The following is a 72089-nucleotide window of genomic DNA, read 5'->3' as shown; positions in this document are numbered from 1 at the left end:
GTGTAGATATTTTGATAGGGATTGCTTTGAATCTGTAGTTTGCTTTTAATAAGATGACCATTTTTATTATGTTGATTTTCCTAATCCATGTAAATGGGGGATTTTTCCATCTTCTGATATCTTCTTAAATTTCCTTCTTCCGAGACTTGAGTGTTTTGTCATACAAGTCTTTGACTTGCTTGGTTAGAGTTGCGTTCCGATACTTTGTATTATCTGTGGCTATTTTGAAAGGTGTAGTTTCCCTAATTTCTTTCTCAGCTTGTTTGTCTTTTGTCATTTTCATTTGTATACAGGAGGGCTACTGACATTTTGAGTTGATTTTGTGTCCATCCACTTCGCTGAAGGTATTTATCAGCTGTAAGAGTTCTCTGAGGGAATTTTGGGGGTCATTTATGTACACTATCATATCTTTTTCAAATAGGGATAATTGGCTTCCTCCTTTCCAATGTGGATCCTCTTGAACTCCTTTTGTTGTCTTATTGCTCTAGCTAGAACTAGAAACACAATATTAAAGAGATATGAAGAGAGTAGCAGCCTTGTCTAGTGCTTAATTTTAATGGAATTTCTTTGAGTTTCTCTCAATTAATTTGATTTTGGCTATTGGCTTGCTGTATATAGCCTTTATTATGTTTAGGTATGTACCTTTTATCCCTGGTCTCTCCAATACTTTAAAAGTGAATGGGTGTTAGATTTTGTCAAGTGCTTTTTCAGCAGTAAAGAGATAACCAAGTATTTTTCTTGTTTCAGTCTGTTTATATGAGGATTACATTGATGGGTTTCCATATATTGAACCATCACTGAATGCTTGGAATGAATGCTACTTGGTTATGGTGGATGATATCTTTCATGTGTTCTTGGATTCAGATTGTGAGTATTTTATTGAGTAGTTTTGCATCAATGCTCATAAGAGAAATTGGTCTGAAGTTGGTTTAGGTATCAGGGTATGAGCATGTGGTCTCATAAATGAATAGTGTAATGTTCCTTCCATTTCTCTTTTGTGTAGTAGTTTGAAGAGTATCAGGATTAGCTCTTCTTTGAAGGTCTGGTATAATTCTGCACTGAATCCATTTGTTCCAGGCCCTGGGCTCTTCATGGTTGGGAGATTTTGATGATTACTTCTATTTCTGTAAGATAAATAGGAGTATTTAAATTGTTTACTTGATGTTAATACAACGTAGGCAAGTGGATGCTATCAAGGAAATGGTCTATTTTCTTTAGACTTTCAAATTTTGTGTCATGCAGCCTTTTGAAATAAGACCTAAAATTCTTTGGATTTCTTCAGTATCGGTTGTTATGTCTTCATTTCCATTTCTGATTTTGTTGATTTGGATAATGTCCTTCTGCCTTTTAGTTAGTTTGGCTACGTGTTTGTTGATCTTGTGGATTTTCTCAAAGAAATCATGGTTTTGTTGATTCCTTGAATTATTCTCTTTGTTTCTAATTTATTGATTTGAGCCCTGAGTTTCATTATTTCCAGCTGTCAACTCCTATTGGGTGTTTCTGCTCCCCCCACCCAGGGTTTCCAGATGTGTCCTTAAGTTGCTTACATGAGATTTGTCCAGTCTCTTTACGAAGGCACTTAGTGCAATGAACTTTCTGCTTAGCACCACTTTCAATATGTCACCTAAATTTGAGTTTGTTGTACCTTCATTTTCAGTGGATGTTAGGAAGTTCCTAATTTCTTACGTTATTTCTTCTTTGTTGAACTCTATAGTGAATTGTTCAGTTTCCATGTATGTCTAGGCTTTTTAATTTTTTTCTTTTATTTCTGAAGTACAGCTTTAGTCCATGGTAGTCTGAAAGGAAACAAGTTATTATTTTAATCTTCTTGTATCCATTGATGCTTGCTTTGTGACCAACTATATGGTCAGTTTTAGAGAAGGTTCCATGAGGTGCTGAGAAGAAGGTATAATCTTTTGAATTTGAGTGAAAAGTTCTGTAGATATCTGTTAGGTCTATTTTGTTCATTACATCATCAGCAGTGCCATTATTTCTCAGTTCAGTTTCTGTTTCATTGACTTATCCTTTGGTGAAAATGGGGTGTTAAAGTCTCTGAGTACTAATGTGTGTCGATCCTTGTGTAGTTTAAGCTTTATTAATGAGTATTTATTTTAATAGACCATTTAGGGTTATTGTTTTATGTTTATTAGAAACAAATATAAAATATATAAATTAATACCAATTACCTTATATTCATAGTATTCTCACTTTCAAAATAAGCATGTTGGGAAAGTTAAGAAGCATAACTGAAAAAGACCACACAGACATTGTAGTTCCTTTTTTACTTTTCTGTTGACTTTTAGAATATTTTCAGAGAGCATGTCAAATATACAGAAACAAGATAAGGCCTATGTTCATAAAAGTCTTGCAATGAAAAATAATTTAGGTAAAGACAAACACATTTTGAAAGGCATGAAGGAAAGGTTACAACCAATTAAGATATTTAGGCAACATGCTGGAAGATAGAAAGCCAATCATTAAATCATAGCTGACATTCTAGCTTAAATGTATCTATCTGTTTAATGGGGCATGCCATAGAGAATGTGCCAGATGTCAAGACAAAAAATTTGAGAGACACTCAGCAATATTGGTGCTAGTTACCCTGAAGCTAAGTCCATGGGACATAGAGAAAATATGTGGATTAGATTAAGGCATGCATGAGGAGAAATATTTCTCACTTTCTGACATACAATGAGATTTTTTTCTAATTCATATAGAGTAAATGAATTGTTACTTTTTAAAAATTAGAAGAAATATAAGAACACACAATAAAGATGAGGATTTATTTGGCTATTATAATTAAAAGAAAAAGTGTTTGAAAACTGAGTTTGGGGGCTGGAGAGATGGCTCAGAGTTTAAGAGCACTTCCTGCTCTTCAAATGGTCCTGAGTTCAATTCCCAGCAACCACATGGTGGCTCACAACCACATATAATGAGATCTAGTATCCTCTTCTGGTGTGCAGGCTTGCATGTAGGCATAATACTATATAAATCATAAATAAATAAATCTTTAAAAAAGATTAATGAGTGTGGAATCACATTAATCACTCATACTTTTCTCTGTCCAAACTGTAATGTATTAAGTAATATTATTATGACTTTGTCAGAAAATAATAATAAAACATTACGTAGAATCAGATAATAAATGGAGGACACATGGTGTATTGATTACATGACCTGAGACTGAAGCCAAAGCCCTTTAATTGCCTGAAGTGGACTTTATTTTGGGTGACAAGTGCACTTGTCATGGTAGAAAGTGTAACTTGGTTCATGTTCTACTTCTTTCTCAAAACAATACACCCTCTCTGCACTTTGTGAATATTGTCCTATGGAGAAGTGGCACTTACTTCCAAAGATGGAAGATGTGTGCAACGTGTGTATCTGATATTCTATACATTTGCATTCACATACAATTTTCTCAAAGTTACATGCATAGACTTCTGGATGACGTTTCCAATATGGAATCAGCAAGGCTACAAGCTTGCAAAGAGTGAATATGCTACTTTGTAAGCTAAGTGTTGCAAGGTAGACTGGCATGCTATTGAACCTTTCATTTAATCTTCCTTGATATTTCCTGAGTAATGGATGTGGTATAATCAATGTTGATACGGATTAACCATTTTTGGCCTCACTTTCAATGTTACTGGTTCTCAGCACTTTTATCAGTTCTGAGTTTCTGTATTAACCACTAATCACAACTCAGTGACTCTTTGCAAAGAAACAAAGAAAATGTTTAACAACACTATATGAGCTAACTGTCCATTGGCTAGATCTGAATTGGGGTTCTGGGTTTAATGCATGCATTATCCTTGGTTGGTAGAGCAGTTTGTGCATGCCTCCTTGGGTCCAGATCCACCAGGCTTGATGTTTTTTTGTGGTGCTCCTGCACCCTCTGAGTCCTTCCATCTCCTCATTCTTCCATACACCTCTCACATGGAGCCCAATAGCGAGTCCCAGCATGTGTCCAGAAAAGTCTTCACTAAATCCCATTTTAAAGGTCTATTATTATTTTGGCTTACTAAGTAGTAAGTTTCTGTATGGTTTGTGCCTGCATCTTTACTTTTGGTTAAACATTCCTCCCCCATCTTCCAAAAGTCCTAAATCTACCCTGTTAAAATTTACATTACCCATCCACACCAATTCTTTCTGTTTATATATCTATTACCCATGTTCTGCTGTCCTGGCTCTTTTAAGGCTTCCTATATCATCATGGCCCTTCTTACTTCCATTACTTTGTAGGTATGTTGCCATAATGTTCTTGTGGACTGTGTACAATTTACCTTTGTTTATTTAAATGCTTATTCCTCTACCCCACTATCTGTTTCAATCATGACAATGTATTTTGATGTTTATGCTAAGTATCTCCTGGTTCAAGTTTGTATAAACATGTCACCATTTGTTCTTCCTGTTGTCAATAAGAAAGAAAGTAGCCAATGATGAGCAATAACAGAGAATAGGTGGGACATCCTGATCCAGTAAGGGGAGGAGAAAGAGAAGGAAAGAGAGGATGGAGCCAACAGGAGAAGATAGGGAATGTCAGAAGAAATCAATTGTAACTAAGGGATGATTTTAAATCAAGTATAATGTAGATAATCAGAACAGGAGGAAACTATACTAGCATGGAGGTTTAGGTTGCAGTAATTATTGCATAGCATTGAGTTATAGGCTAATTAAATAGACTCTGGTCTCCCTGTGTGTTATTAGGTTTTAAAGCTGGTTAAGGAATAACCACTGATTTTACTGAAATAATGATTCAATATTAAACATTAATAATCCTTCAACATAGGTAATACAAATTGAACAAATACATCTAAAGACTTGATATGATCGACATACGAGAGAGAACATGCAGTTCTTCTATTTGTGTGCCTGGATTTCTAGCTTGACTAATTTGTCTGTGAATTTCATTATTTCCTTTTCTCTACAGAGGAAAATATTCTGATAAAAATATGCCATATATTCATTATGCATTTATCTATTGATTGACATCTAGGTTGTATCCATTTTCTAGATTTTAAGAGTAGAATAATAAGCATTTTGAAGAAGTATATATGAAGTAGTATAGACAATAATTTAAGGATACGTAACATATTGAAACAATTAGGTAAAATTGTAGCTTACACTGATTCCCATAGATTCTGTATTTGCCAATGCCTTAACAATAGGTAATAATGACCTAGAAATTAGCTGAATCTCACAAATACCAACTGTTACAGATTTGAGCAGAATGACAATTGCAGAGATATAGGGGACCTTTCACAAAAAGAAAAAAGCAAAAAATAAAGACACTATTTATATGACACTATATAGTGTGTGAGTTGAATCCTCTTAGAAGAGAATAGTGATTATTCCTTGGCCTTCATTTGCCTCCTAGTCAAGCCCACTTGCAAGCCCACTTAGGACAAATAAGATGTGCAAGTTCTAGGCTAATGACAAACTTGTTTCAAAAAAATAAAACAAGTCCTTCAGAGGATTGAGGGGCGGACTGGGAGAAAAGCAGAAATTGATGTGGGAGGATTAATCTCTGGGACAAGGGAGCTCCAGGGAATCTATGGGGGTGGAGCAACTCTAGTTGAGACTCCAAGAAGCAGGGGTTAAGGAGTTTGAAGTTGCCACCTAGTGTAGCCAGGTGAGACTTCAGGTGGGAAGGTACCAATCCGCGCATAAACCTTCAACCCCAAATTTGCCTTGCCTACAAGAAGTAGAGAGAAAAAGATGGAGCATAGATTGGGGGAATAGCAATCCAATGGCTAAGCCAACATGAGAACTACCCCATGGGAGAGAGCCAACACCTGTCCTTATTAATGATAGTCTGCTATGCTTGTAGAGAGGAGCCTAGCTAACTGTCTTCTGAGAGGCTTCATCCAGCATCTGATGGAAACAGATGCAGAGACCCACAGCCAGAAAATAGGTTGAGTTGTAGGAGTTTTGTGAAAGAATGAGAGGAAGGATTGAAGGAGCCAGAGAAGTCATGGACACAAGAATAAACTAACCTTGGCCCATGGAGGTTCACAGAAACTGAATCAACAACCAGTGAGCATGTAGTTGACCCTCTACATATATGTAACAGATGTTAAGCCTTGAACAACATTTGGGTCCCATAACAATGGGAGTAAAGGCTGTAATTTCCCCCTATCTGGGCTGCCTTGTCAGGCCTCAATGGGAGAGGATGCACTTAGTCCTGCTGAACTTGAGATGACAGGATGGGTTGGTACTCTTTGGGGTGTGTCCTCTTCTCTGAGAAGAATGTGAATGGGGGAATGAGGAGTGGACATATGGGTGGGAATGACAGTAGAGGAAGGAGAGGGCTGGGGTCAGGCTATTGAGTGATTAAATGATTAATAATGGGGGAAAGCAAAAAAAAATAATAAAACAAGAATAGTGTCAGAAGGATGTCACTTGATGATGCATTCTAAAATACACAAAGAAGAAAACTAGAAGGTGGGGAGAAAAATGGAAGAACCATTTTTTTTTCAGCAGTTGGACTGGAAGGCCAGCATTCCTACATCATATAAAATATTTTATAAATTTGTGAGTTATCTCAACTCCTACTAAATATCTAGTGAATCAATCATAAGCTTTAAATATATGAAAAATCACCCTTGAAAACTCTGACTCAATTGTTACGGGTATATTTCAGAGCTCCTAATTCAATGAGGAAGTTTCTAGGTGAGGTTGGAGCTTCTTTGGCATCACCATCATGTCCCAGCTGTTAATCAGATGTTCAAAGATAGACACAGACTGTGAACAGTAAACAGTGCCTTAGCAAAGCTCCTAGAAAAATGGTAGAGGTGACGTAGGTAAAGAAATTTCATGCTTCTGGGAGATAAAGAGTTAATGTTGCAGTTTGACAAGGAAATTACAAAATAATTCTAAAAGAAATGATCAATATTAAATCTTATTATTGGATATAATGTTAATATGTTGAAGATTTTGAATGGTTTTTTTTTTACAGGAATTAAATATTGGTGTTCCGTTGTTTTCATTAGTAATTAGCTTTAAAAAGGAGTTTGTTAGCTTACTGAATTAAGGATCAATTTGAAGACAAATTAAGGTCTGGAGGTCTGGCTGAGTCAGTAAAATAAATATAACTACCATGAGAAAAAAACTGTATTTGATAGCATAAATCTCTTACCTCAGTTTTAGGTCAAAAGAAGGGTAGTCCCTGGGGCACTCTGTCAGCAGGTCTAGTGAATCAGTGAGATCCAGGTTCAGGGAGGGAGCTTGTATCAAGATGAAAAGCATTTCAGATAGATGCTTGTTTTCAACCTCTTCATTCCACATGCACAGATACACCCAGGCATATATACTCATGCATTAATGCACATGCACAAACATGTGAAGCTGCTCCCCACACTCTTTCTCTCTTCTCTCCTTATTCTGTCTCTTCCTCACTCTGACACACACACACACACACACACACACACACACACACACACACACACACACACTGGAGGGAGGGAGGGAGGGAGAGAGAGATTGCAGGTTTATAAGACATACATAAATTAAATTTTCATCTTATTTTTGGGGTAATGGAAAGAACATGAAGAATAGTAGAATTACATGAATTGTGAATTTATTTGGAAAACGAGAGTAGAGTATATAAAACATGTACTACTATAATAAAAGAACATTTTAAAGAAACAACATACAATTGTTTGAATACTATCATGGTATGAAATGGGAATGTGATTCAATACTCACATACAATAAATGAAAAAATGCTATTGCAGGCTATTTAGGACAACTAAGATGTACAAGTTAATTGTTAGTTGATTAAATCATGGTCATATAAACTACTAGTCTATTTTTATTACAAAAATATACATTTTAGGTGCTACAGATAGATATAATTCTATAGAAAGATGAGGTAACATAGTTAAGGTCTTCAAAAACCTCAGAGACATACAGAATTTGGCATTTAAAAATGAACTGGTTAACTCCTGGAAATGCCCACAATACTTCAAAAAAGATGGTTAGCATCAAAGAACCTCCTTATGGAGGTGGCTTCAAATGTGGTAAACAAGCCACTGGGAAAAATGTCTTCATTTCTGCCACAAACAAATTCAGCCTAAAAAAGGGCAAACTTGGATGCAGGTTGTCAATAGCCACACTCTGCCAAGCCAGGTAAGCCAGTCCTCAATAGTTCCTGTCTTACAAATATATCTGTCAGATATATTGGGCCAGAAGGCTGAAAATGATGCTCCAACATAATAGAGAGTTTTGGGTGACTATTCAGGTAGCAAACTGTCTCTGTCATCTTCACATTTGGAAAGTACTCCTTGTATACTCAGGTAATCAATTTTATTCCTGCTTAAGTCTCTGATGGGGTTGATGACCCGATAATTTCGTTCTATAATTAAACTTAGTTGTTTAGGGGTTAAGATGTTTTTAGGTCTAGATAGATGTTTTAAGTTGAGAGTGACAAGATGTGATAGAGATTGATTTACATTCAGAATTTTAGATGCACCATGATAGGAAAAGTATTTTCTTTAAGGCTATCAAATACAAATAGCCAAAAACACTAAGAATGTATCATTTATATAATTCCTGATTGTGTCATGGTTCTTCTTGCTATAGGTAGTTTATTGTATATATGTGTAATAATATAAATGTAAATGTAAAACATAAAAAAGAAAAGAGAAAAGGTACAATAACAAAAACATGTATCATTTGCTTTGAAAAAGAAAGTAATATCACCATGTGGTTCTGCATTTTTTTTCAAAATATTTTATATATTCTTTTTACCTTAAATTGTTTTAACTAATAACCAGTTTAGTTAAACTGCTTTGATTATTTGTTCTTTATTTTTAATTTATAGTTCTGTCTAATCCAACACTGCCCAAACATGTGTGACTTCTTTTGTTTGGCAGGACAAAAAGCAAAATATAGGATGTTTTAAAACAAAGTTTTGTGTTGATATGAATCCAAGTTTTAGTTAAATTCCAGACATTTCAAATTAAGAGTCATTTAAACAGCAACACAAACAACAGTTACAAGAGAACAAAATTCCATATGGTCAAAATGGAGCAATAAAACATTTTCCTTCAGCTTGTTTGCTTTATAAATCCATTAGCTAAGATCTTGCCACACAAGAAGCACAATGTCTTTTATATCCCTTTGCAGTAAGCAATGAAAGTAAAATTGAAAGATACACAAGTTTTACCATGCATTCTTTCTTTGACATTTTCTGCATTAATCTCAGATGAATGTAAACAAAGACAGATGTCCCCAGTCATAATGTCAAGATGTGTTTCCATTAATTCTTCTCAGAGAGAAATGAGACTGCACATCTCAGTGTGGGGATGGTGAAAACTGCACATTCTTGAATGTGGCTGGTAAAACTCACAGGACCACACCACTATTTCAGATGGAGAAAGGCCTTAATAAAAAAAAGAAAGAAAGAAAGAAACTGAAAGTAACAGTTTGGCCGAGAAAAGTAATTAAATGAGTAGACTATAAAATGAAATTTTTGACTAGGTACCAAATCTACTAATAATCTGCTCACTGTTTATAATCTCAAGGTATTGGGAGAAGAGTAGTACTTCAGAATAAAAGTCCTTGAGTAAGTTAATTGCAAAATACAATAATTTCATATACCAAATTATACTATAAATACTTTTTGATGTGTGGGTGAGCCTTATGTCACTGAATACTGTACATATATTTGTGAGTAGGCTTTAATGTGGAATTGATTACTTTGAAATATTTATCATTTCTTATTTTAACTATTTCTGTTCAAAAATTGTATAAAATTAATATTTTATAAAATGCTTTATTTCCTATTTCTAAAACTTACAGAATTCTGAATTTATATTTGAGATGTATTTGTATGTTTTGAACTTTAAAAATAATTAATATCTTAAATAATGATTAAATAATTCATATATTAAAGATGTTAGAAAGAATGATCAATTAATTTAATTATAAAGCCTTTAGTTTTTACATAGAATGGTGTAACATCAGCAAGGTTTGCTATATTTGAAACTCATAAATACCTCACAAAACTTATTTAATTTTAGTTCTATTCATAGATATAATACACTTCAATAGTGAGACAGAAATTCAGCATTTACAGATTTATAAAGAAAACTTTTCTGTAGTTCTGCATTATACAGTCCCACTCTTGCCTTGAGCTTCCATAACTGTCTCAAGGACAGGAATGCAATTCATTATGACCAAAAAATTTCAAAACACTACAAAGAGAATAAAAAAAAAAACCAGAAACAAAGTTGTGATATATACATCAGTCACTGAAACATAGTGTTTATGAATTAAAGTATTTTACCATTTATACATGAAAATAGCAAAAGTCAAAAGTGTATAGCTATGAATTGATGGAATAATCTTTGTTCCAAACATTAATATAAACTCTAAGGTGATAAATTATTGTTACTAATAAACAATTATCTGTGTGTATTGAATCATCTTAATGAGATTGTCTTTTGAAATTGATGGCTTCCAATTATGTTGCACTACATCAATAAAACATTCTCACTCTATTTGAATATTAATTCTGTGAGTTCACTGTTCATATATCTTAAATCTCAAAAAGATATAGGACAATAAAATGTATTAAACATGTATTTCTAATATCTCCTCACAAACAAAAGGTAACATACAAAATAATTCGACATTTTTTTTTTAGAAATTTAAGAACAAAATCCTTAAATTTTATCTGAGATCTAGACAATGGACAGAACACTATCCACAGTAGAGTGGAGAGTGGGATATTACTTTCTCACATACTCTGGTGCCTCACCTTTGACCATGTCCCCTGGAGGGGGAGACCTGGTGGCACTCAGAGGAAGGACAGCAGGTTACCAAGAAGAGACTTGATACCCTATGAACATATACAGGGGGAGGTAATCCCCCTCAGGAACAATCATAGGGGAGGGGAATAAGGGGAAAATGGGAGGGAGGGAAGAATGGGAGGATACAAGGGATGGGATAACCATTGAGATGTAACAAGAATAAATTAATAAAGGAGAAAAAATCCAAAAAAAAAATCTTTCAATTGCTTTCTAATAAAATACCTTTGTATCTTTCTGGACAGACTCGCATGCTAGCAAAGTGATGTTCTAGATTGTACAGTGTGAGATCCACTAGCTTGCCTTTTCATCTTCACCAGTGAGCTACTGATAACTATGTGCTTGGTGGGAAACTTTAGGGAAAGTGCTCATTCTTACAAAAAAGAAGCACTTTTTACTATACTTGACTAAAACTGTTGTGTAGTAGCTATTGAAGATATTGTGATTTTACCAAAAAAAAATCTACAAAAAAGTAGAAAAGCTTCCTTTTCTACTTTATTAATAGATACACAGATAAATGTTTTTAGAAAGCAACGAGTAACATGTTCACAATATTACATTTTCAGGAGTAAAATTAGAAATTCAGAATTTAAAATATTGTATCATTTTCCTGCTTCACACTCTTAAGTGAGATACTTATGAACTTAAACTTCAGTTTCCTAAGACGTAAAAATAACAACCAGCATATGACAATTTCTTTGTGATGTCTTTAACGTCACACAATCCAGACCATTTAGGAAGACTTAATCTCATTCTGAATGACATTGATCATCCCATAGACATTCAAGTGTTAATGCTCTGTAGTGTATTAATTCCTTATTTTTTTTAAAAAAAAATATGATTTAGTTAAGTGGAAAATTCATAAGGACATTCAATTTCATCCCAACTCAAAAAAAAATACTGAAAAATATTAGAAGCTAAAAAAAAGATAGGGATACATTTTAAAACTAGATATGAGCGCAGCTTAGTAGCTTTCCAAATGAGAAGATGACAGAGACTCTTTGCTACCTGAATAGTCACCCAAAACTCTCTCTTACGTTGGAGCATCATCTTTAGCCTTCTGGCCCAATATATCTGACAGACATATTTATGAGTTAGGAACTATTGAGGAATTGCTTACCCTGTCTTGGCAGAGTTTGGCTGTTGACTCTGCCTGCATCCAAGCTTGCCCTTTTTAAGGTCGAATTCTCTCTGTGGCAGAAAGAAGGACATTTTCCCCAGTGGCTTGTTTACCACATTGGAAGCCAACTCCACAAGGAGGTCCTTTGATGCTCATCATTCTCTTTGAGGTAGGTAGGGTGTTGCCAGTTTTACAATGAAGCTTAGCTGTTTAGGGGTTAAGATGTTTTTAGTTCTAGATAGATGTTTTAAGTTGGTAATGACAAGATGTTACGGAGATGGATTTACATTCAGAATTTTGGATGCACCAAGATAGGAAAGATATTTTCTTCAAGGCTGTAAAATACAAATAGCCAAAACACTATGAAGGTAACATTTATATAACTCCTGATTGTGTCATGGTTCTTCTTGGTATAGGTAGTTTATTGTATATATGTATAATATTATAAATGTTTGTGTAAAAAGTAAAAATCTTTTTAAAACATATAAAATATAAATAAAAATAGACTCAGACAGAAGAAAATAAATACCGAGACAATGAGTATCACAAATGGTCACATGTGATATGCACATGTCATATGCACATGTGATATGCAAGTGGAAAAAAACTACTATAGGACATAAGCCAGAGAGGTAAGATGAGGAAAAAATGAAGTAATTAAACAAATTATATTTAAATAATAACATAATAAAAAATAATTCTTATAAACTAAAAGAAAATAAACAACTAGATATTTAGAAAGTTCATCATCTATACACTATGAATGTGATAAGAATATGAATACATGTATAGCTACCATTTGTTTCTAACAGGCTATGCCTTAAAAGTATATATGATGAAACAGAAACAGGAAAAATATATAAACTGAACAGTAAACAGATTTTAACAAGTATATGAGTTTAACTTGTGTGTGCGCATGTGTGTATATGTCAAATTAATAAATTAAATGTTCCATGTCACATACATTTTGTCTATATCAGCTATGTGAATTTTTACAGAATTGTGTAACTTATAATAAAGTAATGATTAAAATTCATTTCATGCAGTTGTTATGATGGTCCTAAGTGTTTTTGCTTTAAATGAATAGGTATAGTTATTTATTTCCTTTATACATATTTCATGGGAACTGAAGTAATAACTATCATAAGTGGGCAAGAAACAGACTTGTCAAATTTCCATATAATAACCAAATTAGCACGGAAAACACATCTCGTCATTGCCTCCTCAGTTTGCTATGGTACTTAGGATCTGAATGCATTAGTGAAGTTGACAAAACAGTTGGTCTCATTCTAAAACTATAGCATTTTGTCAGTATATACTAATGGAATAACTCAAAATATTTGTCATATTTTGATATACATAGCTATGTATATTTAATAATTACTGACTATATTTGTCCTATTCATCACCCTAAATAGGAGTGAAGAATTTTGAGTACAAATGCAATTTACATTTTCATAAAAATAAATTTCTTCAGTAAAGACCAAAATTTGTACAAAATCTATTTAAAGAAAGCAAATAAATTTTAACTAGAAAAAACAAAAGAGAATCCAAGTATTTGTACAGATATTCAAAATATATCAAATAAGATGTCTTTATTAACAAAATTAACTTAATAATGGTATATATTGTTATAAAAGTCTCAATGTTAAGGATTTAAAAACAATAACAAAATATGGCAAAGTGATTGAGGCAATTTGTATCAGCTAAAGGATAAACAGATCCATGGAATATGATAGTTATTTGAGCAGTAGACCAAGCAATCAAATTCCCCTGAGCTTTGATGATAGCATAGGAGTGAGACAGTGAAAAAAGTGTTATATTTTCCAGAAGTAGTGTGCAATACAGAATACTCAAAAATCACATGTCAGCCATCCATATGATCTTTAGATTTACATTAATTTTCACACTCAACAGAAATCCCTGAACAGCTTTAAGTATAGACGATATGGTAGTAAGCTGCTACATTCTCAGCACTCAGTATGTAGAGAGAGAAGAACCCACAGTTCAACACTAGTCTAAAGATGGTTAATTCAAGGCTAGCAGCATGGTTACTAACACCCAGTTTTTGGGGAAAAAAAAGCTTCCTTTAATTTTGCTCACATTACTGTCTGCGTGTATATTTGAATACTACATATCTAGTATAATCTAAGGAGGTTGTCAAACTTCCTGAAGCTAGAGTTCCAATTAGTGTGGACCACCTGATATGGGGGATCAAAAGGCACATTCTCTGCAAGAGCAGCAAGTGCTCTTAAACTCAGTCATATATTTTATTTATATCTGAAGTCAATTGCAATTCCAGTTAGGCAAGTTAATGACACAGCGGTAATATAGCTTGTGTCTGTTGGACTAGTGGTTGGTGCCTATAATTCCAGGAAGTACGGATCAGAATTTCAGGCCAGCCTTTATTTAACAGAATTTGAGAACAGCTTGGATTCTATGAGATAGTGTGAAAAAAAAAAAAACTAAAAAGGAGAAAAAGTCAGAGAACACCAGTATAGAGAAGAGAAAAGAAGAGGTAAAAGAGAAAAATGAGAAGAGGCCTCTAGGAAAGTACCAGGAAGCTTTTAATTTTAATTTTAATCAAATATATATATTTGATCTATATATGATCTATATATTTTCTAGATCAAGCACATACATGTGTATATATGGGCATGAACCATAAAATCTGCTCCCCTTCTAATTCATATTCACTCATCACTACTCTACCTTGCAAGTGATATGTTTAAAATGCTTTCTACATACAATATGAAAATTATGACATTTTTTCTCCTGAATGTCTTATTTTACTCAGATCTATACCCTTAATATCCATCTAGTTTGTGACAATCAAATTTCATTTTATTTTAGGGTGGAATAGTGTTGTGCTATATTCTATGGTGTGTGTGTGTGTGTGTGTGTGTGTGTGTGTGTGTGTGTGTGTGTGTGTCTGTCTGTCTGTCTGTCTGTCTGTTTTTCTGTCTGTCTGTGATGTTTATTTTATTCATTTTTTTGGAGTATATATGTTAGTATAATTGTTTGGGTGGCTTTTCTTCTTTTAATTCTCCCCTTCCTCTGTAGAACTTCTGATCTCCAGCTAATTCTTGACTATGGTTCTCTGCATCTGCTTCCATCAGTTGCTGGATTAAGTCTCTCAGGTCTCTTTGATGATGATTCTGCTATGTTCATAGCAGTTTTATTCATAATAGCCAGATACCCAGACACTGGGCACCACCTGGATGTCCTTCAACTGAATAATAAATAAAGGAAATGTGATACATTTACACAGTGGAGTTCTTTTCACCTATTAAAAACAATGACACTATGAATAGACTATGAAATCTATAGCCATATGCATGGAAGAACAAAAATATGATCCTGAATAAGGTAACTCAGGCCCTGAGAAACAAACATGATATGTACTTACTTATAAGTGGATATTAGCAGTGACATAAAAGGCAATCATTATAGAGAATTTTAATCTAGCAACATGATCACATCCAAAGACTTTCTAGGTCTGTGAGATCTGGCTGGAATGACACACCTTCATCCCACTGGCACATTCTTAGGACTTATCTATCTTTAATCACAAACAATGAAGGTAGTTAATTTGCAGAAGGAAGCACTGATGTTTGAAAGTGATGTGTACTTGATGCAAAGACAAAGTAACAAACAAGAGAAAGATTTGACAGAGTGAGATATCCTCACCTCTCATGAAAACAGAAAGAAAAGAGAAGATTTAAGGGGGCCTAGGGAGAGGCAGTTGAGTTGAGTTGAGGCCTGTCAGTTGGCAATCAATTGGAGTCAGTACAGTAAAACTGAGTTTGTGGCAACTCGGTTGGTGGCAGTTCAGTTTGTGGAGATGAGAGGTAGTTTTTATCTGGACAGTTTTACAGAGACAAGCTGTGAAAAGGGCAAGCTAAATACAAATGAAGACAGAACAAGCAACGGAGGAGAAGGATCTAGAAGATGAGAATAGACTGCTAGAATAAATATGAGGGCAAGCAGAGCAATTCGGTCAGAAGCATAGAGAAGCCAGTTGGAATCATTCACCTTGGAGAGAAGTTTGAGCTGGAACACCTGAGTGGAAACAGCTAATAAGAGTTCAGAAAGATCCAGAACTGGTGAGCTCATTCAGCAGTAAGCCTCCGAAGCGACAATCGCATCAGGTGAATAAAAGTTATATTTATAGATCATGCTACTACCATATACCAAAGGGAGCTGAGTAACATGGAGAGCTTAAGGGGGAAATGGAAAATAGAGTAGATTTTGTTTGTGGACTGGGGACCAATGGGGATTGAAGTAGAAAGAGTCGGGTCTGGGGAGTGGGAAGGAAAGAAGTAAGAGAACTGACTGGAATTTGGGACACTTCTCGTGTGATACAGAAACACAGTGCACTGGAATATCCATTAGAAATAGCTATGCTATGTGAGTAGTGTAAAATTAAGTATTGGCAAGTAGAACTTATCTTTTTTTATTAATTTATTCCTGTTACATTTCAATGGTTATCCCATCCCTTGTATCCTCCCATTCTTCCCTTCCTCCCATTTTCCCCTTATTCCCCTCCCCTATGACTGTGACTGAGGGGGATTTCCTCCCACTGTATATGCTCATAGGGTATCAAGTCTCTTCTTCGTAACCTGCTGTCCTTCCTCTGAGTGCCACCAGGTCTCCCCCTCCAGGGGACATGGTCAAAGGTGAGGCACCAGAGTATGTGAGAAAGTCACATCCCACTCTCCACTCAACTGTGGGATAGAACTTATCTTTTAATTTGATGATCTCATTTCCTTACAATATGTACCCACAAGTGGGCTATCCAAAGCATGTGGTATGTCAACTTTTTACATTTTTGATGAGTTTCCACATGGATTTCCATAATAGTTACATTTATTACATACCTGCCAGTCCTATAAATAAGATAGATTTTCACTTTCTCCACATTTCTGCCTATGTTTGCTGCTATTATATTGTAAATTATTATGGGACAATTCTAATCATAGAGAGTTCATTGTAATTTCCACTTTCTTTTCTGTATAGTTCATTATTTCATTATTTTTAGTATCTAATTCCTATGTGCATATGTATTTCTTGCTGTTTTATGAGAGGTTAATATCGTTTTCCCTACTTAGAGCTGCATCTATATTTCGATGAGTTTTTTATTTTGCTTGATATTAGTTGTGTTTAGCTTTTTTATATTCCATATATTTATCCTTTGAGAAGCGTAATTGGCAAATATTTTGTCTTTTTTTTTAAATGACTAATTCCCTCTTAGTACAGAAATGTTTAGAGTAATGTTTTCCCATTTGCTGTGTGTGGGGGGGAGAGCATGCCTTTTTTTTCAAGTGATTATGGAATCATATCTAAAAATAGACATCTATGTCTTTGCTTTTCATCATTCTTTCTCTGTTTCTCTATAAATTTTGAATATCTTGGATTATGTTGAAATCTTTCATCTAATTTGAGGAGAAATGTTCATTAAGAGAGTGAAGACAATTCATGATGTACTGTTGTGCATAGAAATATTTTGGTTTTGCTTTTTGTTTCATTGGTTTGTTTGGTTTTTTGAGACAGCATTTCTGAATGTAGCCTTGGCTATCATGGACTCTCCTTGTAAAACAGGCTAGTCTTGAACTCAGAGAGATTTGCCTACTTTTGTCTCCTGAGTGCTGGGGTTTCAAGGCGTGTGCCCATGGGCGTTGCTTTAGATAGGTATTTTTTTTTATACCAACCATTTTCTGATACAGTTTTAGTCTTGTTATAGTATATATCCTTGGGGACTTTTCATCTAGGAACTTTAACAAAGAGTTTGAAAAGTGACAATATTGTGCATTTGCACTTTGTAAATTTCATTCTTAATATAAATATAATTATATATTGCTATTTAGCTATTAAATACCTCTTACAACTTCTTTATGTATTAAAAGGAAATATATTACATAGTTTTATTGTTTGAAATAAAATTATAAGTAATCTGAGTAATTCAGTTCTATAATTTGAAAAAAGAAGCCAAGCATGCATTTGATTTCTACAGCTAAAATAGTAAAATAATATATTTGAAGGAATAACTAGAAAAATGTGCTGAACTATCAGTGCCACGGATGGGCACACACCTATCTCTTCCTGCAAGACACAAAGCCAGGTGTGTATACTGCAGAATCATCCCTCTATTTACTACTTTCTGCATAGTACAATACAGCTATTTTTGGATACAGTTGAGTAGGCATGTGTTTGTTTTCAAGCATGTTAATCATTTAACTTGACTTTAGGACACATTTGTTTTACTGTTGAATATCATACACGAGATATTTTGGTTATGCCTTTAAGTTATAAAGCCTTACCATATATATGGTTTGAAAAATCAACTCACACTTATAAATTATAGTGCATTCATTGATTTTCATCTTCTACACAATACCTTGGGAACATTATTCAAATGAGGATTCATTCATCCATAAAATGTGATGAGAAAAACATCATGATTTTGCCTATGAAATCCAGCTGCTTTCTTTACAATACTGAATATATTAGAAATAATAATTATTTTAGTAAATGCCTCTTACCATAAAGTAATGATGCAGAACTTGCAAGACATTTCACAATTAGAATTACTAATTTTTCTAAGATATTAGTTCTGAACAGCACATTCTCTGTTCTACCTCTAACTTGGAATGAAAATCACCCTGTCTTTTGGCTGATATTGGTTCTTACCTATCTGCCATCTATATCATAAAATTTATATATATATATATATATATATATATATATATATATATATACATTTTAGGCTATAGAAGAATAACAAATCCTTAAATACGTCTTTCTTAAACATAAGAAGAAATGCTATTTTGTAAATACAGTTTCCTAAAATTGCCAAAATGTTATCTAAAGAAGAATGAATCCATATTTTCATTGACAATTATATACCAAATCTAAACATATCATTGCTAGGTTTGCTTTAGATTAAGGTAAATGACATAGCTGATTAAACAATCTTCATAAACTCCTGTGCTTTTTCCCTACATTGCTTCATTTAACAGTGTGGTTTTTGCTTTGGTTTACCAGTTTTCAATATGCATATTTTTATAGCTTGAATTTTTAAAAATTAGTGTCCTCTGTGAGTATATCATTCAGTAAAACCTTTATTTTTCTGATTCGCCTGTGTGGACTTCTTTTCCAAAATTTCCTTCTCATACCTATAACTGGGGGGTCTAAACTTGAATTTCTTTTTAATACTAGTACCATAAAATGTGGAATTGACTTTCAGTTTAAACACAATCCCATTTCTGAGTACTCCAACTATATCCTTTAAAATTGTTTTACAGCTGGGAATTAAAACTATGTTTGTCATTAAATATCACTAGATATAAAAAAGCAGAATCTTGATATTTCCAGTTCTACATAAAATGAATTCTTTCATGCATGAATATTTGTCATAGCTCTTATAATGTTTGAGTTGAAAGCATGACTGTTTTCAATAACTGTAGAAAAATCTAGTTTATGTAGAATGGGTCAAAAATATGGGAAGATGGAAATGCTGTTTTTTACTTACTGCATAATAACAGAAAAACAATGATATCCTGTTCCATAAAAATTTCTAAAAATAATATTAAATAAATATAGTAAGGAAATTACCGAAAGGAGACACAAACACTTCTGAATAACTCTCTTTTAATATGCTTATGATTAATAGGACTTTTCTGTACATATAATTACCTAAATTAGTTATCTAATAACCTTTAAAGTTGGCAGAATATCAGTTTAGTAGTATCAGGTTACAGAAGTAAAATTTCAGAGGCAGAATCACTGATAGGTGAGAGGTTATGAAAATAAGTACAAACTTGGAGATGTATATTTATCATTGCTTCCCTAAAACAGATACATATCGAACATGTTGCATGCTAGTGTACATAAACCAAGGCTCAAGAAATCAATGGAAGTATCTCAAGTAAAGGTAAAATGATTGCAATTAATATGTACACATGAACACATACAAAGAATACAATTCTCTAAGGTAATAAACACGTTTGTTACCATCACACTCTTATATGCATAAATCAAACTCAGCAACTTTTATATGTTAATTATTGCAGAGGCTATAAGCCAGTTTTTTCTCTACCAATATTAAGATTTTTGTATGTTTTAATTACAAGATAAGGACTTTTCCTTGGTGCAGCTTTCTCAGCAAAAATAATTGCGCCAAGAGATGCTGTTTAATGATTTTATTTAGCCAAGAATAGCAAAGAGATATATTGAAATATGCTGACACAGAGTATGGTAGGATATGTATCACATTTTGTGTATGCTGTGTTTCATGTTGTTGAAAGTTGAGTGATTATTTAGGAAACACTGCATAGTCATTGGAATTTGGAGATTCCTTTTTCCTCCTAAAGCCTGTTGTATCAGGTTGTCCTTTTCTGATTTCTTTGCTACAACCCCCCTGAAAGCTGAACATGTGGGAATGGGGTAAAACCACAATATATATAATGATATGATAAATTTGAGATACTTTAGAGGAAACATTGCTGGCCCCTTAGTTTCTGATTCATTAGAGAGAAGGTGAGTGAATCGTCATGTATGTTTTTCCATTAAAGGTAGTTGTGACTATCAAAAGGTATTGCTAAAGTTTCCTCTGTATCCTAACACCGAACGTCAGGCTTTATCAGGGAAAAAATAGTTTCCACAAAATAGCTGTGGTTTCCTGTGTACCCTCATGCCTCAGTCAAGAGAAACAGATCCAAAGATAGGGCTGCATTTTCCTTAATTCTTTTGCATATAACACCTTCCCTAAGCTAGAGACACAGATGCTATAGTAGATCTGCAGTGTTTCCTGTTTTCTTCCTGTCTGAATTGTTGCCTACATGAAATAATTCCTTTCAGAGTTCTGTACACAATTCTATTGTCTATCATTTGAAGTGCTGTATAGAAAAGGGTCTATGGTAACTAATACTTTCACACTAAACTTCCTAGACAGGTATATAATCACCATGGCATTCAAACAAACGTGTAATTGAACCCCTATTCTGATACTGATACCAAGAAAGAGAAGGACCATCATAGGTCCTAGAAAAAAAGTCAAATCTAACTTCATCCTGTGATTTAAAAAAAAAAACTAACTAAACTATTTTAAGTTTCAAATCCCATCAGAATTTAGTAGGTTATCCCTATATGTTACTATTAAGCCAGAGAAAACATCTTCACATGCAGGCCATTATTGTAGCATTAAAGTTGAGAAACTGGGTGATAATATCAAAAAGTTTCTCCCTCAGCAGCCTGCATAGCACCTTGTAGCATTCTGAAAGCTAAATAGTCAGGAGGATCTTAAAACTTCATTTCCCTAAGTTTTTTGACAAAGTATTCAATACTCAACCATACAGACTTATCCTCAAGTTTAATAGAAGTATTAACTGGTTAGATTTCTGTAAAAATTATTGTGTATGTTCCACAAAAGAATAAAAATAGAACCATTGTACAGTGTCACGGCATACCCTAGAGGATTCAGTATTCTAGTAGAGACATAATTGTACATATGTGTTCATTGGTGATGTAACAGTGAGGAAAGGAAATACACACAGATGTCAACCATTGAAAGAGTGGAAAACGGAAATGTGAAAATTATGCAACAATGGAATTTTATTCAGACAAAAAGAAAAACAAAATGGTGAAATGTATACAAAAGTAAATAAAACTGTATAATAGTATGCTGAGTAAGGTAACTCAGTTCCAGAAACACAAATATATCTTATGTGTACTATAGCTATTAAGTTTTAGAATTGTGCATGTAAATTTGAGTGCTTTCCAAAACTAGAAAGTTAGTGCTAGCTCATTTAAAAAGTGGATAGAGGATACTAAGGGAAGGCATTGAGTAAACAGGACATGAAAGTCAAGGAAATAATATTAGCTTATAAAGATCTGGGAAAGGATGAACTGTGAGGAAATCCCAAATCAGTATAGGCTACTGCCATTACTCTTTGTTGCCCACTGAGACATTTTTCCATCTGTTTATCTTATTAAATGTTAAGTAAGTAAAGAAACATATTGAAAAAGGAATGTTTTAGCTAATGATTTCAGCTTTATTGTTCTCTATGAATAATGTCCTAAGAGTATTACCTCATCTTTCATAAAACTAGCAAAGATTCATTTGATAAAATAGGTGTAGAATTTATAAAGATCAGCAATTAATGGTTTATCCTACTTCTCTGTTCTCTGTATTAATATAAAAATTCCTTTTATATGCATAATATATATGGAGCTAATCAAAATGCATGTACAATTACTTTTATTGATGAGTTCTGAACAAGCCTATTGTAAACTATAATGCTATCCCATACAACTATTTCCCTGTACACTCTCATATATGTACTATAGGTGCGCTTAAGCTTTGACTAGATTTTGGTGTGAAGAAAATTTTATTAAAGAACCATTGTGTTCCCTGAAAAATATTGACAGTTGTTGAGTAGTTATAATTAAAGATTTTAAATTCACTTTACTATAAGTAATTCTTAAAAAAGAGATTTACACATTTAAATAATTATAATTTGCATTTTAGTTTCAAAAGGTTATTAAGGCAGTAGTTAGGTGTGCTATTTTCTTTTATAATTTACTCAATTACTGTTAGGCTTTATTATTATCAAAATTTAGAATTCAGAATTAATTGCTATAATTTAATACTCTTAGAACAAAACATTTGCTCACCCTCTAAATTGTCTGCTGTGCAATCATGAGGAGCCTAGCTTAGATCCAAGCATCCATGATAAATACTGACAATGCAAGTATTCATGGCCCCAACACTAAAAATGCTCTCTACAAATAGATACCTGAAGTATTCTAGTAATGTTAACCAAAACAGTCAACTCCAGAACCAATGAAACTGTCTGTCTTGACTAATGAAATGAAGAGGGGTTGAGAAAAGCACTTGATATCTATATCTGGCCTCCACACAAACACAAGTGTAAGCACAGAAACATGTACATGCACACACAAACACACACAGAAAAAGAATTTCTATTACTACATCATATATTGCAGTGTATTAGAAAAAAATTCATTAGTTTTTATGTATTTTTGTAAGTTTCTAATTTTAACATGTTTGCCATAATAAATCCTATAAAATAAACATTGTAGAGATCTTATCTATTAAATGCTAACTTTCATAGAACAAATGGAATGCAAATATGCTTTAAGACACAGCATGATGACTTTGTCTAGAAGATTATGAAGATATGTTTTCCAGACCATGCATCTGTATCTGTCAGAACTCATCTTTATTTCAATAATGACCTTTATATGATTGATCAAAGACAGATTATATGTAAAAATGCTCTATTTTGATTTGATACCTATTTTTCTTTCACTCATTGAACATAAACAGGTAGAGGTGTTTTAGTCTAATACGGTACAGAGAAATAATTTAAAAATTTGTCACAGTGGTGATATAATCAAATTAAAACAATTGTCATATATAACCACATCAACTACTTTGTAGTAAGAATATTGGAAACTGATTAAAAGAGCAGAACATAAAATTTACAAAATAATGAATCAATAAAGTTCACTTACGTTGAGGTTATTATTTGAAATTTTAAATGGCCATGTAAGTTCTTATATCAAGCAATTAGCTTCATGATTCATTGAAGAATAGATTCAATAATTACCACTGGAAAACAAAGATGAAGGACTAATACCATCACTGTAAGAAGGAAGAATGAATGAGAAGGTTCAGAAAAATAATACAATGAAATATCTATCAAATGGAACATGCTGTCAAGGACAACCATAATATCTGATGGTAATAAAAGCCAGAGTAGTTCAATTAAAATAAACATCTAAATATGGAAAACAGAATCATAAAAATGCAATTAAGCAAACTTAAAGGTGGCAAATGCTTTTAATGAGAGCACTGAGTAGAGAAAGGCAGGTGGCTCTTTGTTAGTTCAAGACCAGCTTTCTACACAGCAAGCTCCAGGCCAGCCACGGATATACATGAGACACTTTCTTCAAATACATTGTGGTAGTTTCTTCATTTATGCCTGTGTTTTGTAGATTGTTTTGTTGTTGACCATTATCACATTTTTACACAGTGTAAATGCCTTACTATTTAAGTTACATTTCTTTACTCACCAGCCTCTCTCTCTCTTCATGGAGACGGCTGAATTTTTCATATAGGTTTTAATGATAATATGGTTTTACTTGTGTCATCCCATAGTATACATATTAGCCACTTAGCCTTCTCCATTTTCCCAATGGAACATGACAATAATATTTTGGATAGGATATTTTGCATCCTAACACCATATATACCTTTTCTTTCTACTTGGGTTAGCTTTCACTTAGGGAGCTAATGAGAGGCCAAAGAAATATTAGAAGTGGTTTCTGATTATGTCTGCTGTCCTCACAGCACTCCTCACAACTTTCATCCAGGTGTCTAACTCTTACCAGCTTTTAGAAATATGCCTTCCTTCTATTGTTGCTTGTGGTACTAGATCAGGAGAGTAAGCCCGTGTGACCTCCTCTTGTATTCGTTAACTCTCCCCCGTTCTGTCCTCTTGTGGTTGTTAATATTTATTTTGGTTGAAAAATCTATGAAGAGTTTCCTGGTGTAACCTTAAGAGATTGCTACTATTTTATGGAAGGCATTTTGCAAAGATATATAAGGACAAGCTGTGACAAGCCTACACAGATTGTGTTTCATCCTTTGTAACCTTAACCCTGACCAGGCAAGGTTTTCAGTCTTTGAGCTCTTCAAAGGAATCTATATAAATCCAAGACTTCTACTTCTAATCCTTGCTTTCTTTGAACTTGTAAAAGTTTAAATCCCTACAGTGGTGGCATGCAGAGGGGCTCCAAACAGAACTCTGCAGTTTTAATAAAAAAGGAACAGAAAAGAGACTATAAAATAATGAAGCAAAAGTCCAGGAGATGTGACTCAATTGTGAAACTGAGATGTGTGCAGAGGAAAAAAGATCAGTAATAAAAAAAGTATCCTGAAGGCTGAAATTTTATCATGATAATATATTTCAATTTTCTCTTAGTGATTATTTTCTTGTGTTATTTATATACATCTTAGGTCTGTAGGTATATGATTAGTTTCAAGAAATTAATTACCAAATATTGTAATATGGGCAATGCTATGCTTTAAGTGGGTACAATGCCAAATATAAGATATGAGTGTTTTAATCTCTGTGGGTACTGGGATCACAAAAACTGTAGGGGAATGGTGTCATTATATAAAGTACTAGAGATTCTGGCCTTATTATTTTCACCACTTTGCTCTGCCCAGCCAAATAGGTTAACAAAATAAGAGAAATAGGGTAGATTTCTCTTCCACCAAAAAGTCTAAAAACAGAATTCTGTTAGATAATTCTGAGCCATTATAAGATTAAAGAGCTATCTCCACTGAAAGACAGGTTTTTAACCACATGAATATCCAACTGGGTAGAGATGAAAGGCCTGGATTGCCATGCAACAGATTGCTCTTGAAAGAAATGATTATGACTACAATATCTTGGTTGGATACTGTTGAGAAGCTGAACTTTTTCATACTTTTTCCCAGAAAACTAAAGCTAATGATATAGACCTTCTAACAGGAAAAGGGATGGGAACACTCAGAAGCCTTTAACTCTAGACAAAACTCCAGGTGCCCAGGTAATGCTGAGAGTGGAAGAAAATCTTCCCTTTGGAAGAACACACAAGTTGGTTTTGAATTTTCAAATATTCACTCTGAAAATACATATGTACAAATAATATTATACAGACTCAGTGGCTTGTACTTAGGCATACATACATACATTTATGTGTGAATGAATGTGTGTATTTGCATGTGTGTGATTAAAAAGAGACAAAAAAGAAAGAAAAAGAGAAGAAAAAAGAAAAAGAAAAACCCATAAGACTGAAAATGAGATAGCTTTTTTTGCCTAAGTGTCCCTCCCTCAGTAGAGGAATGAATAAAGAAACTATGGTACATTTACACTATAAAATACTACTCAGCTATTAAAAACAAGGAATTGCTGAAATTTGTGGACAAATGGATTGAACTAGAAATTATCATAATGAGTGAGTTCACCCAGAAGCAGAAAGAATCAAATGGTATATACTCACTTATAACTGGACACTAGCCTAAGGGGCATGTCCCATGAAAGTCTTAACATACCAGGAAAGTGGGACAGAGGTAAGGACATCCTATTGGGACTCTAGGTGAGAGAAATAGAGGAGAAAGGGAAATAGAAGGATCCAGACGGTCCTAGAAACCTACAAGAAGAACAGTATCATGGGCGGATCTGGGCCCAGGGGTTCTGCCCAAACTATGGCACTAACCAAGGACAATACATGCAGTGAGCATCACACCCCTACCCAGATCTAGCCAAGGGACAGGACATTCTCCACAGTTAAGTGGAGAGTGGGGACTGACTTTCACACAAACTCTGGTGCCCCATATTTGACCATTTCCCCTTGATGGGGAAGCCTGATGGCACTCAGAGGAAGGATAGCAGACTACAAAGAAAAGACTTGATACCCTAGGATCATCTTCAGGGGCAGAAGGTCCCCCTCAGCCACAGTTATAGGGGAGGGGAATAGGTGAAAGTGGGAAAGAGGGGGGAATGGGAGGATACACAGGATGGGATAACAATTGAGATGTAATATGAATGAATTAATAAAAAATTATAATGCAACAAAAAGATTGAAAATGAGAAACATTTTTCATTGTAGATTGTTGGGAATAAAGAAAAAAGTGGAATTATCTAATTATATTCTCAAAACATAAATTTTTTAAAATTAACCTACATAAAAACAAAAGTCATTCATTGCATTTTTTTAAATAAAAACTCAATTTCTGAAAAGCACATGGGGAAAGGAGAGAACCAACTTTGGCAAGCTGTTTTCTGACATCCGTGCATATTCCATGCCACACAACCTTGAGAAGAGAGATGCAGACTGGGGAAGAGGGATGGAAGGAGGACAGAGAGAGACTACATAATAGATTACATAATAGATGGTTTTTTAAACCCTGGATTTACACTTTTGTTTATTATCTTTGTATGTGGTGTTTATGAACCAATTTTCCTTACTTGTGTTGGCTTCAATGTCAAGAAGTCCAACAGCTTATCGTATATTTATCCTTCTCTATGAGAACATTTATAAAATGTTGTGTGTTCTCTAAGAGTATTGGAAGTAAATTGGCTGGTGGGTAGATCATTTACATATCTTTATCTATCTTTGTATTTTGTTATTATGTTATAGAATATAAACTTCAAATTGTCTCTCTATTTTCTGAAAATTGATCAATTTATTATATGTTTTATAATATACTGAATAATTAAGTGAAAACCATTTATACATCTCATTCAAGTGTTAAAACCTTAGGTTTTTTTTTATTTAGGAAAAAGAAACCAATTTCCAAAAATTATTTTTTAAAAATATTTTACCATAGACCTAACATTTGAGGATAAGGAAGTGGAATTCTTCATGCACCCGATGTTTAGTTTTAATTCTAGGGTTTTTAGTCTAATTTTAGTGTCTGACATAATGGCTCGGGAAACAATTACCTGAAAATTGTTAAGACTCAAAGAAAACAGCATGAAGTACCTGTAAGTAAGCTTAAGTCTAATGTCTCAATCAGATTCAATGACAGGATCATGATTATTTTGGAATTAGTAACAATATTTTATTTACCTGACTAAACTGACTCTGCCTAAGTAATTCTTCACATCTGATTTTGCCTCTGCTTCCCAGACTCCACATGTTAGTTAGTCCTAAACTTGATCTCACTGAAGAAACTATGATGCGCATTTGGCTTCCCAATGTTTTAAGAAAATCCAGTACAGGGAGGAAAACAATACTTAGCATAGTATCAGTAGGGCTGGCTTAATTATGCAGGATTGAACTTAGACAAGTTTTGAAACTTCGCTACAATTCATTTGCCTACATGATAAAAAGGTAGATTAATTCAAATCAATGGCTTTTTTTTAGAAAAATATGCTGCAATATTTAAAACTTCTGGCAGAACTCATAATTTTAAAAAATCCTATAGAATGTTTCCAAATGGAATTAGGGGATTGATAAATACATAATAGATACATGACACATAGATGATAGATAGATAGATAGTTAGATAGATAGATAGATAGATAGATAGATAGATAGCGAGAGAGAGAAAGAAGATAGAGAGAGGATAAGTGTATAGATAAACTTTACATAAAATATTGTAATCCAGTATTTTATACAACCATTTCCATCCCCCATAATATTCTGGAATAATTGAGTATCTGACAACAGTATAACAGAGTCAAGTCAACTGGCTTTACTTATAGGATAAGTAAGAAATAAGAAATATGTCTTTGGGGCTGGAGAGATGGCTCAGTGGTTAAGAGCACCACTTGCTCTTCCAAAGGTCCTGAGTTCAATTACCAGACACCATATGGTGGTTCACAACCATGTGTCGTGTGATGTGATTCCCTCTTCCGGCCCACGGGTGTGCATGCAGGCAGAACACTGTGTACATAATAATAAATAAATCTTAAGGAAAAATACTTTAAAAATATGTCTTTAAGAACAGATATTAAATTTTCATACAAACCATGACCATGAGCAGAATTTCACTAACCTTTATACACGATATGAACTTTTTAGTTGATTTTTAATGCTTTGATTTTGTAATGTTACTGCTAACTTCTTTGCATAACCAGGTACACAACGTAATAAAAATATAAGACCATTGGTTTTTTCATGTGCTGATAGTTGAGAAAAAACTTTTAGTTGTCATTACTTTTGCTGTGTCTCTTATGTATCTTAGTAACTGATATTTTCTAAACTGAAACTTAGTAGAAAACCATATGTATTCCAGCCATAGTCTACACATTTTTTTCATGACAGACATTTATTTTAATACATTTTAAAAACAACATTCAACATTTCAAGTGCAGAAAACTTAGAAAATGCTTCTTAAGTAATAATATTGAACTTCAAAGTTTTTAATTGAGAATAGCTATATATGACAAAATTTGTCTTTTAAAATATGTGGTACCTGTAAAATATTAGAAACTCATAGTAAAAAAAATAAATAAAAATTAACAAAAAAGAAAAGAAACTCATAGTGACTACCTACTACAAGGAACTAGAAAAAATCATACATTTTAAGTGTAAGAAGCATTATACAATCCTCATGTAAGAAAGGTTATCCCCATCAGGAGGCATGTGCTATCTTGTCCAGTATAATGTACACTGTAAAATGCTCAAAAAACCAAGAAGAGACTTGATACCCTATGAGCATATACAGGGGGAGTAAGTCTCCCTCAGTAACAGTCATAGGGGAGGGTAGTAGGGGAAAAATGGGAGGGAGGGAAGAAGGGGAGGATACAAGGGATGCGATAACCATTGAGCAGTGTACAGGCAGTGTAAGCCATGTCCTTTTCCTTATGTAATAGGCCTCAATTTGGACCAGCCTTTGGTTGGCCCTCCAATAAGTTCTGTGTCACCATCACTCCAAATCATTTTCAAACAATCATTTTCATACAATTGTATGACAAAGGTTTTGTTCAACTGCTGGGGCTTTTCCTGGTTATAGAGGATAGCTGGTGCTGGCTTCATATCCCCAAATGGCCCCCACGTCTAGTCAGCTCTCAATACTCCCTCCATCCCTAGCTTGATCACTTCTGCCACCGTCTCCACCTGACACAAGCAAGTCTATTCAGCTTTCCCTTCCTGGGTGATCCATGTGTCCCCTGTCACTTGGATCTTCTTTTCAATATAGCTTTTCTGCATCTGTGCATTGTAGCATGATTCATATGTTAGGACATTTTTTGAGACAGGGTCTCACCCCAAAAGGCTAGATAGTCTGCAATTCATTAAATAGGCCAGGCTTGGCTGTGACATACAAGAAATCGTCTCACTTAACTTTATTTTTGTTGGGTTTACAAGGATCATTCATTAATTTTAGGTCATCTATGGTTTTAGTATTGCTTTTTAAAATATTTTTATATTTGAAACAAAAAGTATACTATTGGAAGCCGGGCGGTGGTGGCACACGCCTTTATTCCCAGCGTTTGGGAGGCAGAGGCAGGTGGATCACTGTGAGTTCGAGGTCAGCATGGTGTACAAAGCAAGTCTAGGAGTCAAGACTACACAGAGAGACTCTGTCATGAAAAACCAAAAAAAAGAAAAAGAAAAAAATATATATTTATTATTGGCATCATGTCTTGATTAATCTTAATTATATATTTATCCAAGAAACAATAAAAATCAGTTTATGAATTATAGATATATCAAATACATGTGAATTATAAGTTTTTAATTGTTGTTCGTAAACTCTGTAATAACGTGCCATGAGATTGGGTAACAGTGGTACTAAGTATTTTTGCTGTCTCAATAGACTATATGACCACTGTGCCACTGCTACCATGTTCACTTCTGAAGACAATTTCGTTATAAAATTTCTTTTTAATTTTCTTGTATTGCTAATGTATTTGCACATTGCCTCTATTATCTTATTAATGATTATATAAAAATAATATATTTGTAATTTGACTACCAAGGCAGAGAAACTGTTACAGATTTTATTGTATTTAAAAATAGTTTTATATATTTTTTTAAATATTGAATGTGATAACATTCAACGTTTTCAGAAATAATTCTAACATAGATAATAATTTGTTCTCTGCATATAATATTCTGCTTTCAATTTGTTTATCTAACCTTATTTGTAGATTCATTTTTATCTCATAAATCTGAAATGTTTAGATAGTTCCATCTTGTGGAAAGATTTGTTTGGCAACAGAAAGAACAAAAGAGCTTTTTTGATCTTCCTGCTTCAACTCTACTCTGAGTAAAACATGTAGCCATTATCCCCTTTCCATTTTTATATCAAATTCTCTGAATCTAATAAATAGTTTGGTCTTTAAAATCCACATACTCATGCTGTCAACTTTATTTCCTAATGCTTTTAATCATCATGTTTATCAATCAATCCATTGCATTAGTATGAAAAACTAACTTAACTGAGGAAATGGCTTAGTGGCTAAGAGCTGACAGTAAAGCTTGACAATGGAGTTATGTCCCCAGCATCCACATGAGTCACCTGTTTCAATTACAGCACTGATCAAAGAGTGACAAGACTATTTCTAGGCTTTATGGCCAGCTAAAAAGAGATGCCAAAATATCCACATGTGCACATTCACGCATATATCACATACCTTTCCTATTACACATGTGCAAATGCACATATATAGCATACATGGATGATTAAATAACCATATATGATAAAATACATGAATGATATCCCTTTTACTTGGAAACCATTGTAGGTCACTATACTATAGCCATCTCCAATTCTTCCACTTTCCCTTTTTCTCCCTGTCCAAAGCACACTTTCGGGTGATCATGTTTTTCTTCCTTCATGATCATTCCAATACATTTTAAATATGATAGAATTTCATTTTAGAAAAAAAAATCTCCTTTTCACCTTACATTAAGTGGATTTGTAAAGAAGCATATAAGAAATGCTGTGCCTGTGTAGTCAAAATCTTTCCATGTGTGGAAACCACAGCTTGAGTTTCAGGTAGAAGTATCTGTACTGCCTTCCCACATTGAAATCTGGATTAGTACCATGGTCTAAAACATAAAAGTTTATAGGATTTTCTTGTGTTTAACTAACAACATGCATACTGTTACTTTTCCATAGAATATATGTTGAAACAAGAACCATTTAATGGTAAGAAATCCAGAATTTATCAAGTATTTTATTGCTTAGAAATCCTATAAAAATCCATGGATTTACCTTCTGGAGTATTTATGATTAAAATGATGTATTGAATCTACACTAGTGAGAATATGAAATTTTTGCTGTATTAACATTACATTACATTTATGCCACATGAAAAGTTCACCCAAATATTTCATAAAATTATTTATTTTTCTGAGCAGGTTATTACAAAAGAGATAATTTTATTTAATATTTATCTTCATATGGATTACAAAAGTACTTAATGTATATCATAGATTCAAGATGTATCTTTTGATCTTTTGAAAGAAAAATAATTTACATTATTTGCTTCCCATAAAGCAGAACTCTTAAGACACTTTTAATAGCGGTTTTCATTTTTGTTGCTGACAGATCTCAGGTTTATGGGTCTTTATTAAATTTAGAAGGGAAGATTAGGTGTTCTGTTCTTTTCAGGTATAAATCAAAGTAATATGTCCCATTCCTGTTTTTACAACTACATTGAAACTTTCTTTAAATAATATTTAGTTATAAAATAAAGTCAGGCTTCTTAATTCAAAAGCCAACAGACTCCTAAAATGTTGCCTTAAAATAAGCCTATGTAAAACACAGATGACCATCTAGGTCTCCATGGAGTAGATTTGGTCTTGATCTTTTTCCAAGTTTACTATGCTTAGCAATTTGAACCTTAGATTTTAAAAAATATTTGTAGTACTCCTTATCCTTCTTTTTTTACCATATATCCATTAGAGACAGAGCCTCATTCATTCCAGATTGAAATATAATTCACTTTCTGTCTTATTCTACTCTTGAATTTCTGATCCTGCTCGCTCCAAGTCTCTAGTACTAGTAATATAAGTTTGGGCCACTAAGTTTTACGCACTTCTGGGAACTGAATTTTGCATGATATACAGGACATACTTTAATAATTGTGGAATGTCATAATTGACTTTTCAAACATTCTCTCCGTACTTAGAGTTTTGTTTTGTTCTTCTCTGAAATGGTCTCTTATCTCATAATCCATTTAAAAAGTGCTATTTCAGTTTTTCTGTGTATTGTGTATGTTTTCCTGCTGGTTTCATAAGATTCGTTGCATGGATTCATAACTATGTTTTTTGCATTACTAATAGCATATTTATATATAAATAATATATAAAGCTGACCACCTTTTTCTGTGGATTTTATGTTGAATTGAATAAGTGCTAAATCTCTAACTAATACATTTTCTCCTCCAAAATTTATATGCTCATTTTTGGTGGGGGGGGGAGGTAAATATTTTATTTTTGTTTTTACTTTGTTCACTTTACATCCTGATTGTAGGCCCATCCCTGATCACCTCACGGTCCTACCCTCCTCATTCCCCTCTCCTGCCCTAGTCCTCAGAAAGGGAAATCCCTCTTTCCCTATCATCTGACCTCAGCCTATCAAGTCTCATCTGGACTGCCTTCATCCTCTTCCTCTGTGGACTAGCAAGGCCTCCCTGCCAGGGTGAAGTGATCAATGAGTAGGTACCAGAGTCCAGGTCAGAGGTAGACCCTATACCCAATATTAGGGGACCCATAAGGAGACTGTACTGCCTATCTACTACATCTGAGCAGAAAGTCAAGGTCTTCACTATGCATGCATGCTCCTTGGTTTGTGCATCAGTCTCTGCAGCACCGCCATACCCACCCACAATTGTAGGCACCATTGGCCTCCTTGTGGATCTCCTGTCCCTGCCTCAGGTCCGTCCTTCCCCCATCCTCTGACTCTTCCATAAGACTCACTGAGTTCCACCCCAAAGTTTGGCTGTGAGTCTCAGCATCTGCTTTGATTCCCTACTGAGTGGAATCCTTATGAGGACCTCTATGGTAGGCTCTCTTCCTGATCCTTCTCTTCAACTGCCTCAGGTGTCTATTCTATGTGCTTTTCTGAGTAAGAATTAAGCAGTTTTCCTAGGGTGGTCCTAGTTACTTAGGTGCTTTAGGTCTGGGTACTGTAGTGTGGTTATCCTGTATTGTGTGGTTACTTAGCTTATACGAGAGTATACGCCATTCATATCTTTGTGGGTCTGGGTTACCTCACTCGGGTTAATAATTTCTAGTTCTATCCATTTGCCTGCAAATATGAAGATTTCCTTGTTTTTAATAGCTGAGTAATAAGAATGACATTTTTTTAAAATCCATTCTACTGTTGAGGGACATCTAGGTTGTTTTTACAAGACTCTCTTAGATAACATGGGTAGTTTTCTAGCCACTGCATCCCTGAAGAAAAGCAACTCTCTATTCTATGATGCCATCAATTGTAGACAAAAATTTTCAGTTTGTTTGTACTGTATATGTGTATGCTGTATATTTATATGAGTCTCTGTCTCTCTCTCTGTATCTGTCTGTCTGTCTGTCTGTCTGTTTCTCCCTCCCTCTCTCTCTCTCTCTCTCTCTCTCTCTCTCTCTCTCTCTCTTTCTCTCTCTCTCTCTCTTCTCTCTCTCTCTTCGTGTGTGTGTGTGTGTGTGTGTGTGTGTGTGTGTGTGTGTTTGCTGTTCATACACATTCAATTGCCATGTGCATATGACAGCTAGAGGACAATTTGGAGTTTGCTTCTCCAATTTTCATGAAACAAAATTCAAATTGCTGGGCTTACTAATCAGTTACCTTTATCCTCTAAGCAATTTCAACAGTCCCATATTATCAACTTTTCTTTTTTCCAAGGTAAAGATTGGAATCACATACGTTCTCACATGTGGTTAAAATGTCCACATCTGGTGGTCTAGTGTATTCAAGTCGGCATGTTTGGTAGGTTATTTCTAAAAGGTACAATTCTACTTGTGCTTTTTTTCTTTCCTACTAAGGTAGAAATACAGTGAAGTCAAGAAGCATTTACCCATCCATAGACATGCATTTTTATTTTTCTTAACCTCTACAAAGTACAAAAATATGTCTACACACACACACACACACACACACACACACACACACACAAACACACAAACACACATATACACAAATCTACTACATTTTGAAAGAAGCCTAATTTCCAAAAAGCCAATCTTGCAAAAACTCAAATATATATGTTAAAATGTTGAACATCAGGGATCCTGGCATAAAACAAGAAATATATTGAAGTTACTATTGCTACAGGGCATTTCTCGATTTTAATCAATCTTAACAAATAAATCTAAATGCTTCCCAGTACTATAAAACTAAATGACCTATTTCTCAAGCACTTTTGTTTGTTGTAAGTGGGTGCTTCCTTTTTAAAATAATCTACATACTTTGCCTACAACTTTAGTGATCAGGTTTCTTCTACATGCTTCATAGGAGTTTCTATGCTGTGATTTTTTCTTTTTTTTTTTTATTTCTGAAGTTTGAACAAATGTAGTATCTCTCATATCCTAGGAGCACACTTTATCTCCAATTTCACCTAGCCTCTTAGTTTCTTGAATCATTCTCTTACAAGTGTCCCCTCAATAAGAATTCCATGTTTCTCTTTAACTTGAACTGTACCTAAATTACATAAGGAAAAGTCAAATATTCAAAAACATTCAATAGCTGTATTGTAGGAAAACTAATATGAATGATAATTTGAAGACCTCTTTCTGTTTCTACACATATGTAGGTGAAGGTTTTTCTGTATTTACAATAATATCACAGTCATGGACATTACAAGACTAGAATTTATTTCCAAATCTCATACCGAGTGAATCTAGGACTAATTGTAAAAAGTCACAAAGTTAATTATCAATACTATGGACACAATGAAGATATAAAAATGGATTTTTTATTTGTTCCTTGGGTTTTTGTTACAATTCTTCAGCTGGGAATTATCCCACCAGGATTTGCATTTCAATGTTAAAAAACATAGTTCATAGGATGCATTGCAGTAGTGATATTACTGTCTTCACTATTCATCATCTTCCCTCAATATTTCAGAGTTAACAGAATAATGAAATGTCTTTTTCTCTCTACTCAAATTGATTGAATACGGCTGAATTAAATCAGTCATTTATCACAAGCCTTGGATGAATCTAGCGAAGAGGAAAATCATTTCTAAAGTATTTATTGATGCAATAGTTACTGCACTGTTATGAAATATCATGCTATTAGTTCTTACAGTCTATTTATCATAAAGGGTCATCATCCTAGTGTCATGCTACTTCTATTACCCTATAGGATGAATACTATTTATACACATAATATGTCACTTGGAATATTAAGCTACTCATCATGCTGTTCCTGTAATATATTCATGCCAGCTCTATTACTCTAACACATTTTGCCGTGTTGAATATGATAGAAAATAAATTTACGTGGGTAGGTAGTAGGTGTCTATATAAATTTGATTAATCATATACATTTTATAGGTTATATGTCGGTTATGTTCATTCCAAATTTAATTCTAAATATTATGTTTATGATTTTAGAGGCTATATTGTATAATGTTCATAATCAAAGGAAAACTTATCTGTCACCTAAGATAAGATATAAGTGTATAAATATTAACCAAGAGTAAAAGTATATTTTATATAATTCCATGTAAATTAGAAAATTATTTAACTTCAGTTGTATAATTTAATTTTTCCTAACCTCATTTTCATTTCCCCACATTTTTACCTCCACTCTGATCTAACAGAGAATAGAATAACTCACTATCTGAGCCTCTCTTCTGAATATGTGACACAGTATTATACTTCATACTTAAGGTCACTGTCCTCCACTTTATGGAAATAACCATGGGTATCCTTAAGGAGAAACCAGAGAGATTATTTTGAAAAGAAAATATAGCCTTACCAATGATGCCTCTTCTTGATAATTCACCACGATTGATTCCCCTGTTCAGCACTGATTTATAAAACTCACTGACCTTTCACTATGTGCAGACTTAAATCCAAAACATTAAAAGAATATTTACCTATAATGTATAAGATGTGTCAGAATATCTGTCATCATCATTCACTCAGCCAATGATTATCTCACATGCTTTAGGTCAGAAGATAATAGTCCTATAATTGTATATAAGTTCCCTTAAAATGAAAAGACTTTTAAGGTCATTTCCACCTTTACTTTTTAACTCCCAACACTGTTGATAAGTTTCATTTTAATTGACATTATTTATGAACTCACAGTATTGAAGAAGCTAAATGTCAATGTTTATTAGAAGATTATTGACAAAAGTTAACTTATAGAACCAATCTTCCATAGAAAAGCAAAAAACAAGATAAGCTTGAGATCCATTCCATGAGAATGACCAATCCTGACACTACTGATGATACTCTGCAAGGATGGCAGACAGGAGCCTAGCATAACTATGTTCATCCAGAAGCTGATGGAAGCAGATGCAGAGAAGCACAGCCAAGCAAGGGACTGAGGTTGGAGAGTGGGAGGAAGGATTGAAAAAGCTGGAGGGATTGAGGATACCAGAGGATGAGGATACCATGGGGCCTCACAGTGATTGAACCACCAACAAACCAGCATACGTGGTCTGGACCTTGGCTCCGACATAAGTATGTAGCAGGTGTGCAGCTTTGTCATCATGTGGGTCCCCTGCATTTTGAGTAGGCACTATCTCTGATTCTGTTCCCTGCCTTTGGATCACTTTCTCCTGTCTGGGCTGCCTTGTCTGGCCTCAGTGGGAGAGCATGCACTTAGTTCTGTTGTTACTTGATGTGTCAGGGAGGGTTGTTATCCATGGGGGGACTCCCCATCTCTTAGCTGAAGGGGAGGAAAAGGTGGAGAAAGGAGGTGTGAGGATGGGACTGAAGGCAAGGAGGGAGTGGGCTGTGATTAGGCCATCAAGTGATTAAATTAATTAATGGAAAAATTATGGAAATGTGTTTGTCAGCCATATAGAAAAATGAATTTTTCTTGTAGGAAACTGGAAGCTTGGAAAATAATTGTATTAATACAATTAAAACTGTATGAGAAAGACAAATTTTCCCATCTACTGATCCAATGTTTTCTTAGATAGATATGGTTTTGTAAGTCTGTTTCGTGTTTCCTGATAACATTTCATGATAATCGTAAGGTAGTCTAGCTCTGATGTTGCACAAAATCAATGACAGGCCTTGGCAAAATGCATTTCCCCATACACATTCATTTCACTAGAATCTGATATTTTTATTACATAACATATTTAAAATATTGCATATATTTTGATAGGTATAACATTATCCCATAGAGCCATAATGTGCTAAGGTAGATGTCTTCTGAATGCTCAGAAGAAGGTCCTATGGTCAAGAATTAGGACTCTTTTCCATCAGAGAGTCACATGAATTCCGTATGCACATTGCTTTTAATCTCCACCAAGTCTCAGACAGGCTCCAAGCTTAATATTCTCATAACAATAAAAAGAGTGTAGGTGTTGAAGAGACAGTTTTGGCATTTCTGGACACTGGCTGCTCTCCCACAGGACTTGTGGTTATATCCCAGACTCCAGATCAAGCAGTTGCCAATGACCAGAAGTAGCAGTTTCAAACAGTCTGCTGCCTTTTTATGTCATCTACAGGCATTTTGCCCAAGCACAGTTTATATACAGACAAGAAGACACACACAGAGAGAAACACACACACACACACACACACACACACACACACGGATTAAATTTAAAGAAAGACTTAACATTAAAAATACTTGAAAATGAATGCAGAGACATTGGTCATTAGAGATGACACTTTAGTAGGTAATGAGATAGGAGCTGAAAAGAAACAAAGGGGAATATAGAAATACAGAGGGAGGACAGAACGAAAGGCAGATGATTGCACCTACTGCTTAACTAAAGGCCTTAACTATTACTCATAATGAAAGTTATTTCTAAGTCATTGGTATAGAATTTTGTATACTGATGAAAAGCATGGGTATGTCAAATACTAGTCAGATTTTAGCACAAGAATATATATACTAGGTATAATAGATAGAAATTATTCTATAGATACATGAGGTAAAATAGTAAATAAGGTCTTCAAAAGCCTCAGATGACACTTTGGAACCAATGTGTTTTCTGAAGATTTTGAACAAGTATTTCATATTTTGTCCTCATCTCAGGCTCATATAAAATTTTGAATTATGGTAAGAAAAATGTCTACCAAAATTTAGGAAAAGAATAACAACAAACTGAGTCTTCAAAATATTCCTTAGAGTGCTGGAAACAAGAGTGAAATCAAATCAGAAAATAAGCCTAGTAACCACATTTCAATATGGAGGCCTTGATAATTTTAGTTAAACTTAAAAGTAGGATTAAGTTTGGCATGATAGCACATGCCTTCAATCCTAGATATTTCGGAGGCAGAGACAGGCAGCTCCCTGGGAGTTCAAGGTCAGCTAGGCCTACAAAGTGAATCAAGGATAGCCAAGGCCAAACAGAGCAACTCAGTCTGGAAAAAAATTTTTAAAAAGCAGAAGTAAGATGTAATTAAGCTACATAAAATTATCTTAAATATATGATTCAATATACAAAGTTATATTAATAATAGATACTATGTATATGATATTTTACTATATTCAATATGATTATAAACCTCAGCAGAGGGCCTTCTTTAATGTAGAAACAACAATAAGTATTTTTAATTGTATTGTGTTCTTATAGGCAGGTGAATTCTTCTTAAATATAATGAATATATTACCAAATGCATTTGAATATAATATCATTTTGAAATGCTGAAATCAGGATAGAATTTTATTTTAGTCACATGTAAAAGTCAAAGGCATGGTTTTAGTATATTCATTTATATTTTGTATATTTTTAAAAGTGTCATCATAGACTTGTTTAATTTCTTTCATTTTAAAAACACACTACCATAAAAATGTTGAATAGCAAAATATTTTTACTTGTTTTCCAAAATTGTAAACAAACAAACAAAAGACCAAACCAACAACAAAACCTCCCATAAAAGTCCAGTTAGAATATAAATATTCAGGCTTGTAATAATAATTTGATAATGTAACTTGATGAATTTTATATTATTTTTTACTATTCGCATAACAGGGAAATACAGCAATCTGATAATTTTAACAATATTAAGAACATAAATAAATAAAAACAATTAATACAATCCCATTTCTTGGTGACAGTGATGTTTGAATACTGCATATACAGTTTGATTGGAAAGAGAAGAGCAGGAACATTCATATAAAATAAAGTCCAGTGAAAAAAATTGAAAGTATGTGAAAAAAAGAATAACATGAAAGACAGTAACCTAAAAGTCATTACTTTGTGAATATGATATAATCCATACCACTGTCCTCTTATCATGACTATTTCTAGGTGAAATAATCTGAAATTATTGAAAAGGACTGCTTATTTCCTTTGAGAGATCAAAGCTCATACACTTTATATGCTATTATATTGATGTATCACCTCCATTGTACAAAATAAATTAAAATACAACATCCACAGCAGGAGAATAATTTGATGCATGTTTCTTTAAGAGCAAGTGGAAATGACTTCAATGTTAGCCATATGTTGGAAATAATGATAAGAGCATCAGTGGCTCCATGTGTGCACACACGCACATATTTAATCTTAACATAAAAGTTTGAGTTCCAGTGAACATCTGTATGATTGTATCACTAAAATAGAAACCATGTGTGAATTACAGAACTGAACATGCCATATCAAAAGGAAAAGTTTCACTTAGAATCCAGTCATAAAAAAGGACAGTGATAAATTACTCTTTTACGTTAAAAAATAGAGAAAAATCATCAAAAAAGGAAAATGATTAACAAAGGGAAGAAAAAAATTTTAAATAAACATAAAAATTGTCCATGAGTTATAAGTAAAATTACACACACATTTATATACATGTATGCATAATCAAGTTATATATATATATATATATATATATATCAATTATCAAAGAAAATATATGTATCAATTATACATATGTAAACAGATGTGTGTTTAAATGGTGAAACTGTAGAAATATAATAAAATGTATGTACTACTCTCATATTAATCAATATGATCAAACAAGAAGAATGTATATATTCAATATCGTCTTTGACCATTAAGCAGGAAATATTGAAAAATCAAATTCATAAAAAATAAAATTATTCTCAGCCAAAGGGAAACAAAGAACTGAGAGATACATTAATAGAGATGATGAATTCCCCTTTTCGGAGAAGGATGCCAGAAGACAATGAAACACTATAAAACATGAGAACACTGCATTTATTACTTTGACTATGTGATTCCTATGTAATGAAAACACTTTTTCAATTAGGCAAAAATGAATTCTGATGATAAGCACATTTGATCAAGATGTTTAAGCACTATAACTGTAAAATTAAAAAATAAACTAAAATGCAAAATAAATAGGTCCTGAAAAAAAAAGAAAATAAATCACAAGAAACGGAATTCTGTTCAATGGAAAAGAAAGATCCTTTCTATGTGATATAGCAAGACAAAGAAGATCAAAATTGTCAAGCGTTTTGACTCAATAGATGACAATGGGTACAAATTCTGTTGAGCCACAAGGTCTGCAATTAAACATGTTTCTTACATTGGGTAAGAAGTAATTTCTACATAACCAAACTGTATGAGAATTGCAGTATGAGTATATAAAATACTACTGAATAAAGATAATATAAATCATTGAGTTATGATGAGCACACATGAAAATAACTAAACATGGTTAATTATATAGTGTACAGAAATAAGGCTTTTAAGAAAGAGATGTAGCTTTTGTATTAAGTGATACTGAATCATATTACCTTTTTGTGTAATGTATTACAGCTCATGTCGTGGTGCTCTTTAATGCTGTATTGGCCTCCTTGTTAAGATCTCTGGAAAAGCCTTCACAGATGACCTGCAGCTTTGTTCCTAGTTGACATTGGTAATGTCACATTACCAGTCAAAGGCTAACTATCGCAAGTCTAGTCATTGTCTTCTAGTCAGCCAAACACAACACATTAAATACAAATCTTTCCACAAAGTTCGTGTACATTCATAACTGTCCTACAATGCAATACATCCAGTCTACCTTCAAATGTCCCAATGGACTAAAATTAATGATATACATGTATAAAAGTAATAAAAGGAAAAAAGCATATTAAAGACTGAGAGGTAAAACAATTAAAAGCAGTTGCATACGTCCAAAAAATATATATACTTGTTATAAAAAGGAAGTAAGAGATATAAGAAATGGTTATAACAAAGCAAGACCAAATCCTAGCAGAGGAAAATATTATACTATATGACCAATTGTATTTCAGACCCCTAATAGCCTCATCTGAGCTCTGACTCCTATATATGCACACATATGCATTTGCACACAACACACGTACACACAAAGCCTTGACTGGTCCTGTAGTTTCATATCTGCCACATAACACAACCAAGTCCATGTGGAGAAAGCTGCGATGGTTTTCTGTCAGGGGAAATATAGCCAGCCTTCCTTGAACTACGACTGCATGTAATTTGAACACTGGTGTATTTTTTTTTTAACTCTTTTTCAAGGACAAGCTATTATTAAGGAAAATACTTTTTCAGCAGTCTCAATTAAACTGATCTAATTTCAAATGTATTTATATTGATAGAAGGAGAAAAGATTTGATCATTAAACTGATTGGTAAGTACTTTAGCCTGATGCCCACATAAAAACTCTGGCACCTACATATTCACACATTCATACATGCACCCTACATGCATATGCACATATCCAAAGAAGCCTGAACACACACACACACACACACACACACACACACACACACACACACACACAAGAATTGCATTTGCAATTTTACAAATAGATTCTTTTGATCAGTGGAGTATTGTATTCCAGTATACCACAGATACCTTTTTTTTTCTTCCTAGGATAAAGATTTAGCGATTTTGATTCTTTTGTGTTTATGTAATAAAATAAAAAAGACAAAACAAAAACTAATTCATTATAATTGAAGAAAACAACAAACAGAAGTAAAAAAAAAAAAAAAGAAGAAGAAAATGCCTAAGAACTGAGACCTATTCTCAGTAATTGCATAAAAACCCTAGAGGCAATAATATATTTGTAAAGGACCTATAAGGCAGAAAAAGAAGAAACATATACAAGTAAAATAAAAAAATAAAAATAATATTTTAAAACAATATTTTTTAAAAGGAAATGTCCTGACTTGACAAAGATCCTCCAAACATGCCATTGAGTTTGTTTTCTCTTGGTCATCTACTGTTAGGCAAGCAATCTACCTTTAAGAGTTGTTTCCTCGAAAGGATAACTATGTTATAAATTAAATTTCATTTGCAAGTGAAAACCAACGGTATATAGTTTGTGGGTTATGGATGGAAGCATGTGTCCACTTCTCCTTTCAGGTCCAGAACCCCATCTAGTGCAGACACCTGCAGACTCTGTGCATGCTTCCCCTGTCTCTGGGAGTTCCTCTGAGCTTTGATAATGCTGACGTAGACGACCTTGTTTTTTTGGTGCTCTCTGAGTCTTCTTTGGTTTTCATAGTTTTTCTACTTCAATTTTTTGTACTTGTTATTCCACAGGGTTCCCTAATAGCTGATGGGAGGTATTTGATAGAGACACCTGTTTAGGGCAGAATGCTCCAAGGTCACTCAGGCTCGGCATAACATCTGGAAGTGGGTCTGTATTTGTTCCCATACACTGCAGACAGAGCTTGTCTGATGATGGCTGAGCAAGGCACCAGCCAGATTTCTGTTGTTTGCTGTTGTTGTTTTGTTTTGTTCTTGTTTGTGTTGATTTTCCTGTTATAGTTGTTGCTGTTTTTAATAATGGTAATATATTTCACCATTAAGCTGCACTTTCACTTGTCTGCAACTGTTAAGTGGGTTATGCTCCTCTCAGTGTCAAACTGCACATTTTTCCTATCTTAGTGTTCTGTTTGTTTCTCTCTTTCATTATAGACATGGCATTAAGAACAGGATACAAGGGATGAGATAACCATTAAGATGTAATATGAATAAATTAATTTTTAAAAAGAGAAAAAAAAAAGAACAGTGACCAGTAACCATGACGCAGCCTAAATGCTATGCTATCATAATTTTTATGCCAAACAAATTATTACAATTCATTCTAATATTGTCTCACCAATATTCTCAGACAGGTGTTCTACTAGAATTAACACATATTAATACTCAGCATCTGCAGAATTCTTGACCTCCATTAATCCTAATGATCTAGGCTTGTACTATCCTTTTTTAAAGCATCCAGGTCTTCCAAACTCCTGCCATTATGGCCCTCTATAGTATTGTACATTTGCTATATCCTGCATCTGTGACTTCTATTCTTTTCTATACCAACTTTCCCAAAAGGTCTTACAAGGACATGTGCATGTTTTTCATATCAATGCCACAGTTCTTGGAACCAGCTTACTGAATCTATAAATTACTTATTTCTTAGTTTTGTGGCAGCTACCTGGTAAAAGCAACTTGAGAAATGAAACATTTCTTTAGGCTTCAAGCCCATCATGGTAAGGAAGGTACAGATGCAGTCATGAGGTCATGGTCAGTTTGTAACCAAGGGGAAACAGAGGCGAGTGCTGCTGCACTTTAGCCTTTTTACTGTTTACTCAATCCTGGACTCTGTCTGTCAAAGTGAGACTGCCCACACCCAAGCTGGGTCTTTTCACATCAGTCCAACCTCTTGGAAAATGATATCACAGACTCTGCCAGAACATTGTTTTGGGGGTCATTATAAATCCTGTTAAATTGCCAATCAAGTCTATCCATTACAGTAACTATTTAAAGAGATAATGTGACACTCAGTAGAGAGTCAGACATCAATAAGCTGCCAAGATAGTTATAAGAGACACATGATAAAAGCTCTAATTGTATGATATTTGCTAAACCCACCACGCAGCTAGGTTGTTGTTTGCTAAAGGCCTATAAAACAATGATTGTAATGAGTTTACTTTACATCTAGATTATCACAAAATACTCAAATTATGTTTAATTTATAAAATAGACATCATTTAAAACAAAATAATAATTAAAATAATTTTCACCTAACTGGGCTGCAGCTTTCTTACTTATTTAATCACTATCATCCATCTTCACCCATGCAATTATTTGTCTATTTTGTTTCCACTTAGTTATCTGGAAGAAATTTTAATTTTCAGTTGTATAGACTAATTTAAAAGAAAAGCTTATGAGTGAAGTTACATCTTCATAATTGTTTATAATTTCCTAATGATTTTCTTTAGTCTTCTTGAATTTACTTGTCACAAAACTGTTGGCATAATTTAAAATATACTTTTCAGTTTTTAAAATACAAGTTAAACTATGAAGATGTAAGAATCTAGATGAGAGAAGCATGGGAGAATGGCAACGTAGAAGGATCCAGAGGGTCCTAGAAGCCTACAAGTAGAACATTATGATAGGCAGATTTGGGCACAGGGGTCCCGCTCAAACTAAGGCACCAGCCATGGACAATACAGGCAGTAAACCTTAAACCCCTACCCAGATCTAGCCAATGGACAGAACACTCTCCACAGTAGAGTGGAGAGTGGGATATGACTTTCTCACATACTCTGGTGCCTCACCTTTGACTATGTCCCCCGGAGGGGGAGACCTGGTGGCACTCAGAAGAAGGACAGCAGGTTACCAAGAAGAGACTTGATACCCATGAACATATACAGGGGGAGGTAATCCCCCTCAGGAACAGTCATAGGGGAGGGGTACAAGGGGAAAATGGGAGGGAGGGAAGAATGGGAAAATACAAGGGATGGGATAACCATTGAGATGTAACAAGAATAAATTAATAAAGGAGAAAAAAGAAGATGTAAGAATAAATACTCAACATTCAGTAGAATTTAGAACAAAAACTTGTTTTCCAAAAATACATATAGAATCATTAGCAATGAATTATAATTTTAATTTGAACTTCCCAAAGTTACCTTAAGTCTTTACTTCATTGAGAATATATGAACACAATTTGATCATTAAGATACAAAAATAGAAAAAATGCATCTGTTCATATATTTGAGTTTTACATTTTGCAAATGTTAACTATTTTGTATTTAAATTTATAGCACTATCTGACTTCCCTGCTTAAATATAATGGCTTATAAACTGTTCAGAATTTCTGTGAACATCAAATACTTTCTAAAGCACAGTACTTTTAAAAGCTGAGTGCAAATAGATCAAAACCACATGAGACCCCTTTCTTTAAATGAATTTCACATGGTAAAACCAAAAAAGAAGAAAGTAATAGGCAGAACTGTAAATGAAGCCTATGAATTCCTGAGACTAACACTGTATTTTTGTTTATGTGTTTTTCTTTTGCCTTGTTTAGGTTTTTGGTGCTGAAAATGTATATATACTAGCATGAAACCTTTTTTCTCCTCTTCCTAAATTGAAGTGATGCTTGCTTAGAAATGTCAGGGAAACAAAGAGGCTCCCAGTATTTTCATTTAATCAGAATGCTTTATAGATTATGCCTAAAAGTATAAGTGTTTCAAGTCACTTTCATCCTCTACAGGGCGGCTATAATCCAGACATGAAGAAAATATTGTGTGAATATGATGTCTAGGGAGGAAAACATTTTAAGGCAACATTATATGCTCCAAATTTAAAAGAAATGTTACTATAAAAATTGCTTTAAAATTTATTATTTGAAAATTATATTCATGTATAAAACAAACATGACTTCATAGATTCATATAAATAGAATGGTTGTGACTAGTATCTTAACAAAAGAGGTAGAGGGGATGTTTGAGTGAAATTTTGAACTGCACGCTGAAGACATGATAGTGTAACAAAGCAAAATCAAAATGGAGGTTTGTAGGAGCCAGAGGGATTGAGGACACCAGGAGAAGAACATCCTAACACCAGAATAAGCTAAGTAGGGCTCATAGTGGCTCCCCGAAGCTGAAGCAACAACTACAGAGTCTACATGAGTCTGGTCTAGGTCCTCTGCATATATGTTGTGGTTCTTTAGCTTGGAATTTTAGCAGGACTCCTAACAATGGCAGTGAGACTTGTCACTGGCTGTTTTGCCTGCTTTTGTGACCATTTTCTGCCGAACATGTTGCCTTATCCAGTGTTGATATGGTGGTTTGTGGCTATTCTTATTAAATCTTTGTATGCTTGGTTTGTTTGCTGTCTCTGGGAGAAATTGATGTAAAGGAGAGGGGAAGACAAGTGACAACAGGCAGCAGGGGAGGAGAGGATATGGTCAGGTTGTATTATATGACAGACAATATTTTAAATGAGCCAAAAATGAAGACTTTCTTTAAGGTAAAATAAATTTGTTATTGAATGTTTCTACATCCAACACTGAATTCACCCCTTAACAAATAATTGTTCTTAAAAGTATAGTTAATAATCAGAAATTATTGAGGCTTGTTACACTTAGTTCCTTCACAAAGATTTTACCCACTTGAATGAATATTATATAACATGGGGCTTACTGTGACAAAATTATTATTTATTTACCACTTATAATTTCTACTGCCATAATTTTAGGACAATCTTTAAATTACAAATTCTGTGTGCATCCCCTAAATGCATTTCTTTCATTATTATCACATTTTAGCTTTGAACAAAATATGTCAGAAATTAAGGGCCATGGATAAACTCAAAATAGGACTAATGAGAGAGGAAAATAAAGAATGGTGGCACAAAGTTAATGTTTTTTATTGTTTGCTTTGTTTTTGTTTTGTCTTGGTTTTTTTGGTCAGTATCCACTTTTTAAAAATTATTTTATTTCTATACATATTCTTTTACACACACACACACACACACACACACACACACACACACACACACACACACACTTTTACCTATGGCAAGAAGAACCATGACACAATCAGGAATTATATAAAAGTTAGTGTTTCAGCTATTTATATTCTGAATGTAAATCAATCTCCATCACATATTGTCATTATCAACTTAGAACACCCATCTAGACCTAAATACATCTTAACCCTTATACAATTAAGCTTTATTGTAAAACTAAGCTACCTGGTTCTCAACTTCCCCAGAGACAGAGAAGGAGTACATTTGATTATCTGAGTATGCCTGGAGTGCAGGTTAGTAGCTTTCCAAATGAAAAGATGACAGAGACAGTTTTCTACCTGAACAGTCACCCAAAACTCTCTATAACATTGGAGCATCTTCTTCAGCCTTCTGGCCCAATATACCTGACAGACATATTAGTGAGGCATGAATTATTGAGGACTTTCTTACACAGAGTTTGGTCATCGACTCTGCCTGCATCCAAACTTCCTTTTTTAGGCGGAATTCTGTCTTTGGTAGAAGTGAGGACCTTTTGACCAGTGGCTAGCTTGCCACATTTGAAGCCATCTCCATAAAGAGGTTTTTTGATGTTCATTATGTTCTTTGGGGTAGGCTGTGTGTTGCTAGGAGTTAACCTGTCTCGTCAATGAATCTTTCAAATAATTAAAAACCTTTTTAAATGCCGTATTCTGCATGTCTCTGGGGTTTTTTGAATACCTTGTCTTTCTATAGTGTCATATCTATCTACTGTACCTAAGATGTATATTTTTGTGATAAAAGTAGATTAGCAATTGACATGAACATGATTTAATCTACTAACATTTAATTTGTATAACTTGTTTCTCCTAAACAGCTTGATAGCCCATTAAAAGCACTGTAAGTAAATTGTGTATTGTAATTGAGTTATATGGGTATCTTAACTAATATTAATATATATATACATATATATATAGTGTGTGAAGAATAATCTTACATTTGAATTCTATACCACTGTATCTAGAACTTACTTTGCATCTATATACAAAATTTTATATCAGTGAATTAAAAATATCTTATGAGTGACAATGGGGCATTCAGTTGAGGAGTAGATTCACTAATCTACTTTTTGTTCTATTCCCTGTACATATCTGTGTTCTCTTTCTTTCTTGTTAACCACTTTCTCCAAAGAGGAAGTCAATGTCCAGTATGCTGTGAGGAATCCATCCTGTCAGGTCTGATCCAAAGTCAGTGTCTTGCTCTTTTTTTCTGAAAGCATATATTTCTCACAAGCAAAATATAGTCCAAAAATTATAAGTGTATAAAAGGTATGCATGATGCATGGGACAATTAAAACTGGGTTTACAGACATCTGTAAATCTTCATTCATGCAATATGATGAATGGCATCTAATAGTACTCCATAAGGGCTCTTTAGTCAACAAAAATCATAGTCTATGCCTAGACATTCACGTTTCAGCCAGTCTCAAGCTAGTCCCATATGGTGGGATTAGCAATATAAATTGCCTGCTTGTTCTGCAGTTTAAATTCTTCCCATCAGGAGTATAGGCCCCTCCCTCATTCTCTCCCAATGTCTCCTCTGTCCCTCTTCTCCTCTCCCTCCCTTAGTACTCAGACAGGGGAACCCACTCCCCCTAATAACTGACCTCAGACTATCAAGTCCCACTTGTGTTAGCTGTGACCTCTTCCTCTGTTGCCTGGCATGGCCATTTTGCTAGGGAGAAGTGATAGAAATTCAGTGGTCAGAGTGCATGCCTGAAATAGTACCTGCTCTTCAGATGTGACTCTCAGACAAGGAGACTGCTATTATATCCAAGCAGTGGGTCTAGGTCCCCATAACACATGGTCCATGGTTGATGTTTCTGATCCTGTTTTGTGGTGTAGTTATCCTGTATTATGTGGCTAATGTCCGACTATAAGTGATCATATACTATGAGTGTCTTTCTGGGTCTGAGTTACCTCACTCAGGATGATCTTTTCCAGTTCCATCTATTTGCCTGCAATTTTCAAGATTTCCTTGTTTTTAATAGCTGAACAGTATTCCATTGTGTAGATGTGCCACAGTCTCTTTATCCATTCTTTGGTCGAGGGACATATAGGTTGTTTCCAGATCTGGCTATAACAAGTAAAGCTGCTATGAACATTGTTGAGCAAAGGTCCTTGTTGTATTGTGGAGCATCGTTTGGGTACATTCCCCACAGTGGTATGGCTGGGTCCTGAGGTAGAATTATTCCGCATTTCCTGAGAAAGGACCAGATTGATTTCCAAAGTGTTTGTACAACTTGGTACTCCCACCAGCAATGGTAGAATGTTCCCCTTTCTCAACATCCTCTCCAGCATGTGCTGTCACCTGAGTTTTTGATCCTAGCCATTCAGATAGTTGTAAGATGGAATATCAGATTTGTTTTGAGTTGCATTTTCTTGATAACTTGGGATATTGAGCATTTCTTTAAATGTTTGTCAGCCATTCAATTTTCCTCTATAGAGAATTCTCTGTTTAGTTCTATACCCCATTTTTAATTGGATTATTTGGTTTGGGGGTGTTTAATTTCTTCAGTTCTTTATACACTTTATTATTAGCCCTTTTTTCCAATGTCAGGTTGGTGAAGATCTTTTCCTAGTCTGGGGGCTGTCATTTTGTTCTGTTTACAGTGTCCTTTGCCTTACAGAAGCTTTTCAGTTTCATATGGTCCCATTTATTGATGGTTGATTTTAGGACCTGAGTTGTTGGTTCAGAAAGTTGTCTCCTGTGCCGATGAGCTCAAGCCTCTTCCCCACTTTTTCTTCTAACATATTTAGTGTGTCTGGTTTTCTGCTGAGGTCTATAATCTATTTGAACTTCAGTTTTGTGCATGGTGATAAATATGGATCTATTTTTATTTTTCTACATGTAGTCATTCAGTTAGACCAGCACCATTTGTTGAAGATGCTATCATTTTTCCATTGTATGGATTTGGCTTCTTTGTCAAAAATCAAGTGTCCATAGGTATTTGGGTTTATTTCTGGGTCTTCATTTTGATTCCATTAATCAACCAGCCTATTTCTCTGACAGTACCATGCTGTTTTTATTACTGTTTCTCTATAGTATACCTTGAGATCCAGGATGGAGATTTCTCCAGAAGATCTTTTATTGTGCAGGATATTTTAGCCATTCTGGGTTTTCTGTTTTTTCATATGAAGTTGAGAATTGACCTTTCAAGTTCAGTAAACAATTGTGTGGGTATTTTGATGGGAAATGCATTGAATCTGTAAATTGCTTTTGGTAAGATGGCCATTTTTACTATGTTGATTCTCACAATCCATGAGCATGGGAGGTCTTTCCATCTTCTGAAATCTTCTTCAAATTCTTTCTTCAGACGTTTGAATTTTTTTTCATACAAATCTTTCATTTTCTAAACCAAGATACTCTATGTTATTTGTGGCTATTGTGAAGGGTGTTGTTTCCCTAACTTTTTTCTCAGCCTCTTTGTCACTTGTGTACAGGAGGGCTATTGATTTTTTGGAGTTGATTTTTTATACAGCCACTTTGCCAAAGGTGTTTATCAGCTGTAGGAGTTCCTTGATAGAGTTTTTGCGGTCACTTATGTAAACTATCATATCATCTGCAAACAATGATAGTTTAACGTCTTCTTTTCCAATTTGCATCCCCTTGTTCTCCTTTAGTTGTCTTATTGTTCTAGCTAGGACTTCAAGTACTATATAGAAGAGATATGGAGAGAATAGACAGCCTTACCTTGTTCCTGATTTCAGTGCATTTGATTTATGTTCCTCTCCATTTAGTTTTATGTTGGCTATAGGCTTGCTGTATATTGCCTTTAGCAAGTTTAGGTATGTGCCTTGTATCCCTGTTCTCTTCCAGACTTTTAACATTAATGGGTGTTGGATTTTGTCGAAAGCTTTTCCAGCATCTTTTGTTGAGTCTTACTATGGTTTAGGTATAAAAGTGACTCTGACTTCAGAGACTGATTTGGGTAATGCTCCTTCTGTATCTATTTTACAGAATACTTTCAAGAGACTTGTTGTTAGCTCTTCTCTGAAGCTTTGGTAGAATTCTGTGTTGAAGCCATCTGGTCCTGGGCATTTTTGTTGTTGTTGTTGTTAGGATTTTAATGACGGCCTCAATTTCTCCAGGTGTGAGAGGACTATTCAGTTTGTTTCCCTGATCTTTATTCAGTTTTGGTAGTTGGAAGATATCAAGCAAATTGTCCATTTCATTTATATTTTCAAATTTTGTGGCATATACATTTTTGAAGTAAGACCTGGTGATTCTATTGTTTTCTCTCCCTTTTCATTACTGAATTATTGATTTGAATACTCTCCCTCTACCTTTTAGTTAGTTTGGCTAAAGGTTTGTCAATCTTGTTGATTTCCTTAAAGAATCAGCTTTTGGTTTCATTGATACTTTTAATTGTTTTCTTGTGTCCAATTTATTGACTAAGCTCTGTGTTTGATGATTTCCAGTCGTCTACTTCTCTTGGGTGTATCTGCTTTTTTTTGTTCTAGAACTTTCAGATGTTCTGTTAAGTTACTAGTATGTGATCTCTCCAGTTTCTTTATAAAGGCACTTAGTGCTATGAACTTTCCTCTTAGCACTGCTTTCATTGTGTCCCATAAATTTGAGTATGCCGTGTCTTCAGTTTCATTGAATTCTAGGAAGTTTTTAATTTCTCTTTTTATTTCATCACTTAGCCAGATGTCATTGAGTAGGGACTTGAACAGTTTCCATGTGTTTGTAGGCTTTCAGTTGTTTCTTTTGTTGTTGAATTCCATCTTTAATTCATGGTGGTCCAATATGATGCAAAAGATTATTTCAATTTTCTTGTTTCTGTTGAGGTTTGCTTTGTGATCCAGTATGTGGTCAGTTTCGGAGAAGGTTCTGTGAGGTGCTGAAAAGAAGATGTAATCTTTTGTGTTTGAGTGAAATGTTTTGTAAATACCAGTTAGATCCATTTGTTTCATAATGTCTAATAGTTTCTGTTTTTCTCCATTTAGTTTCTGACTTGATGATCTGTCTACTGGTGAGAGTGGAGTGTTGAAGCCTCCCATTATTAATGTGTGGAGTTCAATGTGTGACTTAAGTGTTTCTGATTCAAAGTTGATGTTTCAAAATGACATGTTAAGCCTTTTGTTTTATAAGGTATGATGATAACTATGACAACCTATCAAGAAAATATATTTCTTCTTGAGAATTATTGTATGAGTCTTTTATTTAGATCATTCGCTCTCTTCTTCCATCAAATTCTTGATCTATCCATATAATAATAATTGTAATGACTATCCTTGGTTGTCAACTTGATTACATATACAATTAATTAAAACTAAAATGAAGACTTGTGATGGTTGTTTCTCTTGAATAAATAATTTAAGTTGGTAGATCCACTTGTAATCCATATCTTCAAGGTAGGGAAATAAACTTTAAACTTTACCACACTTTTTCTGTCAGCCTGTATAGAGACAATGAAATCAGGTGCAAGTCCAATCCCTCATTGAGTTAGGATGTAAGTCCATTGTATATTGACAACCAGATGAGATATTCCACCTTGTGAACTGGAAAACTGCTGGATCCTTAGGGCTTCTGTTGGTAGACAGCCATTGCTGGACTAGCTGTATCACAGCCTCTAGTTCTAATAAATCCCCGCTTCAATCCATTCATTCATTACATATTCATTTTAGGTTCTCTCCCTCTAGAGAACCATGAATTCTTTTAGCAGAGTGAATGAATACAAGGGTAGCTTTTCTCGTTTTCTAGACTTCCCCTCAACCTTTGTATCTGATACTGCACGTACTACACATCTTTAATGGTGTTTCATAATGCTTTCATTTACTCTTAGGACACTTATTTACTTATAGGAATTATAGTATCTATTACAAATTTACAATAAGTAACATTTGGCAACTATTTACAAAATGTCAAATAATTAATGCAATCATTTCAATATGTAGACTTTGCAAAACTAATCTTTGGGATTTGTAAAATCCCTAGGAACCCAAGTATTTGGGATCTCAGTTTAGAGATTTTCCTAATGGAAACAATAGTGATTTATATTAAACTAGATTTAGTTAAGATTGATGACATTATTGATTCTGCTTGAAATTAGCACTGGGAAAAATGTTTCTGCTACAGTTAAACCCAGTGAAAACTAAACTCATTTAATGTTGACAAGCCTCATTATTAGTTTGTCAGTGAAAGGCCAAGAGGTAACCATAAAGCACACTTGTATATTTTAATTGCTGTTTATCTTAACGGCTTTGATATTATATAGAAACAAAATAAAAACAATTAAAACTATGAAAACTTCACAGAGAAGAGCTGAATTATATTGGTAGCCTAAAAAGTCAACCAGCAGTGGATAATAGGAAAAATGTACCTCTGGTTTAGTAAACATCTGAGAGGAAGGGCAGCATAATGATTCCTCCAAAAATTAATATTGCAAAGAAAGTTAATTTTGTTGTATTTTAAGTTAATCACTATGTCTGCAAACACCTATCTCTCTATATGTATTTATTCATACACACATGTTACACATTATTATATATATATTATAAATGTATCTCAGTGCATGAAAATATGAGCAACTTCTTTAAAAATACTTTTTTAGTTAATTAAAGATAATATTTAACCAAAGAATTTATATAACTTAGATAAAAACATGAGGAGATATGATAGATATATATTTCTATTCAGAATTTTAGATGCACCAAGATATGAAAGATGTTTTCTTCAAGACTGCCAAATACAAGTAGCCAAATCAATAAGAATGTAGTATTTATATGATTCCTGATTGTTCATGGTTGTTCTTGCTCTGGAAATTTTATTGCACATATGTGTAATAAAATAAATGTATATGTATAAAATAAAAATTAATAAAAACAAATATTTTAGTGTACTTCTCTATATAAAATTTTAAATAAATCTAAGCCTGGAGAACAAAAAAATGATGTCTGAAATCTTATCAAACAAATAATCACTCTCGATTTTGACTCATATCTAATTGATATGTATGTATTGTTTTATGCTACCAAAATTAATATTTCTTAGTTATTTTTGGGGGGGTAGAAGAAAACTGTGTTCATAATTTCATTCATTCCATGAATCTTCTCCATCAAAAATATCCCATTTATCTCAGCAATCAACATGTTTACTAGGAAGTTATGCTAAAAAGTTCAGAATCTGATTATATAATTGTCTCCTGGAAAATAACTGTGACCCATAACTAGAAATTTTTTCTGAGATGTAATTCGGTGGCTAATGATCAATACAACCTGTGGATTCTGTGTGGCTCCTGGGTGTGTTGAAGGTAAGAGTTGGTATCTGAATAACAATAGAAGATATTGGGGTAATGCCAAGTGTATACTAAGTGAAATTACAGTAAATGTTAGCCTTTCACTGCTGTCTCTGTGGCCCACATTTTATTGGCTCTAATTAGATAATACTTTTCTTCAGACTTGAAATTGAATAGTTTTCTTTAGTGAAACAGAAAGAACTTGGGGTTTTGAAGGCAAAGTCTGTGGGAAATCAAGTCAAATAAACAGAGCTGTGCAGCTGAGGGCTTTTGGATTAGCCTATCCATCTTTATAAGAAGAGAACAACACTTTTCTCCAAGTTCAATTTACTTAGTAAGAATACATGACAACACACAAGTTTACAGACTGGGAAACAAAAATATGGAAGCATACACATTAAAGATGTATAAGAGGAAAATGCAGTCAGAGTGAGCGTTAACTCTACAAAGAATATTGAAGGAAAAGTGAGACCTGTTTGCTCTTCAGCTTCCACTTGTACTTGATATGCTGACAATGAAACACATTATGTTTGAAGTGGATATAACTTTAAATAGTAGTAAAAAACAAAATTCATTAACTCTCAACTTTTTTACATTAAGACATCATTAAATAACAATGGTGAAAACCAAATATATTTCCTTTAAGGTAATGTTTTTAAAGAGTTTTAAATTGGTGTACCAAGTGGATGAGAGTTCACATGTATGTATGTATGTATGTATGTATGTATGTACGTATGTATACCACTAGATTGAGAAGCTAGTAATAAATTTTTTTTCTAATGAGGCACAAAAAATAAAGAATGTAGGGTGTCAGTGTCTAGCATGTTGAGAAGAATGAATTCTGTAAGGTCTGATCCAGCATCACTGTCCAGTTCATTTTTCCTGAAAATATATAATTTCTTACAAGCATTATACAGTCTTAAAATTATAAATGTACAAGGTGTGCATGATGTACGGAAGAATTAAACCTGGTTCTCTGCTCTTCATATGCAAAGAAAAAGACATTGGTAAATCTTCATTCATGCCATATGAATGATGGTACCTACAAAAATTCACAGGGATTGTATAGCCAGTAAGAGGCATTATCTATGCATTAATGTCTCAGCCAGTCTCAGAGTTACTCCTATGTAGTGGGATTAGTGATATAAGTGATCTGTTTGTTCTGCAGTTTGAATTCTTCACATCCTCATCTTATCCCCCTCCCTCATCCCCTCCCAACCCACCTCTTTCCCTCATTCCCTCTCACTCCCTTCCATAGTCCTCAGAAAAAGGAGCTCTCTTCCCTTAATATCTGACCTCTACCTATCAAGTCTCATCTGTGCTACCTGTATCCTCTTCCTCTGTGGCCTGGCAAGGTCACTGTGCCAGAAAGAAGGGATCAAAGTTGGGGTGGGGGGCACAGTCTGTGTTAGAAGTAATCCCTACTCCCTATATGTGGGAGCCACAAGGAGACTGTGCTGGCTATCTACTATATCTGAGCCAAGGGACTAGATGACTTCAAATGTGGCAAATCAACTACTAGGCAAAATGCCTTTGCTTCTACCACGAACAGAAATCTGCCTAAAAATGGGCGAGCTTGGATGCAGGCAGAGTTGATAGCCAAACTCTGCCAGGATAGGGTAAGCAAGTCCTCAATATTTCCTGCCTCACCAATATGTCGGTTAGATGTATTGAGTCAGAAGGCTAAAAACGATGCTCAAATGTTACAGAGAATTTTGCGTGACTGTTCAGGAAACAAACCATCGTGTCATCTTCTCATTTGGAAAGCTGCTAAAATGCACTCCCTGTATACTTAGGTAATTAATTCAATTCTTTCCCATGTCTCTGATAGTGTTGAAGAACAAGTAGTTTAGTTTTATGATTAAGCTTGATTGTTTAGGGGTTGGGATGTTTTTAAATCTAGATAGATGTTTTAGGTTGACAAGAACAAGACATGATAAATATTGATTTACATTCAGAATTTCAAGATAGGAAGGATGATTTTCTCAAGGATGCCAAATACAAAAGTCAAAACACTATGAATGTAACATTTATATAATTCCTGATTGTTTAATGGTTCTTGTTGCTGTAGGTAGTTTATTGTATAATAATGCAAATGTATATGTAAAATATTTTTTAAAAAATTAATCAAATATATTTACATAACTGTTCTAGTTTCTTTTACGTTGCTGTGATAAACACCATTAATAAAAGTTAATTTAGGAGAGGACAGGTTGGATTGGCTCACATTTTCCTATCATAATCCATAAATGGGGACAATAAAACAAGAAATTCAAATAGAAATAGAAGCAGAAAAATAAAGGAACACTGTGCAGTAGCTCACTCACTGCTTTCTTATAAGTCCAAGGACCTGCTGCCTCAAATGGTACAGAACAACATAAGCTGGACGTTCTATCATCAATTAATAATAAGCCAATATGCCATAGATGAACCTACAGGACAATTTGATGAAGACATCATAAGTTCTGAAAAGATTAGTGTCTGGTTGTATATAGATTAATATTTTGATAAATTGTGAATTGAACAAGTCAACAGTCTGTCTTCTTGATTGCAATCTTTTCATTTTGGAATATACACTTTACTTCCATAATACTTTGTAAAATAAGCACTTGGTTTTTATTTTTATTTAGGGCATTTGTGAGTAATAATTTCATACTATCTACCTTCTCTGAATTGTTGGTTTGTTACTCTTTCTTAAACGTGTAGGATAGAAATAAATGTATTCTGTGCTCTTTAACTTGTCATATCAAGGCTTGAACCTTGAACAGAAAGCAATCATTATTGGACATTTGCTGTGGCAGAAAAGTTACATCTCGAAGGCTTAACTGCCTATAAAAAGGCTCTTCGGACACTGAATAAAGGCTGCCCCTGCATGAAGGACCTGATGTTTTATTGTGTGTTAAATCCACAGCCCCTAGCCTTTGTCTTCATACCGAGGTGGTGCAGGCACCACAAATGGAGGTCTCACAGAGATCAGGGAAAGAAGGAAGGAAGCTGATGGATCGCCCAGGGAAGCTGGCCTGTTCCTCACACAGGTATGAAAGAGGTGTATTGGAAATGGGTGCCACAAGTTCTTCCATAGTTCTGGTGGACTAGTGAGATTGTTAGAAGATTAAGGCACTGGGATTGAGCATAAGACTAGTAAAGATTTTATAAAAATAATAGATTTGTATAGTCCTTGGTTTATGATACCAGAAGATCTAAATATCCAAGACTGGGATCAGGTGAAGTCTGACCTCCAGAGGATTTCACAAAAGGATCCAACAGTGTTCCTATCACTACCTTTTCATTATGGAGTCTTTTTATAGATGCACATAGAAACGAAGATGAGAAAATAAGAGAGCAGATAGGAAGTATGGAACTTGCCCTGAATGAAGTGCAGGAGAAGCAATCCTTAAAATCTTTGGTCCTGTCTGAGATTGCCTCTGATATATCTTCTTCTAATTCTGAGGAGGAAGAGGCAATTTTAACCTCTGAAATACAGGCCCCCAAGAAGAAGTTGAAGGAGTGTAAGATCAAAGAAAAAGAAAGTAGAGGAGAGCGGCCCCCAGCATATAACCCAGAATATCAAAGTCAATTATCCTTTTTAAAATATATTTTTATTAATTTATTCATATTACATCTCAATTGTTATCCCTTGTATCCTCCCATTACTCCCTCCCTCCCATTTTCCCCTTACTCCCCTCCCCTATGACTGTGACTGAGGGGGATTACCTCCCCCTGTATATGCTCATAGGGTATCAAGTCTCTTCTTGGTTGCCTGCTATCCTCCCTCTGAGTGCCACCAGGCCTCCCCCTCCAGGGGACATGGTCAAATATGGGACACCAGCATTCATAGGATCCTGAGGGTCCTAGAAACCTACAAGAATAACATGATGGGCAGATCTGGGCCCAGGGGTCCTGCTTAAACTATGGCATCAGCCAAGGACAATACGTGTAGTGAACTTCGAATCCCTACCCAGATCTAGCCAATGGACAAGACATTCTCCACAGTTGAGTGGAGAATGGGGTCTCACTTTCAAAGTCAGTTATCTTTGGCAGAGCCTTTTGTTCCCTCTCGAGGAGTAGTCTTTCCAGTAGTCAAAGTGCCTCACCCAACTAACCCAGGGCAAATGCAGTGACAGCATGAAGCCCTCCAGTTTAAAGACAAACCAGCTAAAGGATGCAGTTATGGCTTATGGTCCACATGCCCCTTTTACTATTGCCAAATTTTAATCCTTCACAGGACAGTTTTTAACACCTAATGATTGACAACAAATGTATAGAGCAGTCTTCAGTGGAGGTGATTATTTGCACTGGTGCAGTGACTATCAAGAGCAGTGTATTCCAACCACTGTATGTAATACAGCAGCTGGGGTTCCACAGAGGAACGTGGATATGCTTGCAGGCATGGGTTTGTATACTGAACTTAATGTCCAGATACAATATGACCCAGATGTGTATGCGCAGATTGCAACTTGCACCACGAGAACTTGAAAGTACTTGCCTAAGAAGGGGGCAGGAGAGCAGCTGTCTAAAGTAATAGCTTCTGCTGTTCAGGGATGGTCACCTTCTGAGGGAGTCCGGCCGAAAACATGTTTCAGATATGGCCAGACAGGACACTTCAAGAGAGAACGTACTCAAAGGGAGACTGGACAAGCTCAAGACAGAGTTGATCATACCAAGTCAGGCTTATGTCCTCTTTGGCAACAAGGGTATCATTGGGGAAATGAGTGCTTCCATAAGACAGATAGACAAGGGAGGCCGTTGCAGGGAGATGGGCCTCAGGCTGTGCTCTGGGCCCCGTCGAGACCCCTTCAAGTGATTCAACCTGTGCATTTTATCCCACAACTTTTCCTTTTTGTTGTTACTAATGATTCCCTTGAAGGGGAGACTCTAAATTGTTCCCTGTAGGTTTGCCATTTAAGACGTTGCTGGAGTGATCAGAAGACTGCTGTGTGGCATGGATACCTGGAGTGGTTCCCTTTCCTGTGGCGCATGACAGTGGGCAAGGCCTGGTGATCTATCATGAAAGGAGAGATTTCGAAATTACTCTCACTGTTATTGTCACCATTGCTGTGGGAGCCACCGCTGTGGGCATTGCCATTTCCCAGTATGTTACTACTCCGCACACAATGGATAAACTCTCAGGTGAGGTCTCCAATGCATTGGTTACTCAGAATTCTCTAAATTCTATGATTCATTTGGCTATCCAAAGTCTTAATCAGCAAATAGCCTTATTAAAAGTGACTAGAGTTCCACCCGTTATGGGGGATGCCTTCATAAGGTCCTACAGACGTTTGGAAGCTTGGTAAAAAGCTGAAGTGACACTATCACCTAACCATCTTGCTATGTGGCTTCGGAGTTTTCCTGTTCTAGACCTCTGCCGCATGAGGAAGCAACAGGCATTTCAACAGTTCCATACCAAACAGGTCCTCGTGCCTTTGGCAGGTGATAACCCCACTGCCCAGACTTGGCTGAGCCTTGATAAATGAGTATCCAATGAGGAGTAACACCATGGAGGTACCTATCGACCTAAGACAGGAGGGTTTTGATGCACAAAGCCTTTCCAATGACGGGTAAGATAGGAAACTAATGTCCTGGCAACCTAAGACAGAAGCTCATTTGTATTTTATATAAACAGGGGACTCCCTCGCCGTTGACTTGGTACTGTGCCACATTCAGAGTCATGTTTTATTAGATGGTATTGTGTGTTTACCCTTACTGATATTAGCAACCTCTACCAATGTCCTGAAAATTTAAGGTAAACTATATAAAATCTTATTAAGACTACTTTTTAATCTACAAACATAAGGATTACTCTTTACTTTTTAGACAAAACCTAAATAAAAAGAAAAAAGAAAAATTGAGTCTCACTTCTCTGGTTATGAATTTTATTCTTCCTAAAGTATGTTGATGTCTTCTTTCAAGCTATACTACAGAGCAATAGTAATAAAAGTGGCTTGGTACTGACATAGAAATAGAAAGGTTGATCAATGGAATCGAATCTAAGACCTATAAACAAACTAACACATCTACAGGTAGTTGATTTGAGACAAAGGAGCCAAAACCATGAAATGGAAAAGGAGAGTATCTTCACCAAATGGTGATGTTCTAACTGGATGACTATATGTAGAAAAATACAAATAGTTCCATATTTATCATCCTGCATAAAACTCAAGACTAAATGGATCAAAGACATCAACATGACACCAGCAGGTTACCAAGAAGAGACTTGATGACACCAGACACATTGAATCTATTAAAAGAGAAAGTGGGGTAGAGCCTAGAAATCAATGGCACAGAGACCACTTCCTGAACAGAACACCAACAACTCATGCTCTGAGATCAACAATCAAAACTGGGACCTCATGGAACAAAAGCTTCTGCAAGTCAAAGGACACTGTCAACAGCATGAAATGACAGTCTATAGATTAGGAAAATATCTTCACCAAATCTACGCCCTAGAAAAGGATTATTTTTAAAATATATAAATAACTCAAGAAATTAAACACCAACAAACCAAATAATTCGTTTTTCAAAAAATGAGGAACAGAGATAGAGAGTTCTCAAAAGATGAATCTCCAATGGCTGAGAAGTACTTAGAGTTTTTAAGTTCTTAAAACCCTCTCCAGGAACATACTTAATCTAAACAAGGCCTTACATCCTAAAGTTTTCACCACCAACTGGAGACCAGGAATTCAAATTCCAAAGACTATGGGAGGCCAAACCACCAAAGCTATTAAAAGATTTCATCATAGCTTGAAATTCCATGATTAGATTCTTGATAATCAAGATACAGAACACCATTAAAGTTATGTAAACTTCTGTCTAACACTATGATACACTTCATAAAACTACTCTGTATAAATGTACTGTCCTTGTAAAAATGATAAAAGAATATTTTCAACACTGAAATTAAATATTAGTGTTTTTAAGGCAAAATACATCTTGAATTATGAACTTCCAGTAAGAATGAAATAAATTTAAGTGGGGCCCCTGGGCCCAAATCTGCCTATCATTATGTTCTACTTGTAGGTTTCTAGGACCCTCTGGATCCTTCTATTTCCCCATTCTCAGGTGGTAAACTTTACACCCCTACCCAGATCTAGCCAATGGACCGGACATTCTTCACAGTTGAGTGGAGAGTGAGATATGATTTTCTTACGTACTCTGGTGCCTCACATTTGACCATGTCCCCTGGAGGGGGAGACCTGGTGGCACTCAGAGGAAGGACATCAGGTTACCAAGAAGAGACTTGATACCCTATGAGCATATACAGGGGGAGGTAATCCCCCTCAGGAACAGTCATAGGGGAGGGGAATAAGGGGAAAATGGGAGGGAGGGAAGAATAGGAGGATACAAGGGATGGGATAACCATTGAGATGTAACAAGAATAAATTAATTTAAAAAATGAAATTAATACTACATGAAAGTATATTGTATCATCCCAACATATGACTGACCTGAATTTGTGGAGGCATCTTGTGTTATTTGTTATTAATATTTCAATATTCCATTTAATTAAAAGCAATTATTGATGTTAAGGAATTACCTTAAGTGGTAATGAACATCTAAAAACTCACTTGAAATGCAGTAATATTGTTCTATGCAGCAAGGAGAACAAAGGAATAACATAGAGCAGCTAGTTACTTGTTTAAACACAGAGAGCATCAGATGATTCTGGAGCTTAGAATGCAGCAAGATTGAAGTTAGCTACATCCAATTAAAATGAAATCTTTGATCATAATTAGCTTAGCCTCAGAAGAATATCATGTCCTACATAAACATGGTTTAGAAAGCTGTAAAGAAATCCAAAGATTATATAGCACAATGAAAATTTTGAAATGTATACAAATAAACAGTAATTTGAGCAGTTAAGTATATTCTGGACATTTTAAAATTGTTTTCTAACAATGATAATTCAGGATTTTTAAATTTTCAGAAGTTGGTTTAATGTGAATACATTTCAACTCCACACATTGAAGAAACCTGCATCTGGTGAGAATTTCATAATACAAAAAAATCCTAACAAATTCACTGCTTTGAGTAAAATGCATGAAAAAAATTAGACATGAATGTTGCTTTCTCATTAGAAAGTGGTATCAATTTGGTCTTAGGTCTAACAGCATTGCTTGGTTATCCATATCATGAAAGTTGTCCAAGCATTTTAGGTTACTGTTGCACATGAAAAACTTATAAGCCAAGGTAATCATCCTGTGAATATTTGTTTTCCATTTTAATACTATGGAAATTTAATATGCCATTTAATTTAATATGGATCCAAAGTAACTTGTTAGAATGTGCTAGATTTTTTAATGAAATATTTCTCTGAAATATTCTACAAAGGAAAGGACAAACACAGTATTAAAAGTCATGCAGAGTCAGTGTGTAATATGATTACCAACTGTAAATTTTAAATTGTCATGGCAGTAGAAGAAATATTTTTCCTACTACTAGCTACTTTTTTACATAAATGTAAACTAATTTTATAAAAATTTCCAAAATTATATCAATAAAATTATTCCATAGATATTTAAACTCCATATTATCATTAGTGTGTCTTACAGTACTGTGTATTTTTCCTTCATATTGAAGACCACATTAAGGTAGGCACCTTACCTACCTTAATTAAGAATATAATTCTTAAATTATAAGAATATAAAACATATAGAATATACAATATTGTCATTATAAAAATTATTTACTTTTTTATATTTCAATTTTTTATATTTTAATTGTTTATATCCAGTCAAAAAATATATTAATAAAATGTCCTCCATCCTTCTCCTTTCTCTAACTTCTCATCTTTAAACTTCCTCTCATTTTCTTGAATTAGTTTTGTGACAGTTATGCCTAAATTCATAAAAAAGTGCACTGTTTTGAGTTGAACTAGTGTGGCTTGTATGTGTATGATTTTAGTCTTGACTACATGGTACTGGGTAAGCGTTTATAGGATTATCTTCAGTAGATAATTGCCTGTTTACTCTGTACACTAAGCCACACTAGAAATTATTTTGTAGATCAGGATGTTTCCCATTATTATGGTAGTTATCTTACCCAAGTTTTACAAACATTAATAGTAAAACTATGTACCAACCACATCTCCATGTTCTAATTTCATGAATGATTGAGTGGTTAGAAGACACCATTTGTATTCTCCAATATGCTGAGGACAAGAAATTGTTTGTCTGACATTTATAAGAGCTCTAATACAGTAGAGGAATTAAATCCCAATGCCTTGCTATAAATGTTTTTGAAAAAAATGTATGAACATGTTAAAAATATCAAAACTATTGCAACTCTGGCTTCATTGTCCAAGTTTGTTTCAACATGGTTTGTTTTTATGTTTTGTCACATTTGCTGATTCTTTAAAGATGTTTTCTCTTTTTAATTTGTAGTTTTGGAAATTAATTCCAGATCTTTCTATGTTCTAGACAAATTTTCTGTCACCCAGGAATACTCTGACCTCTCTAGCAGTCTTCCTAGAGGCCATAACTGTCCAAAATTTGGCATTTTGTTTGTTTGTTAGTTTGTTTATACAATTGATAGATCCCAGGGCCTTGTGAATGTTCTGCAGATACCCTATCAGTGAACTAAGTTCCAAGAATACCCTGGCTCTTCTTTAATCTTTCATCCAATCCTTGTACCTATCAGAAATCAAATGTTGAAATGCAATAACAGAACCTATCTTGAGTATTTTCTTCCTGCCTTCTCCTCCCCCATTTCCCCCTCATTCCCTTTCTCCTCCACATCATCCTGTTTTTATTCATCTTCATTCTGTGTCCCCACATTTTTTTCTATTAGCAGAATATTGATATTTTAATGTCATGGGGCATAATGGGACAGAGAATAAAGGCACTTGCTATACAAGCCTGGCAATCTGAACTCAGTCCATCAAAATCAGATGGATCAAAAAAACTCCACCAAGTTTTCTTTTGACCTACACACATATACAGAGTTGTGTACTTTTCACCTATAAATATCATACACATAGTTGCCAAATAGTAATAATGTTGATAATGATTCAAGATGATAATGATCATGAAAATGGACTGTGAATGAATTTTAATTAGAAAAAGAGATTATAATATAAGGAGTTTTGTGTTGTTTCCAAAATAATGAATCTTTAAAATGTTAGGTAACATATACTTTGTGCAACTATCTCCTTCAAATATATATATTTTTTAAAAATTATCAGACAAAGATTATAAAAATTATGGTTTTTTTTTCATTTAAAATAGTGATATTGTAGGAGTTTACCAACCTTTTTTTTTTTTTTTTTTTTTGGCCAATTAAGGAGACCCAGCTCACTATGGGTGCATTGTGTTAATTTTCTTTGTTATTTCAGCTAACAGTTTGTTATATTTGTTTTCATAAACATTCCAGACCAAAGTCCTGTTGCTAGTATTCTGTAATATCTTAATCTTTAGACATAATTTTCATTTTAACACAATCCTTTGAAAATGAACAATCATGATTGAAGGTTACTCCCATAGTAGTTATGAAGTACAAAAATGTGTGTGTTCTCCCTTAAACCTCGCAGTGAAAGGTAACTAGAAAAACAGATGATGTTTTAATTAACTGGTTATAGATAGATAGATAGATAGATAGATAGATAGATAGATAATATTATATGTAGATATAGATTTTACAAATAATACATAGATAGGTCATGTATTTATAAGTGTGTGAGAGATAGATATCCAAATGGAACCTCGGTAAACCATACAATTTTATATAACAATCCACCAGTATTCTCTAGAAACATAGATGGTAGACATATTTCCTTTGTAAAGAATGTAACTTAGTCTGTGTGTATCTGGAATGATACTGATATTTCTTCTAACAAAGTGCTAAAGCATAATCACTGAGATATTAAAGCTCGTTATGACCTGAAAGCAGTAATTAAATTTAAGAAAAATCTGCCTTACCAAGATATATCTTGTGCACCTTAAAGACAGATCAAGTTTAAACAACCCTTTTGAAATATCTCCAAATGAACAATTATTTTATATAGGTTTAGTTACTTTACACATAGATGTGTCCGCTTTGTAGAAAAATGACCTTGATAATGAATAGTTTAGAGAGAGAATAATTTTCTTTATCCCACCACAGCATGTGTATATCTGATTTCTACATCAGAGTTTCTTTATTTAAAAAGGCATTGGCTTAAAAAAATAGAGATATCAATTTCCAAAGAGAGCTCCTTTTTCTTATCTCTCTTTATAGTCTTTGAAAAATAACCATTAAATATTTTTCTTCTTAATGAGCAATCTTTTTATTCCATTTTCAAGTTCTAATCTATGAGGTTATATGCTAGTGAACAAAACAGAAGTTTTAAGTAATATTTTTAACTTTTCATGGTTTGAGGAATAAGTTTAAACAACATGAAATAGTGATAACCCTGTACTTAATTTGTTGAAAAACTAAAAAGTATTTTTAAAATACTCTATTATGATTTTTAGTATAAAAGCTTACCTCTTCTAAAGACAAATAAGCAGAAAATAAATTTTTTGCTTAATGTCCATAAACTATGGAGTTTTATCAAAGATAGGTAAAACAGTATTATCCTTCATTTATACATATGTGTGTATGTATGTAACATTTCATGTGTGCATGAAAAGTTATTTGTGAATACATTTATATACTTTCTTAACATCAACACACATTCACAAACATAACCATGCGAACATATGCTTGTGCTTGAACATACAAACACATACACACAGTTCTATTTCCTATAGAAGTCTGAATTTTTAATCTGGATGTGAACCTCATAAATCATCATAAGTAAAACAGAGTATATTTTATAATTGAAAATTACAAATATACTTTATTAAAGTAAATTATATTCAAAAGCTTTAAAATAAGAAACAGAGGGTTTAAATTGGGTAAGATTTTACAATATCGCAATAATTATATTTTAATATAAAATTCAAAACAATTCTACATAGATGAAGCTTCTTGTGAAACTGTAAAGATGAAAATGTATCTTATTTTTAGACCACTGCATTTAATATGGGAATGCGGAAAGAAAATTGACATTAAATTTATGCATACATGAATGTTTAGCACATAAACAAATATGTTAGTCTTACTTTGCTCTGTAACGTATATGCATTACTATCACACTAGTATTTAGGAGAAAGTTCAATTATTTTCTATGGCTCGTTTCTTAGTAATATAAGTAACTATCTACAAATATGATCTTATAAAAGAAATCAATACTATTTTGAGTGGAGAAGAGCATTAATCTAATGGGAAAAAGATTGTTTCTTCCACAATGTTACTGCCATTATTGATCCCTTTGTTGGTTTGTATCTCTCCAGGTTCAGATAGGGGTACAATGGTGTCTACATTTTTCCACTGGGATCACTTCAAGAAGTTTTTACTACTTGAAAGCCAGCAGAGGCATATAGGGCTGAAACTTCCACCTCTCTACCAGTACGTGGTTTATATAGGGCTCTACCATCAAGTTTTGCAGGGTACCCAAGAGCAAAGGCAAATAAAAATAATAGTTTCTGTGGGTGTTTAGAACTTATCAGCCTAAAATTCCAAAAGAAGTAACTCATTCCCAATAGTGGGATTTTCATTTGCTATCCTGTACAGTGTAGTGGGGGTACTTTTGTTCTCTTATACAATCACTCAATGTTAACTATTTTTATGTATATGTATATATATATACATATATATATGTTTTGTGTAAACATATAGTTATGTGTGTGTATTAGGAAGCTTCTACAGTAGTAGATAACTATATATTTTTGAAAGGTGTTTAGTGTTACATATCTGTCCCATAGTTACTTCTTATGGTTAGGAAAGGAACATATAAGACAAAAGGGAAAAAAGGAACAAAATTAACAGTCTTCTGCGTCAGTGATTTCAACTTCCATAGAGGCTTATTCAGCCTTAGAATGATAAAGAGACATTTCTATGTGTTTTCATACATGAGTTCATCAATGGGTTAGTGTATACCAATGTAATATGTACAATATATCCATGCATTAATAAACCTGAGATCTCTAAGTGTCTGAATCTCAGAAATTTAAATTAATTCATAGTCTAAGGAAGAAAAGAGAATTGAGGAAGGCGACACTGTCAAGACATGTATGAAAATTAAACCCCCATTAGTAAGCTAAGAGAATAAAGCACGTTGAAAGGAACATGCCACGTCATACTAACTATATGATATTCTTGAAACCCTAAAACTTTGAGTATGTTGGAATAGTCACCCTCAAAAGAATAGATGAAGTATGTGTCCAGTCTAAGTAGAAACAGATGCAGACCACTTAATTCTCAGGGAATGCAGTTAAAAGGGGGGAAAGAAAGACTCTAAGTTCAAGAGGATTTGAGAGTTTCTTATAAGATGGGGTCTCTTGGTAACATAACTAGCTACATTCGCAATGTCTCACCAACACGACTGCCTATCAAGAGGTGAACATGGATGGCACCAGGCAACATCCTAATCTGGATGAAGAAAAGTCTATGAGGTCTCAACTCTACAAACAAAACTCAAATTAACTAAGGAAAGCTGAGACCAGGATAGGTGGTCCTGCTCAGGGTAGAGTATAACAATTGGTTGTCCAGTGGCAAAATGTCAACCCTAAAACCAGAGAAACAAGTAACATTAAAATGGACTGAAACACAGTCTGTGAAACACAGTCTGATATTTGTGCTCATGTTACTTATGCATGCTTTTAGTATATATATATCCTGAAATAAGAACTAATGAGAAAAGAGACCGTGAATTTAAATTAGAGTGGAAGGGTTATAAGAGAAGATTTGTAGGAAGCTCATGGGAGTAGTTATTATTAAATTTTATTATCCAAATGGAAACAAAAGGAAAGAGAAGACAGCCTAATAGTCTGTTGCTGAGTCAATCTTTGAGGAAAACTGAGTGGAGAAAGAGAACTGTGTATGCCTCAGTCACATTCTCATACATGTCAGTGTATGAACGTAAAACACTTTGAAAATCTCTCACAGAAAACTCACATTGAAAGGGGGAAAATGGTTTCAGTCAAACTGAACTTTCAGGTAGTCCTCATTTCAAGACTTTGGTCTAGACTAACTCTTTTCTCCTACCTATCTCAGATATATAAAAAGTGTTTATTAGTTACACTGAGAAGTATAAGATCATGGTTTGTTGTGCTTTTTCCTTCTGTACCAACAGTCCTGTTTTCAGTCAATTTCCTGTAGCAGGTGCCCTTGTTCCCCAGTAAACATGAAGGTGGCAATTGGCTTGCTGAACATTCTCACTTTCAGGTTTTTTTTCTCTCCATGATTATACTGGAACATAATATCTTCAGTCTCTACTAAAATATATTATTCATAAAAGTCTATTTCTAGTCTGATCCAGGATGAAAAGTAAATGAAAGTACACTATTTCTTTTTATGAGACCCAAACTTAAAATTATTCAAAAAAGTTTAAGCCATAGTTTGGAGTTTAATTTAAAAAAAACATATAAAATGTGCATGGTGTGGATACTGGTTTGTTTTCTAGGAGTACAGAGAAGAACAACTCTGCTTCCTTCATGTACATAGATAATAACTCAGGGAAAAACACAGAAGTATGCCAATTCAAGGGCTTTGTTAGGAGGTTACAGAAATGGCTGGTAAACATCATTCCTATATCTGTCTGTTCTTAATTAGTGTGGGCCAATGAGATCTGTTGACACAAGTTTCAGCAGCCTTCTAAATTAGCTTTGTCATCACTGGCCTCTCTATTAATATCTCTCCAGTGCCTCAGGATCTGATCGTCCCACAAATCACCATGTAATATGTCTTAGCTATTCTAGGTTCCTTGTATGGCTTAGCTAAGTATCAGTAATTACAATTCCTTAGCACTCTCTAAACGCCATTTGTTCATTTGCCTTCAATTCTTTATTATATTCTTTGTTACTTTTTCCAACATACCTTATATTCTTAAATAAAGTATCTGAAGGAAAAACAATAAATTGAGACTGAAAAAAAAACTACTGACTTTCCTTTCCTTTCTCTTCCATGTCCCCTTGGTCTGTCTGCCTTCCCTTTCTCTCTGAGTCTTCATATCTATGTGTGTTTGTTTATAAGTCTCTCTTGTATTTCTCCTCTCCTCTCCTCTGCTCTCTCCTCTCCTGTCTTCTGGTCTCCTCTCCTCTCCTCCTCTCTCTCCTCCTCCAATCTCCTCTCCTCTTTTCCCCTGACATCTTCATATACATGTATATAACCAAAAAAGTATTGCAAATTGATCCCTATATTTCTTTTTTTTTCTCTTTTCTTTTTTCTTCTTTTTCTTTTTTCTTCTTTTTTTTCTTCTTTTCTTTTCCCCTATATTTCTTGTATTTAAAAAACATTCAAAGCACAAAGATTTATGTGAAAAACAATCAGTGAAGCATAATTCTATCTTCCTCCAAGATCAAATTTTCTAGCGTTTTTGTTCTCATCTGTTTCTATGTTCTTAAAAGAACATAGAATGCCCTACTCAGGCATATCCTATTAATGTTGTGTATTCCACAAAAACACCGTGAGAGAATATTCCACTGCGAGGCTTATAGTGGATGAATACAAGTGTCATCTCTTCAATACTTTATAATCATTATGTAAAAACCATCATATTACTTAAAATATTGTTCATATGAACTTTCACTTACCTGTCAAGTAGGTTTTTCTTAAAAAATAGGTATACTAAGTTCATTATTTGGGAAACTGAAAAAACCTAGTTTAGATAAGTTATACTTTAATTGATTATTTTGGCTCAGAATAAAAACCATTTGGTGAATAAGCCTCTAACTCTTCCAACAATTCAATGTACCATGAAGTTTTTTTTTTCTTTACATATCCCTCTTTGAGACAAGCATTTTGTGAGTACAGGAGCAATGTTAACAAAATATTTTCCATGGGCCAGAAATTATGGTAATAAAACTTAATATTGTTAAGTTATGCTCTTTGAGTTTGTTACACGTTCAGGTAGACTACTCTAGATTTAATATATTTCTTCAGGGGTTGCTTGGAATGGAAGAACGCAGGGGCTGCCTTTCACCCTCAGGAATTCCTTAAGGTGCTCCCAGTACCCACCCTTTCTGTGTTATGCTACTGGGAGAAGTCAACACAGTAAAAATATACAGACTGTCTTGGATGTTTTACCAAATCCCTTTTGCCTTGCACCTAAGGTCATATCCTGTTAACAGGCAGCAGAAATAATGGGTTCACGTGTGTACAGCAACTAAGGACATAGAGAATTGCCTTTCTCTTGTTCCCATAGCCTTTCACAGTCCAACGCAGAGTTTGTTCCATGGCGTTTCACAGTCTACTGCAGAGATCACTTAACTGTAGTTTTCCTTTCATGGAAAAATCTCAGCATAATAAACAGAGGTTTATTTCTGGCAGAAGTGCAGTCTCCTGTTGTACCCAAAGCAGTTTCTTTTCTTTTTTTATAATTGGCAGTACTTCTGAGAGACGCACTCACATGGTGTCTTCTCTAAACACAATTTCAAGATTACAAGCTACCAAAGAGTCTGGGATACTACTAATCATCTTGTCGCAGCAGTGGAATTATTAACTACCTATTAGGTAGAATAGATAGTACGACAAGCTTCTAACTTCAAAGTTACATTAAGACTGTCAGGTAAATCAGATAAAAACACAAGAACACTCTGTGACATCTCATCCTTGACACCTCTATTAAATAGCACTGAAGTTTCAGTATGTACCAAGAATACTGCCAGATATTTTTGCTAAGTGACTAAAGAATCAGCTTAAGCCTCACTTAAGATAAATAGACATGAAAGAATAATAGAATAAATGGAATAAATGTTCTAGTGGAGAGGTTCACCCCAGTGTCTCAGAACACACAGACCTCTTCAGTTTTCTTAGAATATGAGGATTAAAATGAATATGGTTAAAACAAATATTTGAGAATGTTTTTAAAAAGATATAAGTAATTGTGTGCAAGTAAATATAAGATTTTCTCAAAGGTAATGAAGATCATAAAGCCAGTGCTTAGTAAGCCGAAGGGGGTAAAAAGGAGGAGCACATAGTAACTGAAGTGATGTCAAAATACAGCCTGCTTCTGGCATTGTCATTGTAGTTAACCAAACGTCGTCGGTGAGTTGCTGGCTTCCAGGTTCTTATCAAAATATTTTTTTGAATCAAAGCTTTGAAAAAATATTTCCCAGTCCATATCTACTAAGGATGTTGAACATGAACTGGAATGTCAAATATCTGTTCAGAGTTGTTTAGGGATGGAGACAGTGTTTGGCAAAGAGCCTTGAAGCTTAAGCCCTACATAAAAGACTTTCTATTGAAACAGGAGACCCATGATACTCTGTCAGGCAAACAACAGAGGAGGTTTTGTTTCAGGCCATATAAGCATAACATTGGCAGATGCCCTAACATTTACCAGCTTAGAGTGTTTCTTCTGAACAAAGCATTCATCAATGAGTACACAATGAGGACTCTAGATGTCAAAGAAAGAGATGGCTGGATGACCTGAATGCCATTTCTAAATAAGACAGATGACTCTCATTTTGATTCAATGTAAGCTTCCCCTTTTCCTTTAT

Source organism: Acomys minous, assembly GCF_964271855.1.
Source record: "Acomys minous genome assembly, chromosome: 18".
NCBI classification, from domain to species: Eukaryota; Metazoa; Chordata; class Mammalia; order Rodentia; family Muridae; genus Acomys; species Acomys minous.
The sequence above is the reverse complement of the archived record's forward strand: the minus strand, read 5'-3'. Positions refer to the sequence as shown.